Source organism: Archocentrus centrarchus, unplaced genomic scaffold, assembly GCF_007364275.1.
Source record: "Archocentrus centrarchus isolate MPI-CPG fArcCen1 unplaced genomic scaffold, fArcCen1 scaffold_37_ctg1, whole genome shotgun sequence".
Taxonomy (NCBI): Eukaryota; Metazoa; Chordata; class Actinopteri; order Cichliformes; family Cichlidae; genus Archocentrus; species Archocentrus centrarchus.
The window spans coordinates 2,887,618-2,959,706 of NW_022060264.1; the positions used below are offsets into that span (position 1 = coordinate 2,887,618).

Sequence of the window (72,089 nt, forward strand, 5' to 3'; positions counted from 1 at the left end):
AAAAATGCAAGCTTCCTTTTCTGTTACATACAGAAGCTTTTTAATGGTCTGAATGAAGGTCCCATTATTAAGAGCTTATTAGCTGTATGTGAAATTTCAGTAAACTTTCTCAATTAGCTGAGTGAAGAAATACATATAAATGCATTCCAAGAACATCCGTAATGGCTCCTCGTAACCCTGACCCTGGTATTACTTTGCATATAATTTAATATATCGTGATGTTCTTTACGTTGCTCCAGGATGTGTGTGGCTAAACGTGCTAATGATGAGTAAATGAGAAGTACATTAAAAGTGTGAGCTGGTGTTGATGTAACCAGTTTAAACCTCAGTTTCATTAAAATCCATTTACATCTTCTGATGCATGTTCATTAGTGAGGGACTAATTTGCCAAAGGAATTCTCATTACAGATGGATAACCCCCCCCCCCCACACACACACACACACACACACACAAAAACACCTTTCCTGCTGCTTGCCTTGTCACCAGTTGGTATGATTTCACTGACATAAATCTTTCACTCCCTTGTTTCAGTCCACACGAGTCACTATTCATTTAATGTTGAACAGCTGCCAAACAGTCGCCAGCTAACAATCGACCAACATCAGCACCAAATCATCATCACTGAAAAATGGATACAGACAGCGGAACATTTTGAGAAGCGAGGATTCAATCCAATTTTGAACATTAGCGATGGTGCCAAGCGACAACTTATCCTTTGTGAGTTCATAGTTACTTTATTTTCCTGTCTGTTTTCAAGGCCTGTGATAAACTGTTACAGCATAAAGCAATTACATTAATCCCATCTGCCAATGTGCCAAAATCCCTCCACCAGCATCACATATACAGACAGTGAAGTAAGGATTGGACAAGGATAAAACAACAAAATGAAACACAAAATGAAAAGATGAATGACTTACAAAAGTCTTTTTTTTTACCAAGTATGTGCAGCACTTGGACTCCAAACAGAAACATCCTATGTGTTTGCCTCCCAGTGTACAAATCATCTTATCCAGTTGGATATATTCTTAACCCACACAGCATGAGAGGTGGATGCAGACTTCCATTTAATTAAAATCAAGTACCAAGCAAGGAGAGGAACTTCAATAACATCTAGTTCCATAGTAAAAGATCTGCTGGTACATTTAACTTAAAGTTTGGTAAATTTGGTAAATTTGAACACTTTTATAAGGAGTGCTCAGGTATAGTCAAATGTGATACATAATTAAACAGAATACATGATTAGAACCAATATTAATCTGTCACTTTTTCAAATGTAAAACTGCTTCTCTACTGTCTCCTTAAAAATCGCTGTAGTAACCTCCGTCTATGGCAGCTGAGGTGCGACGTGGGTGGCAGTGGTGCAGTGGGTAGGTGCTCACCTCGCAACCGGAGAGTTACTGGTTCCAGTCCCCGTCTGAGCGTATGCTGTCGTTGTGTCCCTGGGCAAGACACTTAACCCACATTTTGTGAATGTGGTTGTGTGGTCTAATCCCTTATTACTATTATTATGAAGTGCATATTTGTACTGTGTCCAGGACAGACCAGTCCAGGAGTCTTCAGCAACTTTTAGGTAACATGCAGGATTTAACCATAGACTGTATATAAAAGATAGATGCAACCACCCACTGGTTGGTATGGTCCTGTTGCAAAGCCTCATCGCATTTGTACCTTCAACCATCTTAGTATTTTTGGCCATTAGAAGGAATTTTTCAGTCAGAATCATTATCTTGTTTTTCTTCCTCTGCAGCAGGTCAGACTCAAACATGACACACTGCTACTCACATCTCCTGGACACACACAAACTTTGATATATTGGATTTTGGATAACTGAATTTTTTCCCCATTTCTTAAGGACATCACTTTCAGATACTGTTCATCTGCTGTGAATAGCTCTTTAGGCCTGCCCCTTTTTCTTTTTGTCCTCTCTTTCTTGACACACAATGACACACTGCACTTGAAATATGCCAAGTTTTAAGCTAATAGCACTTTTGGAATCATGTTGGTGCAAAAGTACTATTTTACACCCATCAAAGTGTGTTATCGCACACAAACTTTGATATATGTCTTCTTGCTTGTACTGCTGAAGAGTCCACTCTTCATCATGGAGCACCTACAGCACCAGACACCTGGGTTGCTTGCATGCATACCACCACCTGTGCTTACTTTGTTTTTGTCCAACACAGAACGTGCTCAGGAGTTCATAATAATCCCCATGATTTTTGACATTAGATCGCTCATGGCAAAATGAGGAGGGGATAGAAATGATGAAAAAATGATGACTTATGGAAATTCAATACAATTTGACATATATGAGTCCAGAACTGTCTCCTGGCTGACCAAACCTGTGATTTATCCCACTCCCAGCCCTCCATTAGGACCATTAACTCTCTGTGGCTACACCGATGCCAAAGGACACATGTGTAAAAGAAGAAACAGCTGGCATCTGACAAAACAGCATTAAATTATGCCCTGGCAAGAGAATGAGTTGATCTTTCAGAGTCAGCCTTAAAAGGCTTCGGATAGTTCAATCTAAGCTGCAGCCGTTTTGCCAGTGTTCCCTAAATTTGCTTTCATGGAGAAAATAGTGAAAGTGAAAATGAGTTGAGCATCTCTACTGTAGGAAGGGAAAATAAACAGGGAAAAAGTCCAAAGCCAATCAAGCAGCCAAGAACTATGGCTGTCACAGATGATGACTCAAAGAGACAGTTTGGAAAATGCTAACTATCAGAGAAAATGATTCAGAGAGAGAAGAGCCTTCTTGCTACACTAACACAGCCAGCTGGCTGGTTGCTACACCCACTGAGAAAGTGAGCTTCCTTGGCTACATGCTGCTACACTAAACTAAACTACAAGAAGAGAAGTTGTCCCCTAGATAATTTTGAATGTCTGATTTGTTGCCACAATTCAAATGCATATATTGTTCATTTCAGTTTGTTTTAGAGGTACTGAAAGGACGTCATCAGTTTCCTATGATCTTGATTTAAGAGCTGATCCTTTAAAACAGCTTCTGTTGTGTGTTTGCTTTTGCATACTATTTAGCCTCGCCTGCAGTGCTGCTCTTTGGGAATTAGAGAATAAAGGACCTGCTTAAAACTCCTAAATCCTCATTTATGTATTAATTAATTACTTTTTAGATATTTGCCTAAAATGTCACAAATGTGTGAACAGAAAAACTGAAGTAAAAAGTGAAAACAAAGGGTCTGACAGAGGACGGAAAAATACTGAAAGTGTTTGCTTCAGACAGGAGCTCACAAAGGCTACTTTGACTTTCAAAACCAGGATCAGATCTTGAAGCTTGAAATGTGAGCAGCAGGGGAGAAATACAAAACAAGCAGAAGAGGAACCGTGCTCCTTGACAAGTGACATTCCTGCTGTGTAAAACGCTGAAAAACATATCCTATAATTGAGAAAAACATAAAATGCAACCTCCGTCAGTTACAAAGCAACATGATTCAAACAGTGTGTGATACGAGCATCGGTACGGTGATGAGCTCTGCAGTGAATGTCAGCATGAAAATTGGTTTAATCTACCTGTTTGCTGCTGAAAATACTGCCTTCTTTCTCATTCAGGTGAGAGTAGCTACACCTGTACTTTACTGCCATCTACTGGACAGAAAAATAAATGGCAGGCAGAGACATAAGAAGCAACAATGCTGTAGACTTACAGTGGAGGAAACATTTAGGTTCTTCATTTAAGTGAAAGTAATAACCTCATATATTATAATCTTAACATTATAAAAGAAGCCTGTTTCACTGCAGCTGTTTTAAAATATATCCCTACTCCTGGCATTATCCTGTTCAACTTAATTAAGGAAAATATGCAAATTTCAAACAGAAAGCAGATAGATGAGTTACTTTAGGCATTTATACTTGCAATTTGACAAAGGTTGACTCCAAAACTTTCTGTGGTGCTCTTAGGCTTCACAGTTGTAGCACGTGTCCTTAAAGCCAACTCTTCACACTGAATCACTTTCACTAATAATACTGTGCAAGTCTTGCAGCACCCCTCATTTTATGGTAAATGGACTAGTTCTTATATAGCGCTTTTCTACTCAGTATGAGCACTCAAAGCGCTTATACAACCTGTTTGCATTCACCCATGCACTCCCATTCATACAAGCACTTCCATTTTTACGAAGCTAAGTGCTTTTAATTACCTAACATTCACACACATTCATACTCCGACAGAACGGTCGGAGAGCAACTTGGGGTTAAGTATCTTGCCCAAGGATACATTGGCATGTAGCCCGGAGTAGCCAGGATTTGAACCGCTGACCTTCCGATCAGTAGGTGACCTGCTCTACCTACTGAGCTACAGCTATATACAAATTGCTAGGAATGTGGAAAATAGGTGCAGCGGTTTACTGAAACATATGTAAATATACAAGGAAGATAAAAAAAAAAAAAAAAAAAGTTTGTACAATTCTAATGACTTGAAAGTCAATATTTGATATGACCACATTTATTTTTCAGCAGTCTACATATTCCTACATCACCTATGGCCCGGAACTGTGTGGGTGATGGTTGAATCAAAATGATTGTAGATACAAGTGGAAGAAATGACCAGGATTCAGGCATGTCCACAACTGGGACTCTAAACTTTACTCAAACACTATGTTCAAAAGGTCTCCAAGATTTCTTCTGAATGTGCTTGGCCAGTGAAAATTTGCGACAATGTGTGTGATTTTAAGCAGTGGCTAGTATAAATGGGCTATCCAAACAATCCAGAGATGCTCCCAGTCCAGATGAAAGCTGTAATCTCATCAGCACAAAGTTCTTGGGGTTCTTCTCCCAGCTGTTCCTTCAGGATGTTCTGTCAGAGAGAAGAACTCTCAGTTATGGCAAATTTTAGCAGAAATAAAACAGATGTCAAAGAAGCCAAAACAGAAAAAAATCTCTTTCTCAGTTTTATTTTTATTATATACTGTTCTTTTTTATTTTTATTGTTTTACATTTCACATACAGCAGCTCTGTTTTGTATCAAAAGAAGTCATATTTGACCAGTTCAAACAAGAGATTGACAGCCCCAGGCCTAACACACTGATACAGGTACAGGCTGGGAAATAACATTATTGTACTATGATATTTCATAATCATAATTACATTTGTTAATTTAAAGGAAAATTCTGTTTTTGTAAAACTAAGGACAGTAGACAGGTGCATATTTCCTGGATGGAATATCTCCTCAAATTGCAGTGAAAAGTTTTGTGAAAGTTCACATTTGTTTTATATAAACAGTAACGACAGCCTAGGTCAGGTAACAAGTTGGGTGAATCAACTGAATTTGGGTACCTGTCTAAAATTTTATTGTGGAAATGCTACTGTCAGGCAGTTATAATAAACGAACGATAAAACATAAGTTTCCTTTAATGTGTCACCCTGTGAGGAAACATACAATGTAGCAAAGCTAGCAAAAATGAAGACCCTGCTAACAAAAGTTAACCTAGCACCTCACGCATTTCAAAAACACAAAAACAACTGTTACTAAAGATAGAGCTGTGCATATCAAACCAGATATCGTACATTATGATGCATATAAAATCAACAGGTAAAAAGGCTCAGCAGCATCGAGAGCAGTATTTTCCTGTGGCCTGTACAGATCAATCAATGGCATTACTTACAGAACGAGGGCGTGGAGCGAGAAAGTTGTCGCCAGTGTGTGCGATTATGTGATGGATAGAGACAAAAACTGATAACTCACAAGATTCAAAAGATAAATTGAGGCCGGGATTATACTTTCCATGGCTGCGAGTCAGCTAAATGCCGTGTGGACATCCACGTACCACAGAGAATCTATATTACAACGCCCCAGGCGGAGAACATCAACAGGAGCTCTATGCAGCCATCAGGTCTCCTGTTGCCCGTGTCCAACGGAGTATAATCTGGGCCTAATCCTAATTTATAATTTAGAATCTGCATTGACATGCCATATTTTGTTGCGCTCTAACCAATAGACAAAGCTTAAAATTACAAGATTTACATTATTGCATTACATTCAGTTATGGCTAAAGTTAGGTTCAGAAATACTAATTGTTGCTGGGCTAAAGACTGAGATGTGATGAGATGAAGCAGATGGTACAATATAGCAATAAGGGTGGTACTGACTGATATCAATCCAGTTATGTTGGTTGTTTAAATACTATATAAACATAGAGAGGTATGGAAGAGTTGAGTCTGTAGGTGGTTATAACCAAGCCCCGAGCTCTGCCAACCATTAACCAGCATCAATTCTCTGCAACATGCAATAAAACTGTAAAAATATAGTCATCAAATTACATCAAAAGAAGGTAACCATTAACAAAAATCACATCCGGTTTCAACAGAAAGGCATTCTGAGCCACAACAAAATGAGACTTTGATTAAAGATTGCAAATTTAATCCCACAAGTATCAACATTAATCTCAATTTATTTAGATCTACAAGGTTTAATGACACTGATCAAAGAATCGTCCAAAAACCACTACAGATGGAGCAATCTGGGAATTAAGAGTTCCTAAAGATGATCTATGATTCTGCACCCTCATGTGTTCCATCCTTCTATAAATGTATGAATTACTTCAAATTACAATGCAAGATAGCACAGCACACAGAAGTGAACTACCACCCAGCAGAATATCCAATGATAATATCAAAGTTCTATAAAATGAGGTGGCATTTAGCTGCAAATTGCTAAGATATTTACTAGAAACACAATTAAACCTCTGGGATGTAACACATCATAGGTGCTAAATCTAACCCAGATTCAACAAACCTATTTGAAAGGCCAGTAATGTTGTGGATGTGGAGCTCGTCTAAGTTGTGGATGATACTGGGCAATCCTTTGCACCCTGTCCATGCTATGCTTGACAGCAACAGGAGCACATTCAGCAAGAGACTCATTCCACCACAGAACATCGCAGTAAATCATTCCTACTTGGTAGTTTATACACCAGGTCACAACATCAGGTTGCGTTGTCTCCTGCCACCTGTAGAGGCACTCATTTTGACAGCTTCAGGCCCCTTTGGGGCCATCAAACTCTACAGCTCCTCCCTATGACTCTAATCAGAATTACACACTGGAACCTGGAGAATCTTCTAATTACATTTTGTGCATGTGCCACATAACATTGTTTAACTTTGATCAGATTTGTTAAGTATTTATTTTAGCATATTGTCAATATATTTTTTTCTATATTTCATATGCTTACAACACTGAGTGCCTGTAACAAAGCAATTTCCCTGCTGGGATTAGAAAAGTGTTCTGATTCTGAACCTGACCCTGGAAAAGGCAAAACTTATGGGGTTTTTTGTTATTGTTTTTGTTTGTTTGTTTGTTTGTTTGTTTGTTTTGGGGGGGGGGGGGGTTGATGTATGTCAACAAGAATGATATTTTTTTTTCTTTGTTCTCTGATTGTCAAGACTTCAGAGAACAATATACTGAAAACAAAAATTAAGGGTTAGAAAACTTAAGAGTTTTAGTTTAGTTTGTTTTTGTTAACAGTTCAGGTTTTCACTGATGACAACTTAGGCCCCTTATCCAGTTCAGGGTCCCAGTTGGGCTAGGTCCTATTCCCACTGTCATTAATTATTACAAAATTTGTGAAAAAATAGCATAAACATAATTAAGAGATTTAATGAGTCATTTCTCCAAAGAAAATCAATTCCTTGCAAATGTTACATGAAAAATATTATATTTTATATAAAATATATTTTTAGGGTTAGGCTAGATGAGAAATGGGGTGAGACTGTGACACTACATCAGTAGTCTTGGTAAGTCCTACTGAGTGGTGCAACGTTCTCTGTGGCTTTGTCAAGTCTGAAACCATGATTTGTGTTTCCAGCACCATTATTCTGGTAAGATTCAGAGGAGCCCATTTCCACAACCTGCGAGGCATTTGTGTCTGGTGGGCTTAAAGCAAGTTCTGGGGAGATAGATTGAGCCACTGCAAAGTTGTGGGTCAAGGAGTAATCTTCCTGAGGCGTCTTTCTGTTGGGAACGTTGTTGAAACTGGGATTAGCCTCTTTGAATTTGGCTATTCTTAAGAATTAAGAAATCCCCCCCAAAAACAAAACAAAAACAAACAAACAAAAAAACATTACCTTTCACAGGAAGTCTCATACATTCATTTTGCCTGTGTAGTTTTCATATCTGGATGTTCCACATGGGGGAAAATTACATAAAGAAGAAAGGGCCTCAATCTAACTAACCACATATGGCTCACTGTGATCTGCTGGATGGTAAGAGGTTAATTAAAAACAAAGACTTGATGGGAACGTGTAGCTCCTCCTAGTGCTCTGCGATCCAAACAATGAATCTGGTTGAAAACTGACCACAGATAACACAAAATACACATCATACATGTGTTAGGCAGTGGAGAGACCACCTGTAGTGCAATACATTATTTTCTTCATTACGCCATAATTCACACTGCATAGTTGTTTTGTCTATGAGGCGAGGTCAGTATTGCTCTTCAGAACTTTTTTTTTTTGGTAATATTGCTCTTCTACCTGACTTCATTAAGAGTTATTATAGTTTTCTTTTTGAAAACACAGAAGGGCAAATATGTTTTTAATAAGGTAGTATTGGACATCTGCTACCAGCTCAGTTTTTGTTTTAAACTCTTGTTAATCCTCTGTGTACTGTAGGTGCATCTGTTAACCTGAGTGGAGGGTTGCTGCATATACTCGGTTGCATTCTTTTCCATCATTTAACAAAGTAAAGCGCGTTTATGCACATGGAATGTAAATTCTACAAACCCTGCAGGGAAACGGGAAACACAAAAGAACCTGCACTTCAGTATCAGAGTCACCAGGTGGTACTACAGAATCACTACTATTAGTCTCATGCTGCCATCTGCAGGACAGATGGACGGCCAAGGAAGAGGCTGCTGTGCAAATAAGAGGGAGGATGAAGGGTGACAATGAAATTATAGAGAGTGAACCCACTGTTGTCAATGTTAACATCTTTTTCTGCAGATATTTTGATTGCACACAAAGATTGATTAAAAATTTGTAATAATCATTCAGTCATGCAGAATCTATATTTATACTGGGTTATTTCATCAGCTGCAGCTCAGTCCCTACAGTGAGAAGCGAATGCCATAAACAGGAGTCAGGACAGGGTTAATGAAAGCCAGAGTACCAATACAATGTGCGGTGAAAGTGCTTACAACAATTCAACACAGCAGACAGCCGTGGCTGAAAAAGAAAATATGTGTGGCCTATACATGTGTACTAGAAAAAGTCACCCTCACACAACTGAGAACAGACGCTTTGTTTGTCATCACAGCTTGAAGAGAGAGTGGTGTGTACAATTGCTGAGCAGCTTTGAGGACAGTACAAACATCATGATGCACAAATGGAACCACCGGTGGACTCAAAATTTTGCATTGTGCTCAAACCATCGCAGACATTGGAAATCAATGCAGACGGATCCCAGACCACTGCAGAGCCACGAATTGGACTTTATGTTGAATAACTGAGTAAAGCAACAGTGCCTGTTCCTGTGAAACAATTTGCTGAAGGATTGGAATTCAAAAAGTGGATTCAGAACTGGATTCACTTTTGACAAATTGCTGACAGACCTGCTCCTTTGTATGTTATTGACTTGATATTGCTTTGGTGGATCTAATAGACTGTATATAAAAGATGTACACAGCCACTGTGATGTCATCTGTTGTTTTTGAACTCTGCATTTGAAACCACAATGTTATTTGTTAATGTTACTTTTTTGAATTTTTTTGAATAAGAATATGAAGTTATCAGCTGATGCTAGCAAGCTTGTTTAGTAAGCTGCATCCACAAAATGTATGGGTGCAATGCACAGACACACAAATTAGTACCAGAGCAACAATTTACTAGAATTTCACTCACCAAATCCAAAAAATACCCATAGACACCAATATTTTTGATGAAATTATTTTCTGTATTTTTTTAAAGCTATAAAGTTGAGCATTGATTCACTTTCGGAGCCTCAGTTCAATTCAGTTTTATTTTATTTATATAGCACCAAATAACAACAAACAGTTGCCTCGAGGTGCATTATATTGTAAGATAAAGACCCTACAATAATTAAGTGGTGATTAGAAGAACTGCAGTTTTTGTCACTTCAGCACTGGCTTCATTTTTGCTGCTGCTCTAATATTATCTGTCACTGTTATCAAATGTCACATAACACTTTTACAAAGAATCAAAAGTTGAGAGAGCAGCAGTTTTCATGTGGTGCTTTTAAGATGTGTTCACTTACTCTCAAAAAGGACAAGAATAATTTTATTTGCATTTTAAAATTAAGAAATTGTTTTTGCTACCTTTGAATCTTTTGACAATCGAGTAAAACAACCTGAGTAGACAGGTGAATGAATCCAACAGAATGAACTTTCACCAACAAACAAACAAAACAATGAAAAAACTGTGCAGAGAACACAAGCTTCAACAATCAGGTGCAGGAAACAAAAACCAGGTTTCAGTGTGAGTATTGTTAGAGGTGAATCTGATCCAGGTTCAGAAGCCTAAGACACGATGTGTGTTAATGAGACCGCCTGACCCCTCAGCACAAACTCAGAGGCATGAGAGGAGGACGAGAAAAACACAAACTGAGGAAAAGATGAATTCAGGTCTCTGCGTCTGTGCTCAGGCGTCCAGGAGATGAAGTACAGCAGCCACACACTAACTGTCTTTGGATGTATGACACACCATCCTCTGTGTCCATGGAAACTGGGCACGGTCCGTCTGCATACACCAGTCACACTTCAGTCGCTGCTCTGCAGGGTCAGTTCAAGGTCAGCACTGAACAGCTCCTTATAAAGAGGAGGAAAGTGTGTTCGCACGATGTCAGGGTAAACAGCTCTGAACGCACACAGCTTCTCCGTGTGTCGACTGCACAGCGAACGCAACGCTGTCACCTTACATCTGAGCTGGGAGGGGAGAAAGAGGAGAAAAGGAGACAAGAAGAAGAAAAGGAGAGGAAAGAGAAGGGGAAGAAATCAGAAGAAAGAGCAGAAGGGGGAGAGGTTACGACAAGGAAACAAAAAGAAAAAAGAGGAGACAAAGAAGACAAAGAGAAGTGAGCATGGACATGAATGAGGAGGGAAAACAGAAGACAAAGAAAGAAAAAAAAACAGAAAAAAGGAAGTGAGGATAAAGTCATTTTCACTGATCACACAAACTCTACTGTACACAGTCTCATAGGAATTCTTACACTCTGATCTTCACTGGTACTCAGCAGAGAGCAAAAAAGGTCTCTGATCAATGTGAAGATTTAAATGGCAGCATGTGTTGATGATTTGTACTAACAAACTTGTTCACAAGAGGGCAGAATGGGACTATTTCTCTGTAAGGAATGCCCTGCTAAATTAGACTTTCCATGTGTTATTGGTTATTCAGTGTTTCTCAGTTGCTTTGGCACATTATTAAGAACATTTTTGAAGTTCAAGCACTAAAGTTGCATTCCCAAAACAGCTCATACATACAGCAAGAATACAAATAACCTGCAAAAGGCTGAAACGTGCCCAAAACCTTTAACTCGTGTGTTAAAATGTTTTGGTGTCAAAAGTCATAGCCAAAAAAAAAAAAACATTTTGAGTAATCTGTGGCTCTACATGTCACACTTAACATTTGCATGTACAGTGGTTAACAAATTTATGAGAGCACCACCCCGTGTAAGGTGCCCTAAACAGAACTGGTAATAACAAAATCTTTTTTATGCTGCTGTAACTGTTAATTCACCAGTATGTGCAAGCTCTTTAACTGAAAGGATTGTTTTAATGCTACAGTATAATTATTGTTGTTGAATTTTCAAGTTTACTGTCTTACGAAAAACAGAAAAAAGTAAAGCACATTATTATGTTTTGATTAATATGCCAGTTCACAGTTATTTACTCCAAAGCAGAAACAATTGTTTTAGTGGTTGAATGTTATGCTTGATTAATTACTGACTTCTCAGAGAAGTCCAGTGTGCCGGCTCAAATTTAGATATAAACATGTGTATTCAGTTCATTGAATTTATTCATTTTTAGTTTTAAACAACTTTTTGTACCAAAAAAACCAAAAAATGTATGTTGGACCAAAAGGCCTTCTATGCGTAACTATATATTACAGTAGCAAACAAGGCCTGTGAATCACTGCATGTATTCGATGTTCATTACATGTAAAGTGAAATACATAAAGGCATTTTGCTTTCATTTTGATGGTTATGGCTTACAGCTCATGAAAATCAGAAATCCAGTATCTCAGATCATCTCATTTTCCTTCTCAGAATATTTCATTTTGACTGAGCAAATTACCATTCAGACAGTCTCTCTCTGTCTAGTTCAGTATGCACAACCACAATCATGGGAACGCTGACTTGATGGAAAGTTGACTGGAAGAGAGAAAAAAGTGGCAGGTACATGAGTAACTTCCATATCCTTGAGAGGATTGTTAAGAAAAATGGATTCAAGAACTCAGGAAAGCGTCATAAGGACTGAGGCTGGTGTCAGAGCATCAATCAGGACATCTTCAGGAATGGAGCTACAACTGTCGCATTCCTAATATCAGGCCCGTCCTGAACTAGAGATAATGCCAGAATGGGCTAAGGAGAGAAAGAGCTGGATTGTTGCTCAGTGGTCCAAAGTCCTCTTTTCACGTGAAAATTTATTTTGCATTCCATTTGGAAGTCCAGGTCCTAGAGTCTGGAGGAAAACTGGAGAGGCACAAAAATCCAATGTATTTGAAGTCCAGTTTGAAGTCTGCACAGTCTGTCGTGTCATCTGCTGGTATTGGTGATGGTTGGTCCACTGTGTTTTATCAAGTCCAGACTCAATGCAGCCATCTACCAGGAGATGTGGAGCACTTCATGCTTCCATCTGCTGACAAGCTTTATGGAGGTGCCGATTTCTTTTTTCCAGCAGGCCTTGGAGCCTGTCCTCAGTTCTAACACTACTGAATGGTTTGCTGACCGTGTTTTACTATGCAGAATTGGTCTACCTACTCACCTGACCTGAAACCCCACAGAGTATCTATGGTGAAAAAGAAGAATAAGAAACACCTAACTCAAAAATACAGACATATTCATCTCTTCAGTGTTCATTAGACATCAGGAGAAATATTTAAATACTGTTTTGTTCTAATTTTGATGATTATGTCTTCGACTCTAATCCAAGTCTCTTCCAAGTGCCTGAGCTCCTCACCCTATCTCTAAGGGAGAGCTCAGAGACTTTGCAGAGGAAGCTCATTTCTGCCATTCAGACACTATCCAAATGTGAGGATAGGAAGGTAGATCAACTGGTAAAGTGACAGCTTCACTTTCACACTCAGCTCTCTCTTCACCACAAATGGCCAGTACAGCGTCCACATCACTGATGATCATGCACCAATCCATCAATCTCTTGCTCCACTCTCCCTTCACTCATGAACAAGAGGCTAAGATATTTAAACTTCTCCACTTGGGGCAGTAACTCATTCCCCACACAGAGTAGGCATTCCAGCCTTTACCAACTAAGGACTGTGGTCTCGTACTTTTGAGCTGCTAATTCTCATCCTAGCCGCTTCACACTCTGCCACAAACCACAGAGCTGGAGGTCATCGCTCAATGACGCCAACAAAACCACATCATCCGCAAAGAGCAGAGACAAGATCCTGAAACCACTGAACCAGAAACTCTCCACCCCTTGGCTGCACCTAGAAACACCCACTGATTCCATCTTATTTCGGGCAATGCAGACCAAGTTCTCACTACAATTATACAGAGACTGAATGGCCTATAACAAAGGGACAGATACCCCATACTCCCAGAGCACCCCCCTGCAGGATATCCCAATGGATGCAGTAAAATGCCTTCTCCAAGTCCACTGGAAAGTAGACTGGATGTACACCCTCCAATATCCTCAAGAGGATAAAGAGCTGGTCCAGCGTTCCATGGCCAGGATGAAAACTGCATTGTTCCTCCTGAATCCAGGCTTCGACAAACAGATGAACCCTTCTCTCCAGTAATTTGGCAGAGATCTATCCAGGAAGGCTGAGGAGTGCGATCCCCTGATGTTGGAACACACTCTTCAGTCCCCATTCTTGAAGAGTAACCACCACCCCAGTCTGCCATTCCAGAGGCACTGATCCTGACTTCTACACAATGTGTTGCAGAGGTATGTCAGTCACAACAGCCCCACAGCATCCAGAGCCAGTAACTTTGCTCCCAGTGATAGAAAACTACTACCTATATAATCAGTTAAGGTCAGCAGGGCTCCATACCCACCATTCACGGTGTGGACAGGAAGCCCCTTTCCCCTCCTGAGTGGCCTGACGGTTTGCCAGAATCACTTCAAGGTCAACCAAAAGTCTTGCTCCATGGCCTCAACGCCTGATCCAATTCACCACTAGGTGGCGATCAGTTGAAAGCTCTGCTCCTCCCTTGACCTGAGTTTCCAGACAAAGTTGATCATTGACCTGCGACCAATTTTATAAAAATAAATCTATTACAAATACAACCATTAAATACCACTGTGTTTGTGATTTCTCTGAAAAGCCAACAGTTGCAAAGGCTAACAAAGAAAAATAAATGCTCTTTCTTCACAAAAAAAAAAAAAACCTGCTGCAAAAATTTCTGCAGCTTTTATGAGCCAAAGCAACTGCAAAAAGACTCAAGGTTATCTGACTTATTGTACAAACAGGTACACTTTGTTTCACTTTTGGTTCCTGTCTTTATATTTATGCTCCATTCATTGATTGACTCTCACTGACAGGTTTGCATGAACTGTGCACACACTGAACCCTGAGTACCTTGTTCAGCACTCCGTCCTCTCTCTGGTTCTTCTGCAGCACACGCTGCAGAGCCAGCTGAGTCTTCTGCTGCAGCTTCTCCACCTGCAGCTTCTCCTGCAACCACGACCGGTCTACACACACACACACACACACACACACACACACACACACACACACACACACACACACACACACACACACCTTTATTCAACTTGAGAAGTAGCTGTAGAGCAGTTGATCAGAATGTGATGGAAACACATACCTGCAGAAAGCAGAATGAACGCTGAGAAGAGAGCAAGCTCATCCTCAGACAGGTGCAGCAAACACATGCTCTTAGCAAAGTCAAACACCGCCATGATCAAGTCATCACAGCCTGGTAAAACACAGGAAAAACGTTCAGCGATTATAGAGGAAAACAGAAATTTGATTTATTCCACAGAGCTCATGAGATAGGTAATCATTTTTCCCTGTAACACAGAGAATCTATTCATCATTTCTACACACATTTTATTATGTAAGACAATCCATTACATAAAAACCTTCAAATTATTCCTTTGCTTTTGTGACAGGTTGTGTAGTTGATCAATGAGCCAAAAACATTCCCTGTTACTTTACTTTGGTGACTTATTTTCTGATGCATCATCCTGAGATGTTTGAAATTATTAAAAATAAAAATTCAAACAGACCTTCAGTCAAAGAGAAACACAAAAGAAAAAGGATGAGATGCTATTTTGAGACACTGTCTTCCTCTTTGACAGCCTGTGAGCATCCAAATAAAGCCCAAATTTTAACTTTAGTTGGAGAAAAAAGCAAAGGGGTCTGACTCTATTCTATTCAGAGGGAGCCGATGAAAGGATGAAACCTTGGGTGGAAAGCCTGATGGAAATTTGACACGTCTTCCTGTATTACTTTGAGGAGGGCTAATGTTACTTATTGCTTTTTTGGGGAAGTGGAAGTCACATGCTTCACTTCTGCCATAGCTGATTTGCTACATCTGTTGCTACTGCACTGCAGCACTTTTTTTTTCCCAATACACCAACTTTTCACACATAGAAACACACATACACACACCCTTATTCAACTTGAGAAGTCGCTGCAGATCAGTTGATCAGAATGGGACCTGTCCAACCCATCTGAATCATATACCTCCAAGGTTAACAATTCCTTTTATGAAAAGCAATGACAGCACAAGCTTTTGCACACCTGAGTCAAATCCAAATCCTTTTCTGCTCTGATTCTACATTACATTCCCCCACCACAACTCTCAGGAATCAATAAAGGAATAGATAAAGAACAAGGCCAGTGTTCACAAAGTTTCGTAGTACTAAGAGAAGCTTGTAGTGATGAAATTCCAAGAAAATATTTCCCCTGAAAGTTACCACTGAATCCTGGTAAAGATAAAAGTTACTCACAAAGCGTTTGAGCCCTTAAGAGAGTTCCTGAAGTGAAAAACTGTTCGGAGGGGTGAGGAAGACTTCTGTGAGGCTCTTTAGTTTCTTTAGGAGAAAATGGCAGAAAGACAAAGTGCAGAGCTACTGGAGTGCACCAGAATGAAGCTCTGCCACTTTTTTTGTCCCTCCAAGTGAGGAATAAGAGTATTTACACAATGTTGTAAAGCTCAGGAGGTAGAGCAGGTCACCTACTGATCGGAAGGTCAGCGGTTCAATTCCTGGCTACTCCAGGCTGCGTGCCAAAGTATCCTTGGGCAAGATACTTAACCCCAAGTTGCTCTCTGATGCAAGCGTTGGAGTGTGAATGTGTGTGAATGTTAGATAATAAAAGCACTTAGCTTAGGTAATCATGGAAGTGCTTGTATGAATGGGTGTGAATGGGGTAAATGTAACCATGTTGTATAAGCGCTTTGAGTGCTCAGACAGAGTAGAAAAGCACTATATAAGAACCAGTCCATTTACCATTTACTTTAGAGGATCAGCCTGCAATCATTTAATGATTGGGACAAACTAAGAGGTCATCCTTCACTACCTGCAGACATTTAGAAATAGAGATGAGGCTGGAGAGACAGCTGACATTATGAACTACTCGTACGGTCTTGCACATGATCATGTGGTCACAGTTGATTAATATATGCAAACTTGCCACCACAATAACAGTTGCATAAGTGCACATGGCCATTATCACTGAGACTGAATTTTTCTTCCTATCTATTTTTGCTTTTTGATCAATCACAAGCTCTACACATAAAGGGCCCTTGACACCCAGGACTGTCTCCAGTCAGCTGACTGTGCCACAGGTGCCCGCTTGTCAACTTCTTGACACATCTCAGTAGATCCAGCCAGACTACACTTTTGAGCGCCACTGCAAAGGCTCTGAGTACTTTTGTAAAAGGCAGACTTTTACTTTGTAAAACTTTCTACATCAATAACATAACAATTGAGATTACTATCAGCTGGTGGAAAGTTACTCTGCTCACCTAAAGCTTTGAAGACTTCAGGACCTGCAAACTTCCCATCAAAGAAGACGGTGTTGTTCTGTGAGTCAAACACGCGACACATTCGTAACAAGACAACCTCCAGAGAACCTGGCGGAGAGAATGTGGAGATGCTGATGACATATAGACTGAAGAAGTCAATTGGATGAGTGATGAAATGTTTCCCCAACTGAAAACTGCATCCAGATGAACAGAATAATCTTTTTGGGATTTCCTCTCCTGGATTATTATTATTATTACTAATAATGAAACTCTGCACATATGAATACAGCCCCTTGAAAGAACAGTATTATGACCTACAATTGATGCTCTCACCAGCTTTCAGTAGTACAATCTGGTCATTCTGGCAGAGATCCATGAAGCCGTCGATACGTTTAGCAAACTCCACCACATACTGAATGGCCTCAGTGATCTTCACAGCACAGAGCTGCCACATCACCTCCTGTGGCTGTACAGACCAGAGCATGTAGAGTTTAAAAAATACAACAAAAGACAATTAAGAATTTGTCAAACTGGAACATTGTAACAGAGGCTGGAAAATATAAATAGGCTTAAAATAATAATAATAATAAATGATACAATCAGTTAAAAGGAACTATTGTAAAGTATGGGAGCACAGAACTGCTGCTGCTCCTTTTTGTCAAAAAAAAGAACACTAGATGTAGCTTGGGGAACCTAATCTGAATGTGTTTTAGACATTTTCTGTGTACCAGCTAATCAGAGACTGTGAAGTTAATTCAGAACATGCTAAACATCTGAACTGGCAAGGGACCATCCCAGGATCCTACAGGGAGACCTAAAAAAAGTTACTGGGGAGAGGAATGGTAAAACTACCCTGCTTGTTCTGCTGCCACCATGACCTGACTTTAGATGGGTAGCTCTAGGGATTCATGGGTGGATGGAGTAAGCACACCTTGTTCTGGTAGCTGTCCACCTCATCCTGAAGGAAGCTCTGCCAGCTCATCTGCTGCAGCTCCTCCCGCAAGTACTGACATGTCTCCAGGTGAGACTTGGAGATGATCTGGGCCAAGTGATCTGAAACAAAACAAACACAGTGAGGAGCTGAACGTGGGTTACTCAGATTTCTTCAAATATCAGAGCTTCCAAATTTCCAGTATCTAGGTCTCCTTACTTCCGCAGGCAGTAGAAATATAAAGGGTTACAATGTAGAAAGATACACAATAGATTTAAGAAACTGTCATATACAATAGTTAACCTCAGATTAGTTTCAATACTGCAAAACAATAGCCAAGAAAGTGTCATTATTGTTACATGTTGCCATATCACATGGTATCAGACCATGTGCTTCCAAAAGCCAACCTCAATCTCCAGCAACTCATGGGTGGACCAACTAGGGTTAGAGTTGGGTTTCATTAATTAACCAAATACCAACATGTATTAATGTGTAAAACAGGTGAAAATTCACTAAAAAGGGTTATATCTCAACTGAACCCAAACTCTACCCTAGCCGAAACATTAACATCCAGCAGGTTGGTGACCCATTTAAGAGATGAAGGGAGTTAACATTCACCTTGAGATCAGTGTGTTCTAAGAGGACATGAAAAGTACAACTGTGTGTGGGTTATTAGTTCAGTAAGGTTCTGACTGTCTGCAATTGTGACTGAGATGAAGAGCAGTCCATATGACATGAATAAGTACTGGTTCACAAACTTTCTCTTTCTACTATATATCAAGCCAACAATAACAACCTGAATTTCTAGCTGTTTGTTTTCCTTTGACCACATTGTTATACTGTATAAAAGTATGTTGACAAAATATTTACGAATGCAGCTCAAACTCAAAAATAAACACACAATGACATCTTCATTTTCGCTGTGCTGCTGTTAATTATAAGCATAAATTAATATAAAATAATATAACACCAAAACAACTCAAGCTAAAATAAGTACAATCTAAACTAAAATAATACAGTCACATAATAAAGATTCTGCTTGAAATGAGGTGGGGGTTAATACAATAAAGAGTGAATTAAAAAAATCTCCAGAGACAAAAAAAAAGATTATTTCCCCCAACGAGCGCCCTGCCACGTCCCAATTGGCCCTAATTAACAGACAGCTAATTACCACACAGAGATTTTAATGAGCTCTGAAGATGAGTTTCCAACCTCCTGCTATTTTAAACCACCTTTCTGTCTCTGCTTGCCCCACAGTTCTTTTTCTTTTGTCTATCTAACTCCCTTTGTAGCTTCTTATTCCTCCATCTTTCCCAGTCTTTTCCTTTTGCTTCACCTATTTCAACATATTTCCTCATCTTTTCGTAGCTGTCGACAACATTTTATCAAATGGCGAGTCCTTTATTTATTTAGTCCTCTTCAAAGCACTGCACATTAAGCCAGGAGTGGGTGCTGGTGTTACGTCCCAGGCCTAGGGGTAACCTGGACATAACATGAGGCGCGACCCCACCCCCAGCCCCACCCGCCCTCCCAACACCATCCCCCACCCACTCCAAGAAAAGCCCACAACACAGAATAACTGATGGTGCTACGCAGCAGTTTATTTGTCTTCAGATGTGAGCTGTGCCAAAACAACAAACAAAAGGTTCTAGTGTTCCCTATTATGACCTAACCAAAGACAAGAGAAACTGGTGTCAACAAAGATGGCTTCTCACTCCTACGTGACTGCTGCAGTGCTCAGTAAGTACAGTGGCTAAATGTTTACAATCACTATATACAAAACTATTTACAAAACTTGTGGTTACCAATAACCGGACTAGAAATACAAATTAGCACAGTCTATTCACTCTGAATGTTGGGCCTGGAGGAGACAAGGAGACTTTGTCTAATAAATTAGGTTTTGATATTAAACCATGCAGCAGATGATTTAATACAGAACTACAAGGGTTAAAAGTTAAAATATTTTGATGTCCAGTGAATGAGAAGTGGTTCTTCTCAAACTTGTTAAAGGGAACCTATTATGCTTTCTCTTACTTTCTGTTAAAGGAGCATTTTGAAAACACATCAGAGCTCAACGGGGGAAAAAATCATGCCGGATAGCTATTACTGATAAGAACTGGGTAATGTGTTAGGAATGAAAGGATGTCACATCGTTTAACGGAAGTGAAAACTATCAACCTACAGAGGGCTGAATTCAACGACACCCCACCCTCACTGAGCTACTGGACAGTCTGAGGTGCAACCTGGCTTCTTTGGATGGACCGAAACATAATGTTCTAGAGGTGTTCTATTGGACTGAGGTCAGTCAGTGGTCTCAATTCATTCATCCTCCAGGAACTGCCGACATCCTCTCGCCACATGAGGCCGGGCATTTTCCTGCACAAGGAGGAATCCAGGAACCACTGCACCAGCATACGGTCCAAAGATTTCATCCTGATATCTAATGGCAGTCAAGGTGCAGTTGCCTAGCTTGTAGAGGTCTGTGCATTTCTCCATGGATATGCCTCCCCACAACATAACTGACCCACCAACAAACCGGTTATGCTGAATGATGTTACAGGAAGCATAACTTTCCCCACAGTTTCTCCAGACCCTTTCATGTCTTGTCTTGTGTTCAGGGTGAACCTGCTCTCATCTGTGAAAAGCACAGGGTGCCAGTGGTAGACTGCCAATTCTGGTATTTTACAGCAAATGCTAATTGGGCTCTAGGCAGCTGTGTCTTGTGTTTAACATGCATTCTGGGTAAAGTGTAACCCAGTTTATATTTTTAAAGTCATGGTTTAGGGATGTCCCCTGAATGTATCACATGCAAGCAATCAAAAAGGAGTAGCTTTGTGATTGAGAGACACTCAATGAATGTATGCACATAGCTGTGCCTGCTCAACACATGGCTGTGCAGAATGGGCAGATTGTGGGTTGCAGCTTTATTAAGAATCACTCATCCAAACAACATGTGTGAGAGACTGAAGTCATCTGCCACAGGAAACCACAGACGTGCTCTTATTTAATGAATAAGAGCACGTCCAGTTATCTATGTGGCAACCAGTTTGAGTTTTAGACCAATGAGAATTTACATTTTTTTAGAATTCATTTTCACAACCCTTCAAAGGCCATGTGACGGTTTGGCACTTACTGTAGTTATGATAAAATTAAGGGTAAAAGGGAATGTGTTAATGTCTATGAATAAATACTCTTACAAACATTCCTTTATGTATATATATGTGCTCGTTCACCTAAACACAGCGTAGAGCAGGCAGCAGTCACTCTGTGGCAAACACAAAATGACTTCAAACTCAGCACTGCATTACACCCACCAGGACTGAAATGGATCGGATACACAGTTGCTGAGACAAAGCACACATATGGATGGAGGGATGGTCATACCGAGATTTCTAGAATTTTTAGTAAAATGTGAAAAACATCTCACTCTCCTGAGTCCTCCACTCACCGAGCTCAGCCATGGGCATCGTGGGTGGTAAGTCACCATTGCTGAAGGAGCAATATGGAAAAAAGCCATTACTGGATCCATAATCACACAGGGGCTCCGGTTTGATGCCGTTAATATCAAGGCCGGATTGGTCCGGAGATGGCTGGATATCCAAGTAGAACCCCCCACCTCCTCCTTCTCCTCCACCTCCAGAATCTCCCTGTTTTTAGAAGTGAAGCTTGACATGTAAAATCAATTTCAGGCTGCATCCATATCAACTCTTCAGAAAATAAAGACCACAAACCTTGGACGACAAAGATCCACCTTCAGGTGAGTTCTGTTCCACGTAGTGTCCCCCCTCATCGGGCAGCTCTGTGAGGCCGGTGGAGGATAGGGTGTAGTGAGAGGACAGTGACTCGGACTCGCCCGGGCTTGGGCTGCCAAGGTTGGAATGGGACAGGAGGAGGTGACCCTGCTGCTGCTGCTGCTGTTGGCGGTGCTTCTGAACCTCTGCATACAGACTGTCCCGCTGCTTTTTAGACATACGTCCAAACTTTACAGCTACAGGAGAGGAAATTATTGAGAAAATATAATTACTTCAGTAAGCCACTTCACATAGAGAGGACATCTGGAAACACTGAAACATGATTTTTTTTTTTTTTTAGCGTAACTGAAAGCTAGCTGCTGCAGGTTTAGAGTTAGAGCACTCACTCTCCTCAACGGGACTCACCACCAGTGTTGTGGAGTTGTTCTTGGCTTGTAGTTGCACGCCAAAATATCAAGTAGAGTCCCTTAGCAGCTGACACTTATTAGCCCAGTACAAAATAATGCAAATAATTTCACAGTCCTAAGGTCATCTTATCAGCCGTCATACTTGATAACCTAACTGATAGAACCGCAGTATTTGGTACACTCCACTAGTAACATTCAACTAAAGCCAACATGAAGTACTAAAAAGTGCAATTATTCTACGTGCTACTTGTGGCAAGTAATTCCTGATAGACTACCATTTAAAATGGCTGGCCTTACAGTATTAACTATAAATAGCTTCCCCCTTCATTCTGCATAGGGTGAATTTTCTTTTTTATTGCTCATTCATCTGGATACTGAAGCTAGGGGTGTGGCCACTATGAATAAATGAATGATGTCCCAACACAGGCAAATGTGGCTCATTACTGTCTACTAGGACTCACCTCTCTAAGTGGAGCCTCCTAACTGAGAAATTAACAGCTTTGAGAAAACAATAGTTTTATTGCCACATATATGAGAACTGGGCAGACATGATAAAACATGCCATTGTAGAAGACAAAGAAATGACTGAAACTATAACAGATCATCGAGGTATCAGTCTCCTATCATTGTACTCTTGAACATGAACATTTGAGGTCCGAGTCATTCTTGGTGATAACCCTACCCCATATTTTGGAGAAAAGTAAAACAGACATTTTTGGAACAAATGTAACTCATTTTTGATGTGTGTCAGAATAATTATTTTCATTGTTCCTTGATTGCCAAGAGCAATTTATTATAATGAAAATCTTTATGTTCTGTTGCATAGGTTTAGAGTCAGAGTTTGAGTCAGGGTTAGTCATCAACCGATGATGACTTAGATCTCAGAGGGTTAAGGTACATAGTTCTTAGTTGTGGCTATTACATGCATTTCCTTTTTTTTTTTTTTCCTGGGGCCTCAGAGAAAATCTGACAGCCACCCCAGCCATGCAGCATGAACAAGCAGGAAAAAAGAAAAAAATATATATATTTATGCTGTCTGCTACAGGCTGGGGTATCTGTCAGTTGATAGTGTTTTAATACATCATTTTTTTTTTTTTTTGGAGTGTGTGTGTGTGTGTGTGTGTGTGTATGTGTGTGTGCTCATGCTTGCATGTCCCTGTACATATACGTGTCCGTGTTCATGCTCTTGCGAAGGCATGCATGTGCACCCTTCCAAATTTAACGTAGCGATCCCAACTCATAAAATTTTTTATTTTCTTCCCCTTTACAAAAAAAAAAAAAAAAGAAAGAATATAATAAACAAGAATGAAAACACCTCAGTGACAATCTGCATCCAGACCCCTAAACAAGGACAAAGAGTATGAGAAACCAAATCAGTCAGTGTCGTGAGTCCAAACATCACAACACAGGATGGCAACAAGAACCCAAGTGTCAGCAACCTGCATTAAAGGCCAAGAAGCAGTGGAAACCCCCGTGCCAGGGCAGAAATATGCAGGAATGTCTACATCAGTGTCTAAGGGTCTTTTCAAAGCCAACAGAGGCCGAGAGCGCAACCCAGTCCCACCCAGGCGGCACAGGCACCCAGAAAAGGAGCCCAAAGCACCGCACGAGCCGAGGGACAGTGAAACCGACCCAAGAACCCAGGAGGCACAGCAGCACAGGACAATCCGGACGCCCAGACTCAGCCCCAGCAGCACAGGACAATCCGGCCCACAGGACGCCCCCCAAGCCCCCCACACCCACCGCCCCCGCCACCCCCCGGCAGAGCAAAGGGCGCCCACCCCGCCCCAGAGAGCCAGGCACAGGGGCAGGGCATCAGGCCCGCAGGGCAGACGACAAGCCTGCATCACACGGGCACACGCGGCAGGGGGGGAGGGGAGCAGATAAACGGAGAGACTGTGGAGCAGGGGAGGGAAAGAGGAGGAGCCGCATAGCCCAGCCAGCAAGACCTATATACCCCAACCCATCTCCCAGCCGCACCGTTTAATATAATTAAACAATTATATTTTTCATATATATATTTTTTTTATTTAATTATTATTATTATTATTTATTTTTATTTTTGTCATGTATAATATATGGAGCCTGTGTATTTATGATTCAAATTTGTTCCCCAATACATGCATTTCCTTACGCATCTTCAAACAAGCATGTTGCAAAGGACCGGCAGGTGTTTCTGGAGGTTAAAGTAGGTTAGATAGGTTTGTAATATGTATATCTGCTCTGTGTGTGTGTGCGCGTCTCTCTCACCGTCTCGGGACATGCCCACAGCTAGACATTTCTGCAAACGGCAATGTTGGCAGCGGTTTCGGCTTGTTCGGTCGATCAGACAGTTTTTCTGGCGAGGACAGGAATAGGCGGCATTACTTTGCTGACTCCGTCTGAAGAAACCCTGAAAAAGCAGGGAAGAGAAATATTTAAATCATTGTTTTTATAGAAATACACACTGCTCAAAATAATCAAAGGAATACTTTTTAATCAGAGTATAGCATCAAGTCAGGATGTTTATAATTTTAGCAATATTGTGCAAATGTAAGAAAGAAATCCCATATATTTGTTTAATGTGCACACTGAAGGACATATCCTGATCAAAAATTACTCCATTGTTACTGGAGGCCAAGGTAATGCCATCCAGAGTAAGAATCTGATTAGACAGATTCTGTTTCTAAGATTTTTAGGACCGAGCACAATAACCTCAGTTTGTCTGAATATAGAAGCAAGAAATTAGAGGTCATCCAGGCCTTAATGTCTTTAAGACATTCCTGCAGTTGATTTGTATCATTTGACTTTGTGGTTAAATAAAGTTGGGTATTGTCTGCATAGCAATTAAATGAATGCAGTGTTTTCTAATGTTACCAAATGAAAGCATGTATAATGTTAAAAATATTGGTCCCAACACGGAACTCCATTACTAACGTTTGTGTGTGAGGCAGACTCTCCATTTACATACACAAATTGGAATCTATCAAAAAGATATGATTCAAACCACAGCAGTGTAATTCTTTTAATACCAATGGTGTGTTCTAATCTCTGAAGTAAAACATTATGGTCAGTGCTATCAAACACTGCACTGAGGTCTAGCAGGATGAAAAGAAGAAGAAACACAAATTTATGAAGAAATTTGTGAAGAAAAGAAATCAGCTTTTGAATTACTTTCTTCTACATGTACAGTACATGTTTCTGAGTAAAGTGATAACCCTATCAAGCGTGGGAACCCCTGATATGGGTATCAGGTCTGTTTTAACAGGTCATTCAGTCCCTGCACAGCTCTTGTGAGTGCAAATGTTGGTTTGCATTACCAACAGCACATCACACTTGTTCCAGGTGGATACTGGCCTCCACCAGGGCTCACCATTGTCACCAATTCTGGAACTGGAGCTAAGGTTGGGGTTGGCATCGTCACTGATGATGACTTAGACATCAGAGGGTTAAAAGTATATTGGATGTACAACAGGCAGCACGATGGCGTAGTGGTTAGCACTGCTGCCTCACAGTTAGAATACCATCTGGAAGGCCTGGGTTCGATTCCACCAGGCCTCTCCCTCTCTCTGTGTGGAGTTTGCATGTTCTCCCCGTGCTTGCGTGGGTTTCCTCCCACATTCCAAAGACATGCACTTACTGGGGTTAGGTTAATTGGCTAATCTAAATTGCCCATAGGTGTGAATGAGAGCATGAATGTGAGTGTGAAAGGTCGTCTGTCCCTCTGTGTTGGCCCTGCAACAGGCTGGCGACCTGTTCAGGGTGTACCCTGCCTCTCGCCCTATGACAGCTGGGATAGGCTCCAGCTCCCCCGCGACCCTTAACAGGATGTGCGGAAGCGAATGGATGGATGGATGGATGTACAACAACAACAACAACAGAGCTGTATCAGCCAGTAGACAGAGCAATGACAGATTGGCCTAAGAAAATACAAAGAGATATTGGTATAAAGCAAGGAGAAGTACAAAGTCTATCGAATGAAAAACACATGAAAGCTATTTCTGCCTGCCAGCTGCTCACCCTCACAACCAGTCAGTGGACACCAAACAAGCAATGCAGAGCCAAAGAAGAAATCTGTGTGTGAGTTCAAAATTACAGAAGCTGAATGCAATCAGAGGGTTAAAAAAAAAAAGGAGAATGTCTCCCATGCAGAGCACAAAGGACCTTTTTTTGGGGGGGGGGGGGGGGGCACTTGGGTTGCAGCACACCTTGTAACTCACTTTAAAACTTGTCTGAGAAGGCTTCATAGATATGTCAGTGTCATAGTTACAGAATAAAAGTCTTTATAGCCAATTCATCTTCACTTTCCAAAATGTGAAGAAATATATGACGCAAACTGGGGTTCAGCCCACAGTTCAAATCACTGTATCCTTGGAAAGAATATATTACCTGTTTACATGTTTCCTGTTCCCACAAGCTGATATCTTGTGGGAGTTTCTAACATTCTCCAGGTGTTAGACACATCCTAGATAACCTATAGGATACAACCATAACCCCTCTTCTCATAGAGCTATAATTCATAGCCACTATAACAGTTACAAGATCTAATTGGAAAACCATTTTCAAAAAGTGATAATGTGACAAAATTGTGTCACATTAACCAATAGGTGTCAAGCTTAGGTAAACAGTAACTAACATTAAACAGAAAAAAATAAATAATATTATGTCACTCTCATATTTCAATAAAAGCTCAGCAGATAATAGCAATAGATCATTTACATCTAACGTGCAATTTGGTGCAGATGTTGTGGTTTGTTTGGAGGTTGGTTCAGCTGCTTGCTGGCTGTGAAATACGCCTCCAGCTGTCACATTAGCAGCTACTGTAGCTGAACACACCAGCTTCTTCAGGGAACTGTTCTAACAAGACAGAAATGGTTTCTGAGCCAGATGGTTGTGACTGATAGTTCAGACTAATTGTTGAAGCTTTTTTCCTTATTCTGCAAACAAAACTCAGTCTGTGGAGCAAACAAAACTGCCCTGGTGTCAGTAAAATTATATTGTGATGTGTAAATACCTGAAACTCAAATTAGTGAAAAATGCATCAACTACACATTCAGTCAAAACTAGCTTAATATCACAATCCCTCCACAATCCCCTCTTTTTTTCAAGACAGGAAAGGTAGAAGACTGACTCAAGTGCAAAACCCTCTCAAGGAGGGGGATACATATAATTCTTCACGAGATGACTTCATGAGAGAAAATACAGAGGTGCAAACCATTCTCAAGAAAAGGCAGATTAAGTTTTGCCAAGAAATTAAAAAAAAAAAAGTCAGACTACTCTGAAACACTATTCTTTGTACAGATGAGACCGAGATTCATCTGTGCCAAAAGGACAGGGAAAATGGAAGCAAAAGGCTTGGAATGGCTTCTCATTTAAAAATATGGTAAAATGTGGTGGAGCCAGTGTGATGCATGGGCATGCATTCCAATGACACCAGGCCACTAGCATTGATGATGTGACAGAAGACAGAGGTAACAGGGTGTGATCTGAGATGCACAGAGCTGTGCTCAGATCCTGCCAAATGTAGCAAAGTTGACTAAATGAAGTCTCACAGCGCAGGTGAGCAAAGACCAAACACAGTATGAATACAGCTTGAGTTTTTGATGGTAAAGGAGTGGAATATTCCTGATCACAAGTTGATTTTGTTTGTTTTGCCTCACCACTCTGGTCTCTGTTACTTGCAAGTTTTTAGGGTTCATCAAACAGACAACATTTAGGTAAGAGGCAGGACATGAGATCACTTAGAGGAGAAGGTGGAGCTTACCTTACAGCCTTCACACGTGATCACCCCATAGTGGATCCCTGATGATTTATCTCCACAAATCTTGCAGGGGATTATTTCAATCTGAGCTGCAGAGGAAAAATAAAGACAGTAGGGTCATACGCAGGACATCACGGTAACACCTGAGCATCAGGTCTAGTGCACAACAGCATTTCTTTAATGCTGGAAGAGAACAAGTCTACAAATGAAGGGTGCGACTGCAAAATAGGCCCAGTTAGCTTCACATGAAAAATTTTTGAGTGATCTGGGGAATCTAAAGCTGAGTGCTTGTGAAGTCAAAAGACCTCATAAACCCCTCAGAAAATGTATGCCTTAAGCTGCTGTGGCCACAGCTGGAGACGAGAAAGCAGTTCCATGATTTACAAAAGCTGAAGCAGGCTCTCAGATTTTTATTTGCACTGGTAGCATTAGATTAAATTTGCTACAAACTGTGTGATGATACTTTTCTATTACCTCGCGTTTCTTTTGGTGAATTGTATTATGTAAAAAAAGTTATCGTATATCGTAGGATTTTTTAGACCAATACTGATATTTGAGGATATAAAAATCCTGTATATCAGCCAATATTTTTTTCTCTGGGACACATGAAACATTTACTATGTGTATGTTTTTGAGTCCTTAGTGAGACAATATGACAATGCAGTTTAAAAATCTTGTTTTATTGCAACAAGCTGTGGATTACAGCTTGTTGTTACTGGACTCTGCTCAGATCAACTGGTTGTTGCCAAAAGGAAAGTGCCCTCTGGTGGACTATGCAAGATCAACAATCATAACATGGTTGAAGGGTGTTTCCCCAATCTCTTCTTTACTTTGTTAACTTTTATTTATTGGGCGTTGCCTTCATTTATTTCCATTTTAATTTATCAGCCATCGCCAATACCAGTATGTTGACAAATTCTGCCTGATATCAGTCTGGGTCTAACCAAAATCAGCCTTTAATTTCAAGTGAGGAGTTATGAAGCATTTAACAGATTCAAAATCCATACCCAAAACAGTACAGTGGAGAGAGGTTACACTCAGCACTGGTTAAACTGTAGGATCTCATCTTTCAGACAGCAGCACAGCCTGAATCTGAAAACACACTCACTGTATGTATTTATACTCCCAGCAGTTTGGAACAGAATGACAGCTCAGCTCTGAGCTGCTATTTTTAGCAGAGCAAAGTTATGTAAGTGTGCAGCCACATTAGCACACACACATACACACATGGTCTTACCACATACAAGCTTTCATCCACGTACAGATACAACAAACAAGGTGCAGAGAAGCGGTTTGTCAGCAGTACAGAAACACTCCTCTTTCTTTGTCTGAGGTTCAAATTTGCTTCTGGATAAGACTCAGTTTAAACCCTTCATCACCATCAACTATTTGAAATAATAATAAATAAAAAAAAAAAAACACATTTGTTTACTTGCATAAAGAAGGCATCACTAGTCTTTAATAATGAAACAAGACCGCAAGAAACGATATGTTTTATTACATTTCAATTAATAATAAAACATAAATTAATAGACACTCCCGAAAAAGTTTTCTCAGTTGATATATCTGCAGTTCTTCATAAACACCAAGGTGACATATTCAAATTTTTTGTTTGACCAAAACATTTTGTTTAGTATCAAGACCGACAAAGAAAACACTGAGAAATGGGAATAATAACAATAAAACAATATGAGCATCAAAACTGTTGCACATTTTTCAGTGTCTTCCAGTCACTTCCATGACTAACTTTTCTGTTTCTAATCCACATGCGACACTCAGCTTGTACGACGTTTCTTCACTCTGCTCTCTCTCTCTTTCCTCCTGTGTGCTCTGGAGTCTCTCGCCCTCCCTTACTGACCACCTGACCCAGTGAACGAGGAGCTGTATGATCCAGTGCTGAACCCAGTCGACCACAGTGGGAGTCAGATTAACTCCGGCACAGTGAGAGTCCTCAGTAAATCTCCAGCGACCCTCCTCATTTGAAGCCACTCTGATCTCTGTGAGGCCCTTGCAGCACAAACAGGGCTTTGACAGTTTGGTGTCATTTTGAAACAGGAACAAAATAAATACTTCAACCAAATACTCAAAATAATGCTTAAAATGTGAATAGACCATTTCAATTCACCAGTACATGCATTTAAGATCAGTTTAAAATGTGTTTTTATGGAGGCTGCATTGATTGACGAATGAGTTTAATATCCTTTTAAAACCAAATTTACTATGCGTGCAGGTTTTTAAAGTTGGGTAAACCCAATTTTTAAAATGCATCTGGCTGTTTTTTTCTCTTTCAGCACCTGATGTGTCATGATCGAGATCACAGATGTATTGGAAAACAGCATAGAGGCTAGAGAGAATGAGACAATGTTTTGTTTTTTTTGGTTTTTTTTTAAACAATCTGAGTTTTTCTGAACTGTAAGCCAACCAGATGCAGATGAAAGTGAAGACTGAGGGAACAAACAGTCACAGAAGTTACAGAGTTACAGAGACCGCACCTTCAATGCGTATCAGCATAGTATCAAAACAGAGCTGAAAATTCACATCCACCCACACATCAGGTTTCATTTCCTGCTGACTGTAGCTGAAGACAGTTAGCCAGGGAAAAACAGAAGTGGGTGTTAAAAGGGTTAAAAGGGGTTTATTGGATTTTAGCGCCCATTTAAAGAGAGCAAGAAACCTGGACTGATACACCTATGATTAATCACTTATGCAATTGATTAAATGACAGAAATTCAAAGAAATTCCATTAAAAAAAAAAAAAAAAAAAAAAAAAAATCAAACTAGCATTTTTTTTAATGTTAAAATTGAACATATTTGCTGCTCAAAGCTTCTTAAATGTGATATTGTGTTACTTTCATCACTTTGAATTTAATATTTTAGGAAGTTCGACAGTTTAGGGACAATTTTCACAGCATTTACATGTTTTAACCAACTGATCTATTACTTAATCATAAAAATATAGCCAGATTAATAAATGATTAAAAAAAATAAATAAATAAAAAAACCTATTATGCATAACTCTCCACTGTGTTTGCCATCATTGAATTAAAAATCTTAAATTCTGCTAGGCTGCAAGAAACTAACCACCATGCATACTAAACACATTACATGGGTCCATTGTCACTTGTTATTCTGTTGTTTGTGTGCAAGATGCCATCAATCCTGTGTCAGTCCCTCCTTTACAAACTTCCTTTGAAATAAAAGTAGCATTTCAGGCAGTAACACTAGAGTCAAAAGAAAATTTGGTGACATGGTGTTGTTGTTGTGGTAGAAGGAGAACGATCCAGTTGCAACAGATTAAGTCAGATACAGTATGAAAGGAGAAGCTGGGATGCAACTAGGTTGCAAAGTAGCTTGCAAATACACTTCACCTGTAGTCAAAGTGAAGCAGTTTAAGGTGCACAACCTAAATGAGAATTAAATTAAATTTGTACAAGAGCATCAGCTAAGGCCTAAAAATGTGTAATTCCCAACTGGTTAGAGAATGGTTGCCAGAGGTTGCTGGCTGTCGCTGGGGAAAACCAGGATGCTGCACCAAAAATGACCTTGTTATTGCTTTGGTCACCTGTGATTTTCATAGTAGATGCCTTTGTGTTGCACAAAGAACAGTCATCTTCAAAGTAAAAGTTTTGCCTTCCAGTGCAATATTCACTGCAACCAACTGGGGGTGAGGGGAAAGAGAAGAGAGCAGAGAGAAACAGGACAAAAGACATTATGGAAGAAAGAGCCACAGTTTAATAATTAATAATGATTAAATTAAGTAGTTGTGTATAAACACACAGAGTTAAATGAGAAGAGTGAAGAAGAAACACTCAGCTCCCTAACAGTTTAAGCCTTTTGCAGCATAACTAAGGGAAGGTTCAGGCTCACCTGATCCAGCCCCAACTATAAGCTTTATCAAACTAGGAGCAATCCTAAGAAGGTTTTTGGCGCAGCATCTGTAAATTTGGTGAAAACCCACTCTTTCCCTTTTCCCTTGTGTCCAGTGGTTGCCAGGCAGTCACCAACCACTCTCTAGGACCATGTGACTAGGGCCTAAGCCCTCACCTGCTGTTGGCCGGGTTTGAGATTAGCTGACCTGCCACAGTTGCGACCGAGAATGGCTTCCCTGATACCCAACGCTGTGCTTGATTTCATGTGACAAAATACAGTGTGATCAAAAAGTTCTAGAAGCAAGCATCTGAAAATAAAGTACCTTACCCAATTTGAACTGCCTGATCTCCCTTTCATGATCATCTCCTAATGCATCTGTACACTGCTGCATTTTTCAGATCACTCTGTAGAAGTCCTGCCATGCCCACTTGTACTTTTGCCTCTGCATTGTGTGCTGGATCTATTGCAGTGTGTCAAAATGGTGATCCTTTTACATTTTTAGGAAACAGACAAACTCACAGGGTGGTTTTGTCTGCCTAGAGACTTAAAACAATGGACTTGTGATCTGAAAACTGCTGAGAAGTGCTCACTCATAGCTGAGGACCCAGCTTTCATGAGGTGCAATCATCCCTCACATGAAATTCAAGTTATCTGGATTCAAAAGTGTCACACTGGAAGACAACAGTCAGCAGGAGAAGAACCAAATTTAAATTCAGTTAAGGTTTTTCGATTTTTATAGACATGTACAAATTAAATCAAATCCAGCACACGCACTCAATGTGGTCACAGTGATTTGCAAAGCTGCCATAGGAAGGGACAATTTAAAAAGTTGTGAAGTCACATCTCTGGCTTACCAGTCACTGATCACAGCAGATGAACAGCTTCAGTCCAGAATGTACAGAGCTTATTCTCAGCTCTCCACTGTACACTAGACCAACCACATGATTCTTTAAAGCCAAGTGTTAGTGCTACTCAAGTGCTAGTAAGTGCACAGGAAGCCCCCAAGCCAAACACGTTACCATGTGGTAATCTCAACAGCTCATGAAGTGGTGGTTAGGCTGTGCAGACGTATCAGTGTAAACAAGATGTTACTCTGTGACTACCAAACACTGCAAGTTATTTATGCTTTCTAAGTGTTCAAAGTGCTTCAAAATACTTTGGAAAAAAAAAAAAAGTCACTTGTCATTTGCTGGTTTTAAAAACTGAACTGAGTTCTGACTAAACAGAGCTAGCTCCACAGCAAGTATGATACGCTTTCAAATATACAATAGAAATCTTGAAACACATAAGTCAAAGTACACGATATGGTGCACAAGTGAACATGATGAATATTCAGTTTGAATCACTGCTGAGCTAATTAATCATTTCCATTTCCACCTTTTCTGGATTAAATAGATGAAGAATTATCCCAGAACGTCACTATTTCCATACAGCCGGGATTAGTGGAAAGGAGGCCAAATGAAAAGCCAGTTATTGTAATGGTATGCAGCAGGTTTTTTTTAAACTTGCAGTACTGATTAAATGTTTAAAACATGTGACCGCATTACTAGCAGCAAAAATTTAATAAAAGGACTGAGAATGTTTAGAGGCTCAAATTTGACCGGTAAAAATCTTATTCATTGTTGTGGCGGCGGGGTGTGGTTCGAGGCACGGCTGCAGGGGAGAGGGGTGTCGGGGGGACAGGCAGCGTGCAGCTGCCTGGCATGGGATTGATTGTGTGTGTTTTTGTCTTTTTACACAGTAGCTGGCAGGAGGAGAGAGGATTTGAGCTGAGGTGGATGCCTGCCACGCATGTAAAAGTTACAAAACAAGAATACAACAAAAAGAGTACTGCGACATACAACCCGGTGTTGCTGTTGTGTCTGTTTCAGGACTGACCGTAGGCTTTAGTGCTACACTTGTGTATTACCAGAAAAGGATTCTGAGGAGTTCAAGATTCAGTTTGGAGCGTGAGAATGAACATCCAGTCAGAGCCACTAAGAACTGAATCTTCTGATGTCTTCAAAATGAGAAGTAGTTCAACAATGTCATATATTCAAAAATGGCACAAAAGTTTTTCAGAAGTGTTCTTTATGGAGAGTTGTAGGGGGAAAAATCCTCCAAACAAAACAAAGTTAAGCATCTTGCATCAACAAAAAACCCCAGAAAAATGTCAGCAGATACTCTTAATTGTAAATTTTGGGCTCCAACAGAAGGAAATATCATTCACCAGAGAACAATATAGGGATTACGAAGGGCTATGAAGGGCTGAAGAGGGCTAAAAAGAGCTGAAAAGTGCACTACAAACCACCCAACCCATGTCAAGCTCAGCTCATGACTTTTGGGTAGCTCATGTCAGTGTTCTAGCTTAACCGCACGCAGCAAAAGGAGCCCAAAAGTGTCTTCTATTCAGGCCTCAAATCACTATAGATTCACTGTTCTCTGTAGCATTTAGGTAAACAGAATTGCTGATTTAGCTATGATTAGTACAGTTAGTGGACTCCTTAATGCTGAGAAGGAATCGTGGCATCCCATCAGGAAGATGTCTGATTGGTGTGAAGTTATTTTCCAATGAGCCTAAACATTGAGACAGAGTCATAAAGAACTACCTTCAGCCACAGACAGAACAAAGGAGTGTTGAAGCAAATAGTGTTGCTCCTCAGAGCATCAACATCATGATCTTATTCTGGGTTTACATGATTTGAAAACCCATTTTTATTCTTTGGCCTATAAACAGGCTGAGTTTGAATCACTTTTTATTTATGTGGTTTTGGTCTTTTGTTGCAGGTTTGGCCCTGCGACAGGCTGGCGACCTGTACAGGGTGTACCCCGCTTCTCGCCCTGTGATAGCTGGGATAGGCTCCAGCCCCCCTGCAACCCTGAACAGATAAGTGGAAGAGGATGGATGGATGGATGGATGGTTTTGGTCTTGTTGTTTTAGTTGTTTTCTCATTTTTTCTTCTAAAAAAATTGGGTCTTATTGTTTTATGATATTCTAGCTGCGCAGCATTTTGGGCAACAGCTGTTGTCTTTAAATGTGCTATACAAATAAACCTGACTTGACTTGAAAAAGACACAAACCAGTTATTAATTTAAAGATCTCTCTCTAAGCATCCTTACTTTAGTTTTAGTGCCCATGAAATGTACTTTTTTACTTTATGTGCACATACACCAGTTTAAGTACACAAAATATGTGATAAACTGTATAATAAACCCTCAAAATAAAAATATACAAAAACCAAATGAAACTGTGCTGTGAAACTAGCAATCAAAGCTCTATCTGCAGTAATTAGCTCTCTGAGTGTTAGTCCTTTATGAATTTTGCATTTCAACATCAAAGAGTATGTTCAACAAGGTCACTGCCTATAAGTAGATACTTATACAGCCAGCTGCAAATGCAAGCATCTTTGTTGTTTTCATTTCTACCAGCCTTCCCTCAGAGGAACTGTGAAGGCCACCAAGTCTTTTTCTAAATGATGAGGAAGAGCACAGGAAGTCTGAGTCATGAGAAAATCATGACAGTGTTGAGTTTCAAATAACTTTTTTCCCCACCAATGTGTAAATATCATAAAGCATCTGAATAGTAGAATCATGTGAATCAGCACTGGATGAGAGGATTAGTCAAATTCAGTCTGTATGGTCACAAGCTCACGAGATCATGAATATAAGCGGCAGAAATTATATGGCCTCTCCCTTAGAGACAGGGTGACGAATGCAGCCATTTGGAGAGGCTCAAAGTAGAGCCGCTGCTCCTCCACATTGAAAGGAGCCAGTTGAGGTTGTTTGGGCATCTGATTAGGATGCCTCCTGGGGGCCTCTTAGGTGAGGTGTTCCAGGCATGTCCAACAGAGGCCCTGGGGCAGACCCAGGACACACTGGAGAGATTATGTCTCTCGGCTGGCCCGGGAACGCTGTTCACCTGTTCTCCACCACACCACACCCCTGAATGAGCTGGAGTAAGTGGCTGGGGAGAGAGAGGTCTGGTCTTCTCTGCTTAAACTGCTGCCCCTTGCAATAATGCTAGCAAGCAGAAAAATTACTGGCAAGCTAACAAAAACAGTGGAATGAATGTGTTTGATGGTGACTTCAGCCATTATATCACCATTACAATGAATAATTACAGGCAATAAAAGAAGTCAGTCTTTAGTGGGGAAAAGTAACAACTGCATGATGACAAACCACCTGCGTTACAAATAAAGTGTTGGGTTTTTGACATTGGAGGATTCTGACAGCAAAATCACTGTCAATAAAGATGCATTCAAGACTGTTATAATCATTCATAAAACAGAACCAAAGCATGGGACAGAAAATACAGACTTGTAATCAAGTTGTTGCTGCTATGAGAGTTGCTGGAGTCAGACTTTTTTCTCCTCCATCAACTTTGGAAGTGGGTGAAATTTAGTCAGAAATCCCTTCTCAGTTAGACTGCACTGACAAAGAAAGGATATGAGAGAGAATGAACACTGTTTTATCTGAGAGGAGCAGGGAAGATGAAGGGTGGAAGAAGGATGAAGCAGAAGTGGAGTGCTCTCTCTGAGGGAGCTTCATACACAGGTCTAACTCGCTACCGCTTAAACTGATTCACAAACAGAGGCTTCGCCACATGCGCTGCAGTTTGACGGGTGTTTTCACAGCAGATGTTTGAGCAGACGCTGACAAACATAAAAGCTTTCTGAGAGTTTGATGGCTGCTTCTCTGTCAGCTGATGAGTCATTAAAACAATTTCCTCCCAGGGTTACTGATATAAAGAGTAAGGAGACAGGGTGTGGGGTGGGGGGGGGGGGTGTGGGGGGTGGGGGGGGGGGCATGTTGTCACAGCTTACTTATCAAACCAAAGGTCAATTTGAACTGCAGGGTAAAATCAATATCATAATTATCAGTGTTAATTTTATTCAAACCCCAGGTGGATTTATTTTCCAACCACTATTATTGTCATTATATTTTTTTTAGCTCTTTTATAATTAATTAGTCCTAAAACATAAAATGGCAGAATATCATAATTTCACTGAACCCAAGATGATTTGTCTAACCAACAGCCCCAAACCTATAGATGATCAGTTTGCAACAATTTAATTTATTAAAAAAAAAAAAAGCAACTTTTATTCAGTAAATAGCTTAAGTGAAGTAAATAAACCCACCCAAAGACATGGTAATGTAAGCTCTTCCATAGGTTTGTACCTAAATATTCCCAAATTCATTCACTGATGTTCTAATGTACCTCTGTTGCTTTTGTATCATTTATTTTTCCTGAGCTTCTACATATTTTTAAGTTGAATGAAAAACAGCTTTTCAACCATGCTTTTTAAACTATAGTGAAAAGATCACTTAGAACAAGGGCAAACTTGCAGAGCAGTTATTCCATTCATTAACACCTCTTTGCCAGTCTGTGAATGTGAGTGGCCTGAAACAATATTCATCACAGTACTGGATAAACAGAAACAACAGACCCTATAAGGTGTACATGTACAGTATTATTTTGCTTCCATGGAGCCAGATGACTTTCTTGTTATTAATTAATGTGATCTTGAACAATATCTCTCCAAGCTGCTTTTTCATTTTTTTTTCAGTCCAGGCGTTTTACCTGACCATTTTAAGAGGAATTGGGTTTTTTTTTGTTTTTTTTTGGTTTGCTAAGTCCCGTAGGCACAGGCACTTTATTACTTACACCACATCACAAAAACACAATTTTTTCACATTTCTTCAGTTGAATCTATGAAAAAAAAGGTCAAAGATAACACAGTTTTATCAGCTGAAAACTTGGGATATCTTGGCACGGTGTGCAGCATATCCTCACATGGGATAGCTCAAGCCTTTTGTACAGTAAATACATCGTTAAATGTGCTGAATTGGTTAGGAACTTTTACAATAGTTAATTTATTAAAGTTTTATTTTTTAATGTAAAATGTGTTTTGTTGTAGCTAACTGTGTCAGTTTAAAGATGCAGCCAATCACCTGTTCAGTCTGGCCTGTGCTCTGTAATTTATACTTTAAAAAAATAAATTTAAAAATGTGTAACTATGAAATTGGTGTCCAAAATTAATTTTCAGTTTTTCTATAATGTTCTTGTGTTAAAAATTTAATTATTTAAATGTGATATGAAAGAAAATATTCTAAATTTTGTAAAAAAAAAAAAAAAAAAAAAAAAAATTATATATATATATATATATAATATTAATAATAAAACCTTAAATCCTTATGCTGTCAAATCTTTTAATCTTATAATGCTTTAAAAAAAAATCCAATTCTATCTTTGCCATTGCTGCTGTTTTTGCCGGGAAGTTTAAAGAGGTTGGGAATGTTTTCTGTTCTAGTGGTAAAACACTTATTTACAATAAATAGTTGCTATAAAAATGCTAACTATGTGTTCTTCTTGAATGCTAGTTGGTTAACTTCCATTCACTTTCCCATTCATTTAATAAGCACCACCACAAAAAAAAAGTCATAAAGTCATGTATCAGGTGAGTAAAACTGGTGGAGAAGTTGATTTACAGCAGCTTTTGTTATTAGAAATATCAACATTTAGCACCAGCATTTTGATAATAGTATCACAAGCAGAAGAGCTAAAATATGGTCACGCAAACAACAAGATGGCAAATAGGCTCGGTTGGTAACCTTATGTTATAGTTTGGTAGCATGCAGGTTGCAGTTTTAAGGAAAATAAGTTACAGTTTTCAGGTTATCTGACAAAGTCATAGCATATTTGTGATATCTGGCATGAGACTTTTTTGGGATGATCTTCTTATTCCAGACCATAGACTATATCCAGATGCCTGACTTTTCCAACATTCTGCTAGGGTAGTTATAGCCTCTACTACAAGCTGCTCACACATTTGCCCATCCCTGTCCTTGGATAAATTAACATTTGTAGGATTACTTATTTCTATTTTCAAACATCTGAGAGACACTTTCCGCAAGTGACTTACTCACTTTTCCTTTGAAAGTTCGGTCACTGCGAACAAGCCAGCCCCACACCTTTCCATCTCATGTCTCCCCACCAGCTGTCCACGGGCCAGGTTGTTATTGTAGTGGGTCTCAACATCCAGCTGCTCCCCAAAAAGGATCTTTCTTTGTTTAGACAGAGTCCCACTCCACCTTCTTGGATTGGCTGCTGGCTGCAGTCCAAGATGTGGAACATGTTCTTAAAAAAGTTTTTTCACTCTGCAAGTTTCACAAAGGTTTTAACACTTTCAAAGAAATGGTAAAATCTGAGGGTTTTATTGTTTTTGGTTTTGTCTTTGTTGCAGCTTTCTGCAGCAGATCCTTCTGCTTGCTCGTTATGCTGTTGAACCCATCACAGTATCCATCTCTTACACGGCCTCTGTTTGGCCTTTCGCAGTACATGAATATGAACAGCGGTTCAGCTCACAGGACACAAGCATTAAGTGAGTGTGTTTATGTAAAAATGACTATCTTACTTAGTAAGACCCTGACAGATGAAACGCAGCTGCTGCCAGCACGAGTTTGTGATGCACCGGTGTGGTGGACTGTGGATGAAAGGCCATGCTCGCATACAGGTGTGACGGAAGGACCCAACATCTTGCATCAGCTGCTCTTGCTCAGACGTTGCTAAGAGGCTCTGTTCTTTAATCTCCTCGTCCAGCTTCCACATTCTCAGAGTGGATGTAATAACGGCAGACATATGGCGGCACACATGGAGCATCAATACACCCATTCAGGCTGCGAGCAGATGAAGCAGCAGCTTGTTCATCAGCCACAGTTGGTGGTTCGATTAGTCACCTCTCTAGCAGGTCGGAACACTAATCACCAAACTGTGAGTCTCTGCTTCACCTCCGTATGCATTTCTGTTACTTTGCATTCATGAAGCTTTGGTCAAGAACTTCACTGTTTGTTTGGATTGCACTGGTTCATCGAGTGGGCTTAACAGAACAGACAGAAGCTACAATTCTACCCATGAGAAGCCACATTGACCTTGTGCCTGTCATTGTAATGCCATTTGCTATCACATCTACATGCATTTTTTTAAAAAGAAAAAAAAAAAAAAAAAAAGGTCAAAATGCATTTACATTTTTTAAATGGAACTTTTTAAAAAAAAAAAAAAGGATGTAATATTAATTTAAGAGCCATATGAAATGTTATTTCCTTATGGACGTGAAAGAAGAGAAAGAAAATCAAATAAAAAAAAATATGAAAAGATGACATCTTTTTTTATTTTTCACCCCTGCACAGCTGTTTGTGTTTCTCTTTGTGCACTGCTTTTCTTACTTTATTTAACAGTATACAACAAATATCTTTCTCTCACTTTGGTTCAGAAATGCAGACGGAAACTTGAACCTTCTAGAGTTTCCCCTCTGGATGCTGCATTAGCTTACTGTACAGACACCACAGTATAATGCGTAATTAGCAGTATAGCAGCAGTAAATGAAGGCTAATGAGCAGGAAAGAATATCACAAGAGCCACTGCTGCTGTTTACTCCAAAATGATAAAGCCTGGGCAAAACAAATCCCTAATGGATAAATTATCTGAAACTGAGCTCTGAAGAAAGAAAAAAATAACATTTCTCAGACACCAGATCAAAGCAAGAGGAGCGAGGAGGGCTGAGCAGACGCCGCTCAGACTCTGAAATGTGTCAAGGTTTGTTTGGTAGTTAATAAAAGGACCTCCTTCTTTGTCTTCTGCTGAAATGCAAGTGTTATTCTGCTTTACTGAGGAATTATTTTCATCTTTATTGTTACAATACATGTTTTGTTTTTGTGAGGTTTTCTCATTACTGTGACTAACTTAGTTTTAAGAAAATAGAAAATGCTACGAGATGCAGAGTGCAAAATCCACGTCGAGCCACCGGGAAACTGGATGAATTGATTCAATGTCTTAAGAAAGAAACGAGTATTTACTACAGAAAATCTCTTTCTGCACATCCAAAGCGGGGCAGCTATTTGTACAAGGCAAAATTGTCATGGACTATAACTTATGGTTATTGATAGGAGGTTTTAAATAACTCCTGGAAAACTACTGTCAGTGCTGCATTCTGCTGCAGGCAGTGGTTTACGCAGGAAGGAGGACAATTCCTGGTCAGTTGTAGGTTGCTAAATTTACACAAGGTAGTTAACAGTTTATGTAATTTGATCAAGCAATAGCTGATTCCTAAAAGACTCAATCATGTGCTCACTGGCTGTGGGTGGTGGATATTTCCTGGATATCTGTCAGGATTTGTTTGTGTGAGATTGTTTCTTCTCTAACAGTTTCTAGAGTCAGACCATTACACTGGTTGCTGAGCGCTTCCCCTTATACAGCTGATTCCTACATTTCTTGACAAATGTTTAGATTATTTATCGTTTTCTGTATTTTCTGTTTTGTTTTTAACTACTGCACAGACTTTGTGTTCATCATGCCACCAGTGATGTCACCACACTCCCCCTCCCCCCCACCAAACAGTTAAATAATCTCCTGGCTGTTGTAATCCTGTGACATAACAGGCTGGCTAAACGCCTCCTGCAGTGTTTTCTCACAGATTGGGAATCTGGAGCAGGCAGCTTTAAAACACACACAAAAGAAATACATACTTTGTAGCTACCAAGAAATACAAAGTTTCTTACTGAAGGACAAGCACCCGAATGTTGACTGAACGAAAGATGAGCGGCAAATTTGAGCTACTGTTAAAAAAAAAAAAATAGAAAGAAAGAAAGAAAGAAAGAAAGACGGCTCCGACTCTGCGGGGCAGAATAAAACACTGACATTAGGAACTCCACTACTCAACTAAAGAATCATGTCTGTGTGATTTAATGCAGACACATTAAACATGACAGTCTGGCCTCATATCAGAAGCACTGATGCATTATAGTGACATCAACAGCTGGATTTAAAAATTTAGCTTGAAGCTAAACTCTAGATGAACTCTCCAGATAGAGGCTTTTTAAAAGATTAAGGAAGATGTGAGTTTGCACTTCCAGTTCAACAACACTTCTCACACACACACACACACACACACACACACACACACACACACACACACACACACACACACACACACACACACAGAATTTAGCCCACAAATCTTCTTACAAAGGGCAGTGCAACTCTTGGTCGTGCTTTCAGTGGTGCTTGCACCCATGTTCAGCAGATATTTGCACTATGGACTGATAACAGCAAATAAAATGGAATTAACTGAGATCAGTGGCTGATATTTATCTGTTGTGTAACATCAATTTTGTGTAGGTTCTGATTGGCAAATACCCTGGCTTATCCTCCTTTCTGATTTTTACAGTGACCAAATTTTACAAATTACACTTCATTGTTTATTCAGTGAGACCTGAAACTAGAAGCTGAGCTCATAAAGTCATCAGGAAAGTGTACAGAGCATCCACAGGGGCTGCCATTAAATAAAATGCAGGTTTAAGACACTTACTATATGTTTTGATTTCACTTTTCAGATCCTGAAGCTACATTCATCTTCAACCAAAAAAAACCAAAAACAGACCAAAACAACAACAAAAAAAAACATCAAATTAAATGACATCAACTGATCACTACAAATGGAAATGAAGCGTTCTGATACAAAAGCTGCTGAACACCACCTCTGTCAAAAATAAGATAACATTAATGGAATCCTTTCCACACATACTGTACAATCAATATTTTCACATCACAACCCACTAAATACCATCTCTGCCTAGTCTGAATTATCCATGTGTTGCCATAAGCTTCTAAACTTCACTTCACATTACCAGCAAAAGCCTCTACATCCCTAGAACCAATCAAAATGGAAGATCAAATCACGTGACTTCAAGTATTTTGTGCCATTACACTTGTAATGTCTGAATCAATGTGGAGATCTTTTTATCACGGTCTAATATTTGGGGCTTTTGCCTTCACTGACACTGGACAGAGGACGGACTGAAGAGAATGATCTCGTCTTATGAGAAAATGTATGGATGAACCTACCCACCCCTTTAATCCCCAGAACTTCTCATTTATTCTGTGTTCTTTCATCATTTTCAATATTTTCAGGTCCATCAGAGGTGACTGGATTTAGAGATATTTGCACAAAAAAAAAAAAATCTCTGGATGTAGCTGGTTTTGCAGCAAAACAAAATATTTGTTAAAATGCACATTGTTGGGGGAAAAAGGCAGTCTCTTCTCTAAATAATAACTTCATCATTGCCTGTAAAATGAAATTACTGAACTTTACCATCACAGGAGACTGATTTTAAAAAATGCACTTAAAAGACACAAAGGGAAACAAAATGGCTCCTGTGATATGTAAAATGACACAAAATGACAGTGCATACAAACACAGTTTAAGTGCAAAAAATCCAGCTTTAGATCAGCACCATGGACAACAACTGTAGTCAGAGGTCAGGAGAATGGACACATTTATTTAAACTTACTATAAACTCAACATCTTCAACTAGAAAACAGATTTAATCTTGCTAAAATAACAAAGAATACTGTAATGTCTATAAGCACAGGTCCTAACAGACTGAGTGGACAGGGGACTGAACCAAACAAGCACACTCGTTTACAGAATTCCTTATTCAACAATTATTTCCAATAGACAGTATGAACACATATTTTCAACATGTAAATGTTTCTGTGTGTTTCTGTACTCATCAGAACTTCATCTTTTGAGTCTTGCACTCATTGGCTGCTCAAGTCCAAAGTCCTGGCGGTTTACTCATCCTGCTTTCTTTTCTTCTCCCTCTTTTGAACATCACTTCTTTGCTTTAGCTTGCTGAACATAATTTATAATGCTGCTGTGTCAGTATACTGCTAGAAAAGACACCTGCCAAAAATCTGCTGTATAGTTAACGACAACAGGTGCACAGATATTTTCCACAAGTGACAGAGAGCACGGTCAGGAAATACAAGTGATAATTCCCAGCATGACCCTAATCAATCACTGCCGGGGCTGCCCCATCAGAAGTCACACCTTTGCCAATGTGACAAGAAATGAAAAACAGAAAAAAAAACAAAAAGCAGCTCAGGTGCACCTCTGTCTGAACTTGGTTGGGGGCGTTTATGTGCAATTGCCCAGAGAAAGCTCTCCTGTAATCCGTCCCTGCTCACCTCAATTTTCACATCCAGCAGCGCTCCACTAACAAAAGAACATTTATATAACTAGAACAATGCCACAAGCTTTAAGAAACACTTCCTCCGTGAGTCTGACAGATCTCATTCTGACCAGCAACTTTGATTTACTCAAATATCTCCCGCGCAGCTCAAAAACACATCATTAACTTTCACGTTTCACATCCCGTCCTATCTACTGTCCGCTTCATCCTCCGCCCCCATCATTTAAAGTCCCGCTAACTTGACTCACATTTCCCAAAATAGCATTCCCACGATCAGTGAAGGTGTCGCGTTTCTGCGCTCCGCGGTCAACAGTTACCAGACACATGTACGACAGAGCTGACAGCTCAGTGAGGATGAGCGGAGACAAATAGGGTTACACACTTTGGGAAATGGTACAAAACAAAAAGCAGAGCGGCGCTTCTACACGGACTAATAATTATCTTTAAGCGCTGAAATAAAATTCTGAACTTTGAGTAAAATGACACGAAACACAATCATGCAGTTTTTAGCCTCACCTTTCATGGCAGAAATGACAAAATACATATTTATAATCCAAAGTCATGGAGAAAACAGTAACACAGCACCCTGTGTGTGATGAGCGGCAGCTCTCTCGGCACTGTCATCCTCTGACTGCTCCGCACAGCATGAGGATACATGTGACTGCGACGTCATCATTCTGGCCCCGCCTCGCCACTTACCTGCCCCGCTTACTGACACTGCTGTTAGCCAATAAGATGACATTTTTAAAGCAACCTAAACGTACAAGCTCAAAATGAAAAAATAAATAATAATCAAAAAATAAATAAACACACAAAAACGCCACAAACATAAAATTACAACAAAGAGACACAAAAACAACGACAAGGGACTCAAACACCAAAGAGGCATTAAATGACACGAGAAACATTAAGAGACAGATACCAGAGCTAAATGTTGCAAAACCAGGCTGTAAACATGCTTTCAGTGGTGTAAAGTTGGGCCGTTTTAACATGAGAGTCTATGGAAATTAACATGCTTTGGACCAAACCAACTGGACACTAAAGTAACTACAGGTTTTGGCACTTCTATGTTGGCTTCATTTTTCTGTTTACGTCATTCCTTGCTTTTCCACATCACACACACAAACTGATCACAAATAACTGCAAATAACTGCAGTTTCTCACGCCCTTCTAAACAAACGCACATGAATTAAGCAAATATTTTGATTTTACCCTGCGACAGGCTGGCGACCTGTTCAGGGTATACCCTGCCTGGGATAGGCTCAAGCTGGGCGGGAACCACCAGTTTTCTGAGACCCCCCCAAATAAATAAATAAAAAATAACAATAGCTAAAATTTGTTCCTCTCAAGCAGCCTCTGCTCTGGTTGAGATGTTGACATGATTGTGGTGCATCATTTCTGCCGATTTGTCATCTGCAGTTTCATTTTTTACCACAGAGATGTTCATCTGCTTCTCACTGTGACAAGTTACTAAATGAGCTTCCTCATTATTGTCCTGTGCTTTGCATTTTGTTCATTATAGCAGTTAGACAATGTTGGTATCATTAGGTGAAAATTGAAGAAAACATTATTCACCATCAATGCACATAATTACAAAAAAAAAATGCTGTCATGTCTCAGGTCATTTAGAATGTTGCACTTTCTGTAGATAAAAACATTAGTCCAAATAATTTTTTGGTAATGAAACCCAGATATCATATCAGCAGTGGTGCAAAACAAAAATGCACCAACAAGAGACAAACATACAAAAAGACAAACAAAAAAAAAAGCAAAAAAATGCTAAAAAAAAAAACAAAAAAAAAACCCAGCAAATCACCATTTTGTATTTGACAACAACCAGACCAAACAAATAACACAATTGTCCACAAGGATACAAAAAAAATGACACAATAGAAACAGGATACACCCAAAAGAATAAAAAGACAAAAAAAAACAAAAACAAAAAAAAACATGACAATAAAGGCACAAAAGTTCTGAGAGCGATTAACAGAATGGTTGATTTGGTTTGTGTTGCGTTTGAATTTGGATAACTGAGTTTTCCTGCTGCCAAAAAACCCACACTCAGACATTGTGTGTCGTGCTGCCACCCTCCTTCACTGTGGCTCGCAAAACAAACAGTTCAAATAAACAAGAGGCAGGAGAAACATGAAAAGGAAGGAAGAGAACACAATGCAAAGAGAGACAGAACGAACAACAAAAACTAAGCAAAGAGGAAGATAACAGAGGACGACACAGCAAGAAACTGCTGAGAGACGCAGCTTCAGCAGAAATCTATCAGCCGGTTATATCCAAGCCTCCAGCAGCACAAGTCTAAAGATATCCACCAAACCCGCATTTGGTGTACAGAGAACAAAGACTGCCACTTCTTCTTAAACAGTTTCATATATTACATACTCAATTCACAATAAAAGTGACATGGGTTATTAATGCGATGAAGATGTTCCAAAGATCTTCTCAATAAAGTTATTGAAATAGATTTGTTTGAGCATTCAATCAAATCTATCTATCACATTTTGATAGAACCATAGAACCATAACTGTATGGAAAAATCCCAGCAACTTGCTGAATCTATGGCATTGAGAATTAAGACAGTTCTGAAGTCAAGCAAGTCTAAGCAAGGTGTACCTAACAAAGTAAAAAAAAAAAAAAAAAAAAAAAAAATATATATATATATATATATATATATATATATATATATATATATATATATATATATTAGGGGTGGGACTTTAACGCGTTAATTTCGATTAATTAATTACGGGGAAATTAACGCGTTAAAAATTTTAACGCATTTTAATCGCACTTTGCACCGTGGAACGTTTCTCAGTGCGCGAGTTCCCGGCATACAGATTATATTGACGCACAATGTCCAAATTAGGGGCCGCATCCTGCGAAGGACCCGGCCCACGTCTTTCGCAGCCCACGAACACCACAAAGGCCGGAAGTGAGCAGCTAGCCTTCATATCAGCTGCCGTCACCTCTGTGTAGCTCATGTCGCCTAGCAACCGTGAGTGTGAAGCACAGCTGTGTAAAAGCAGCTGTTAAACGGAGAACAAACTTTTTCTCCTTTTTGTGGTTTAATTTTAAGTCTTTAATTCAAAATAAGCTGTTAAAACAAGCATAACAACATCAAGGAATACAGCTGAGAGAATGATTAATTAACTATAACAAGTGAGACATTAATGTAGAATAAAACTATCCAGTTATGATGCTTAACTTTAATTTCAGGAGTTTATCACAGGAGCACTGCCACCCTTCGTTGGTCTGTGTAGCAGACTGGTGGGAAAATGAACAAAATTTTGAAGTTTGAGCTTATGTATATTGATTTATTCATCAACTAAACTTAAATTAATATTTCTCATGTCAAATATTGAAATGCGATTAAAATGCGATTAATTTCGATTAATTAATTACAAAGCTTGTAATTAATTCGATTAATTTTTTTAATCGAGTCCCACCCCTAATATATACATATATATATATCAGAGGCGATTGCTCTAAGACTGCAAGGGAAGCTCAGCTTCCCCTAAAATGTCAAAAAATAAGTGATCAAAAATATACTGTTGTGTGTACATGTCACTGACTAAATATGCGCTACAACGCGCTCAACTTTTGTTCAGAATCAGCTTCTTATCACTGGTAACGACGCGGCTTTCCTCTCACTCACTCCCGCAGCTTCACAGCGCTTTAAACAGTGTGGACGCTGAGCGTCCGCAGAGTTCAATAGCGAAGCAAAGAAAGCAGCGAAACGAGACGAGTCATTGGATAAATGCTGGGCTTTGTCCCGCCCATCGGACGCTCAGCGTCTCTGGGGGTCTATGGGGCAGTGGGCTGGCCTCGGCCGGCCCGGACGCTCAGCTTCTGCATGATGATTGGATGATCTGTCTGAGGCTGAATCCCAGCGAAATGAGCGAATCAGCGATCTTGTGGTGTAAACATCCATGGGAGCATTTTTAAATTTTCATTCTGTTCTGAGATGAACCGGAGACTTTCCTAATCCTCTTAGCGGCGTTTTCTTTGTTAAAAACGACTAGCGACAAATCGAGCTTCTATTTCTGGTGGGTTTTTTTGTAGCTGCTCGTGTTTGGAGACTGACTTCTATCGCAGTTTCTGTCCAGCGGGTGCTGCTGTATAAATAAACCGACACATTTTATGATGTAGGCCGAAATTGAGCTTCCCCTCCTTGAAAGACCAGCATCCGCCACTGATATATATATATATATATATATATATATATATATATATATATATATATATATATATATATATATATATATATATATATATATATATATATATATATATATATATATATATATATAGGAACACTTTGAAAACACATCAGATCTCAATGGGAAAAAATGAGGCTCAATATCTATAATGATGTGGACTGCGTAATGTGTTGGCAGGACAGAGGTCTGAATTCAAAGACATCCTGAAAATCAGTGTGAAAAAAATTATGCGGCAGGCTAGTATATTTTGCCAACATTTCAATGCGGCAACTCAAAACGGTACTCAGTACTTTGTATGTATATCGGGGCATACTCCTAATGAGACTACAGATGGTGTCCTGGGGGATCTGCTTACAGATCTGGACGAGGGCATCACTGAGCTCCTGGACAGTCTGAGGTGCAACCTGGGACCCACTGCACCAGCATAGGGTCAGACAATAGGTCTAAGGACTTCATCCTGATACCTAATGGCAATCGGGGTGCTGTTGGTTAGCCTATAGAGGTCTGTGTTTCCCTCCATGGCTCCAGATCATCACTGACCTACCACCAAACCGGTCGTGCTGTTACAGGCAGCATAACATTTTCCATGGCTTCTCCAGACCCTTTCATGTTTGTTACATGTGCTCAGGGTGAACCTGCGCTCACCTGTGAAAAGCACAAGGTGTTAAACATAATCCGAGCAAATCATTTCATGTCACAGACACAGGTATTCATTCCTTGTGCATAAATTTAACAACCCACACGTAGAACTCAGCAGCCACCCGCACAAAGAATACATTGTGCACGTGAGTGTCTGCTTTGTGCTCGCTGCAGTTTCACACTCTCTTGGGTAACCCGCTGAACTCTGAGCTGAATCCTGCTCACTTGCATCAGCTGACTTTTGACTGTTTGGGTAGAGCCTAATGTGATTGGTCACTTTGATGGACAGTTCAGGTTACTGTGCTAACAGAGTTACACGATGGCAGCAACATCAGCACTGTTTAAAACCGTATTTAAACTGAGTTCTACATGTGCGGGTTGTTGAATTTACCTGCGCCCACGAAGTGAAATTATTTGCTCAGATTCTGTTTTTTTTCACGTGTGACTTTTGACATAAATATGATTCAATAGTAATCCATCCCTTATTTATTCCATAATTTATTCCAATGTCTTTGCACCCTGCACCATTTGACATACACATATAAATATGCTGTACATGTTGTTATTGCCTGCTGGAGGTAATTTTGTAGGACTTTGGCAGTACTCATATTGTTCCTCCTTGCAGAAAGGAGCTGATACCAGTCCTGCTGATGGGTTAAGGACCTCCTACAGCCCTGTCCAGCTCTCCTGGAGTAACTGCCTGCCTCCTGAAATCTCCTCCATGCTCTTGAAACTGTGCTGGGAGACACAGCAAACCTTCTGACAATGACATGTATTGATGCACCATCCTGGAGGAGTTGGAGTACCTGTGCAACCTCTGTAGGGTCCATGTGAGTGGCCTCCACCTGTGAAACCATTCCTGTTTTGGGGGTTGCCTCATTGTTGTCCCTCTACTGTGCCTGTTGTTAATTTCATTAACACCAAAGCAGCTGAAACTGATTAACAACACCCTCTGCTACTGAACTGACCAGATCAATATCCCAGAAGTTTAAACCTTTAACAATACTAGGGCCCGTATCTGGGGCCAAAATAATTTGCCAAAAGAATCCAAAAGGATTGTTAAAGGGTTAACTGACTTGATGCTAAACTCTGATTAAAAAGTGTTCCTTTAATTTCTTTTGAACAGTGTATATATCCAAAATTAAAATGTGAAAAGTAAATATTTTCCCACAGAATTTAGCTTAAATCTGGTGCTGGTTTGGCTCAGTGGTTGAGCAGGTAACCATATGCTGTGTAGCTGAAATGCAGCACCCCGGGTTTGAGTCTGACCTACAGTCCTTTGCTGCATGTCTCCTCCTTTCAAGTCTGTCTTTGTTGCTCCATGATTCATTAAAGGCAAAAATGCCTCCCAAAAAAATTAGTTTAAAAAGAACATGTTACAGTGGATGATTCTGAGGTCTGCTGCCTGTAGACTGTAGCGTGACATGGAGAGGATGAGATGGATTGTCCATGATGTAGAGAAGTCTGTTCACTGATCTGCTGCTCTTCACACTCTGTATCTTCAGGTTCTGACCAATCACAGTTGGATTATCCAAAAAGAGATATTCAGGAGGTTTCTGTGAGGTTTGGAGCGGGAATATGGAATTGGAATTGATGGTTCAATCCCTGCTCCTTCAATTCACATGTTGAAATATCATGAGCAAGATACTGCACCGAATGGGTGAATGGTATGAATGGGTACATGTGGCTTGTAAGTGCTTTAAGTGCTCAGTGGTGAAAAGTGCTATATGAATAACAGTCCACTCCATCTAATCATTCAGGTGAGACCAGTCTTCAAACTACTTCTGTTTTCGTAATGAGTTAAGCCTACTGAATAGCATTGCCAGAGGAAATCATTTTCTAAAGCCTTCTGGTTGTTGTAGGATTTCCCCTTTTAAGCATTAAGCACTTACACACAGTTTCAAGAATAATTGCATTTTCCACTACATAAACCTGTGAGTAAGTGTCACAAAGCACCTTGCTTTAGGACATAACTGATGTTCCTCTATAAGGACTTTACAAAATGCTTCCAATTGACCTGTAGTAATATCCCCTCTACCATAACAGTGTGGTATTTAAGTGCTTCTCCTCCTCTCATGTTGTTTCAGTGAATCTGTGCAGTGGAGAAACACAGAGAACCTCCTTCACAAATAAAGCTAAAGATATATTTCCAGGGCACCTCACCCAACATCCCACTCAGCTTCATAAAACAAATCCCGACTGAGCTGTGGAGCATCAGTGAAAACGATTAAGCTTCCTGAAAACAGCCGTGCTGAGTAAATATCAAAGTGCTGTAGGCGAGAATGTCTCCTGCCAGCAGAGAGAGGAAACTGAAGTGCAGCAGGAGCTTCATTCTTCCTCCAAATTGGCAGAACATGGGGATGATTTACGCTTGGAAATGCTGGTCGGCTGATGCCGGAGCTCTCCGCCTCCCCTCATCAGACCCAGTCAATAGATTCACAGCAGCATGTTACGAGCTGCTTGGAAAGTGCCTGGAGGATCAGCGTTCTTCCCTCCGATAGTCCCACGCACAGATGACTGCAGGAGGATCTCACATTCATTATCCAGCCTTATCAGCTCTAATGAGAGAGACTCCGCTCTGGCACAAGTCCCCAGTCACACATTTGTCCTCATCTATCCTTCACACTCACAGTTCTTACATGTTTTACTGTAAAAACTGTTTATAATGTGGGGAAAAAACACTTCCAGTGTTCCACTGTGACTGGAAACTTCATTAAAAACTCATCTAGTGAGTCAACTGAGACCATCTACCCCCAGAATCTTAGTTTGAGGGACAATGGACATACTGCAAACAAAGAATGACCTTTAGTGGTATCTATTCATGCAGGGAATTTAGATTTTTCCACTCCACTACTAGACTAACTGAGGTAGGGGAAAACGTTAAACATCATTATAGTAAAGTGTGACAAAATACTGATACATCAATACATAGCGCTGCTTCCTCTCAGGATACAGCATTGATTCACTGACGCCAAATATAATCATATTTAGTAAAGCAGAGTCAAACAGAGATGTGGAGAATAAACTAACATACATTAGGCAGGTGAAACTAACAAGGGTCAAAATCAACTCAGAAATTTGCTCACTAAACATTTCTGAAATCTTATAGACATTTAAAGAAAAATAATGTCAAGCAAATTCATTTTTCAGTGGCTGCAGTCTCGTGGTGCTTCCAGCTGAGACTACTGAGCTAGTTTAGTCACCAAAAGTTTCTTTTCATCCCTGTCTTGCTTTTATACTGCAAATGTCATAAAGATGCTGATGCAGTAATTTAACATCTAGTTAGCACTACGGCAGAGGGGCGAGCATAAACTAACTTTTTTTAAGCAGCAGGTCCAAACAACTCAACAAACATCAGCAAGCAGCTAAACTGCTTCTGAGCACTATCCACTGTTAAAGAAAACTTGCATCAGATTTTAAATGGTAAATGGGCTGATTCTTATGGAGCAAATTCCCGTAAAAAAAAAAGAAAAATTTAAAAATCATATTTTTTCATAGGTAATTTTTTCACAGTATTTTACATTAGACATGTTAATTTACTGTCTGTTTTTTTGTCATTTTATTTATATTTCACAAAAATAATGGGCAGGACGGTGGCGCAGTGGTTAGCACTGCTGCCTCACAGTTGGAATGCCATCTGGAAGGCCTGGGTTTGATTCCACCTTGGCCCGAGCCCCTCCCTCCCTCTCTCTCTGTGTGGAGTTTGCATGTTCTCCCCGTGTCTGCGTGGGTTTCCTCCTACAGTCCAAAGACATGCACTTACTGGGTTTAGGTTAACTGGAAACTCTAAAATGCCCGTAGGTGTGAACGAGAGCATGAATGTGAGTGTGGATGTTGTCTGTACAGCTGTACAGGGTGTACCCTGCCTCTCTCCCCATGTCGGCTGGGATAGGCTCCAACCCCCCCCCCCCCCCCCCCCCCCCCCCCCCCCCCCCCCCCACAGGACAGTAAGTGCAGACTCAACTGAATGGAACAAAGGTTGATTTAGAAAAGCTTCTAAACCAACCTAAGTATCACACTGCCTCTGTCAGCTTGTCTTCTTCCCATAGTGCATCCTGCTGCCAGGTGAGTGATGCATATGCATCTGGGGACCAGACCACCTTGTTGGTGCTATATAAATAAAATTGGATCACTTTTGATAGACACTGACCACTGCAGACTGGGAACATCCCACAAGAGCTGCAGTTTTGAAGACCCAGTCGTCTAGCCATCATAGTTTGGCCCTCATCAAACTTGCTCAAATTCGTACACTTGCCAATTTTTCCTGCTTCTAAAGCTTTGATGACAAAATGTATAGTAAGCTAAATCTGCAACAAGCAGTAAATCTAATCACAGGCTGAACACAAAGAAAACAAACATACTGGAGCTCACAGCTCACAGCAGAAATTATTATGTGACTCCACATGCTGCGCTGCCAAAGCCCGCTTTAACCCCTGATTGTATTGTGATTGTGAAATTCTTGGAAGTGAGCTTAAAAACCAGGAGCATCTATGTTGATAATATAACCAGGGTTAGCCAGCCTTTGGGGGTCATTTCCAGGACCCACACCATTACACAGTATTGGTTGTGTACACTAATAATACTAAAAAAAAGAAACCAGTGAACTCACATGAGTGTGTCTTCTTCACAGCTGCTGGCAAACCTGAAAGATACAACAGAGAAATAAGAAGTGTTGCTTTCTTGCCTTTTTTTTTACATTATTGTGCAGACATTAACACATCCAGCTTTTTGTAGTTTATTCCACTCTCCTGTTTTTCCTCTCCTGTTATTCTTTTAACTTCCCATCACCATCTGGGTTTATGTCAAACTGAAAAGAACTTTGTGTAACCTCTGAAAACTATTATCAATAAATCACACCTATGTTTACGTGCAGATTGTGCTCACACGTAGTGTTTGCATTGGAGTCTGTGTTGTGCATATGTGGCATATCTTTTAGATTTTTGTGGGAAATCTTTTGGGAGTCCTTCCCATAAATGGCACTCCACAGATTGTTAGACACAACGGAGAGTTTGGGAAAGTTTCTGTTTCTGTTCAGACTAACGTGTGTTTAAGCCAAACGTTTAGCTCCTGATGAGTTGAAATGCCTGTAAATAATTTCCTGAAGTTGGAACACACACCCACATTCATGAGACATTTTATGAGCTGACACGACCACAGATTACCTCAGGGGGAAGTCATTTACAACTAGCTGTCATCTTCAACTGACTGTGTGTTGTAGCAACACAGCTTCATGGTGTTTCGATGAAATATTACTGTACAACAATGCACTAGTCAGGAAATGATCACATTCATACAACTTCTTTTCTGATGTCACACTGTTAGAAACACATGTTAAAAACCCAAATGCCAATGTGATACTGACTTATCATCATAACTCTATCACAGTCACGACCTAATGGTTTCAAGATAAAATGATTAAATTTTATTTTGCAATGATGCTCTCTATTTGATTTGTGAGTCATTAAATCTAGAGGTTACCGTTAGTTCAAAACTGTGCGAAAACCAAATGGTTGTAATTACTTCAAAGCAATCATTAAAAAGGCCTTCTCTCTTTGCTTTTATTCCCCAGGTTGAGCATCACACTTGAGGCTGGTTCAAATTATTTCACCTCCCTAACTGCAGCATCAGCCCTTCAAGTATGAGGTCATTCTTGACAGTCTATAAATTTGTTCATAATTGCATCAAATTCCGCCTTTGTACTGCCACAGAAGTCTGAGGCTCACAAAGAAGCGGCTAACACCCAAAACAGCGAAGAAAGAAATTACCTCAAGAATTTTTTTCTTCCACAGCCATCTCAGTGTGTCATCAAACGTAAAGTAAGACTCATTATTTTGGGGTAAATGTGGACGCACAGCAGCAGAATGACGCAAAATCGTAGCAGCTCCTGATAGTCTGGCTTCCCTCCAGAGGGCTGCGGGAGCAGCAGGGTGGTGTTTAGAGATGGGTCTGGGGCCAAAATCTGTCAGGGCCACAGTGACTCAATCCTCTGGTGATGCTTGCCTCACTCAGCCCATCTGGACGAGGTCACTGCAGTGTGTGAGCATGTGCATGTATGTTTACAGTTAACTGCAATGTGTGTCCGAATAATCAGGCAAGATTACAAATTGCCTGTGGGACAGTTTTTTTTTGTAGTAAACTGACTTATGAGCTATGATTCATGTATACCATGTTCTTTAAACCTAGTTATTCTTTTCTTTTAAAAATATTCTACCGACTTTAAAGTTATAAAGTATTTTTTCCATATATAATGTGCAAAGGGAGTGCGTACAGTCCTGTTTATCTCAGTTAATTAGAGTGTGTAATTAGTACGATACCTGGCCTTATTGGCTCATCTTTTTTTTTCTTTTTTTTTTAATATGCTCTGCCACTTACTCACTGGAACAGTGTGTACTTTGTGTACAAGGGTAACAGTTGTATATTTGTGTTTGTGCCCGTTCTCTGCTGCATGTGTGTTGGTACGAAATTGAAACTATTTATTTATTTATTTTCTTTTTTTTACAATGATATGTGACCCAACACACAAGCAACAGATTTTGTGACACTGAGATCTCCTGTGGATATATACAGTCTGTTTTTCTGTTGCTCAAATTGTAATTGTTTCAAACCTGTTTCAGCTTGACTTTTCATAATGAACTTGTGTGTGTGTCTGTGTTCTAGATCCACATAGAGGAGGTCGGGGTGGATGGATGGATCAGCAAAACACTGGACGTAACAGGGTGAGAGGCAGGGTTGTTCTCCTTTCAAACAAGCAGCCCAGGTGTTTCTTTAAATCATGACATTTGCATGAGTACTTTTAGCAGTTTATCTGTATCATATGTAATCTTAAGCTCCTGGTATGAAATCAGAATTGTTATAATGTGGTTTTCTGAATTTTTGTTGCTGTTTAGACATCATATCTCCTCAGTGTGACTGGGTTCATAACAGCAGGAAAAACAAACACATTATGGTGATTCTCTGACCAGTGGTAGTGTTTGTGTTAAAACCAAACTTCAGCTCATGTTTTGAAATTATAGGTGCGATACAAATCAAATCTGTGTGTGTGCCATGCATGATTTTCATTCAGGTCTGGAACAGTTCACCTCTAATGTCAAGTCTTCCCCATCAGCCATCTGGTCGTCTGCCATTACACATGCACGCAACACAACAGGACAGTCAATCACTGTCGAACACAGCCTGTGGAGGTGTGCATACAGCACTGACTCTCCTTGTTCAGTCCTTCCAATCACCGAAGGACTTTAAAAGACGTCTTTAAAACCATGTACATCTTATTTTTTCAGATTTAATGCTCTGGACGAAGTTCAAACCGTAGGTTTTCATACCAAATACATCTGTTTCTGCAATCTTTTTAGAGGGAATGAACCCCAGGTTTACACAAACCTATCTTCATACAGTCTCTGTAATACTAACCACCAGGAGATAAAAAACACACACACACACAATGAAAGACAAAAGGTAATAGCATAGATGAAAAACAATCCTTCTGAAGCTGGACTATCTTGGGGAATTTAAAAGCAGGGGACAATGTCATTATTCCCTCCTTCTGGTCCCATTTATTTTCATGAACACTAGAAAGAACAACTGCTGCTACCCCTTAAGCGCTGTGATATCACTTTTAAATTGTTGTTTTACCTCCAACTACTTTCAGAAGGGCAAAAATGATGCTATGGTGTTAAAGTGAAACGTAAATGTGATTGAGACTGACAGCAGTTTGTCCCTAAACTTCCAGAGGATAGTTTAATATAAAGTGTGCAACAACCTTGACAACTTATTAAAATCTAAAGGTGAAAACTGGACCTTGATAGATTGAACTCACCTTTTCGCTTCCAGCAGTGGGCGGAATTAGGAGTATTCAGATTGTTTATGTACAAGCAAGATTTACCACCAGGACTTCTGTATTGTCTCCCTTCCCCTCTTCTTTAACTTGTATCCTTTTTGCTTGATGAGATTCTGATGAAACTCTGGTGTCTGTGTGTGTGGGCATGGCCTTCCACTCCTGCACATAGACTGTATATAAAAGATGGATGTGGTCACTATGATGACACCTATCAATTAGTGACCTTTTGAAGCTCTTCTTCCAGGCCACTCCCTGTCCTTCTATCACATTCCCTCCAATTATCTCACTGCTTGCTTGAATTTACCCAACTCTGTTCCTTTTCTAGTCACTTCATCTCCTATAAACCCAACCTTACTCAGTCTGCAACTTCATCATCTTACACATTTTGCAATACTGTTGACATTGCAAGTGCATTGACATGTGGCTCACAAAAAACAAACTGCTTGATGTTTGAAAGCCAGGAGGTTTTATACCCAACCTCTAACTATCTACCTTATTATCCTGCAAAGATAAAAAAAAGTATTTTCTCAACAACAATGTTCAAACCTACCACTGCTATATCCTGTAGTTGAAAAAGCATTCATACCCCTTGAACTTTTACACATTTTGTCACGTTACAATCACAAACTTAAATGTGTTGTACTGGGATTTTCTATAATAGACTAACACATAGTAGGACATAATTGTGAAACAAAGGAAAATGATGCATGTGTTCAAAATTTGATTACAAATAAAAAATCTGGTGTGTGGTATGCAGCCCCCTTTACTTTGATACCCCTAAATAAAATCCAGTGCAACCAGTCGCCTTCAGAAATCACCTGATTTAGAAATAGAGTCCACCTGTGTGTACTTTAACCTTAGCATAAATACAGCTGTTCTGTAAAGACATCAGAGGATTGTTAGAGAACATTAGTGAACAGCATCATGAAGATCAAGGAACACACTGGACAGGTCAAGTGTAATTTTTTTTTAAGTTTAAAACAGGCTTAGGTTGTAAAAACATATCCCAAGTTTTGACCATCTCATCCAGCACTGTTCAGTCCATCATCTGAAAATGGAAATAGCATGGCAAAACTGCAGACCTACCAAGACAAGGCTGTCCACCTAAACAGTTCAGGCAAGGATAGCATTAATCAAAGAAGCAGCCAAGAGGCCCATGGCAACTCTGGTGGAGCTACAGAGACCCACTGCTCAGGTGGAAGAATTTTTCCACAGGACAACTATTAGTCAAGAAGAAAGCCATTGTTGAAAGAAAGTAATAAGAAGTCCCATTTCCAGTTTGCAACAAGCCATGTTGGGGACACAACAACCACCTTCCAGCAAGACAGTGACCCTAAACATATAGCCAGAGGTACAGAGTAATTTCATAACTGAACATGTAAATGAACCTGAATTTCCTCCTGATTGTGTTTGATAACACTTATACCTAAAGTTTGCATCTGCTTCATCCAATCTGCTTCCTATCAGATGAGTCAGAACAAACACTGTGGTATTACTGAGAAACCTGAACATGCACAGAGTCATGCAGGCAGCAAAGAAAGAAAAAATAAATAAAAGAAAGGAGAAGAACAGTAAAAATAAATGATTCAGATTATTTCATTGATCATCAAACTCTGACCCAGAAAACAAACTGATTTAATATGGCCACAAAATCCTTCATCAGCAGAAATACACTAATTTTGTTGCCAGCGGTTGTCGTCGTTTATCTACAGTGACCTTTGACTTCCTCCAAAAATTAATCCTGTCTGCACACAATACACATATACACACCCAGCACACATCTTCATATTTCAAAGACGTGTAATAGGTGCGGTCCTCAAGCACCTACAAGGCTTTATCATAGAATCTAGGTCAAATTAGAATATTCATTAGCTGCGCCCTTTTCAACTCTAGGCTGCAGGAAGAAGAAGTTATACAGAAACCCAAAATACTTTAGGCCATAATGGTGCACTGACAAAATTACACAAATCAACACAACAACCTGAGAAAACCAGTACAGCTCTGAAAACTTATCAGTGTCTTTGTTGTTTGTGCAATTTCATTTTAATCTCTTTTTTTTTTTTTTTGCGTTTTGTGTCTCTTGGTGGACATTGTATGTGTATTTTTAAATGACTCACACCCTTTGGTCTCTTCAGCCATTTTGACTGAGGTTCTTTTTGGTCTACTTTGTATTTATTTTGTATCTGCTTGTTGATTACTTGTGCATTGTTTAAGCCAGCTGCACCTCTTTAATTTAATTTAATTAAATTTGATTAATTTCTTTTTGTTGATGATTTTTATCTTTCTGAAATCGTTGTGTGTCTCTGTTGATGATTTGTATCTCTTTCAAGCTATTTTGTGTCTCTTTCTGAATGATCCATGTCATTTTGATTTTGTGATTTTTTTTTCGATTCAACTTAATTCAGTTTGATTTATGTAGAGCTAAATCACAACATCAGTCACCTCAAGGTGCTTTATATTGTAAGAAAAGTCCCTACAATAATGCAGAGAAAACCCAACAGTCAAAACGACCCCCCTATGAGCAGGCACTTGATGACAGTGGGAAGAAAAAACTCCCTTTTAACAGGAAGAAACCTCCAGCAGAACCAGGCTCAGGGAGGGGCAGTCATCTGCCATGACCAATTCAGGGTGAGGGGAGGGAGACGGGACAAATACATACTGTGGAAGAGAGTCAGAGATTAATTATAACTAATGATTTAAATATACAGTGGTGTATAAAAAGAGGTGAGTGAAGAAGAAACATCACCATGGGAAGCCCCCAGCAGCCTAGGCCTATTGTAGCATAACTAAGGGAGCGTTCAGGTTTATCAAAAAAAGGAAAGTTTTAAAATAAATAGAGAGCTGTGGCTGCAAGGTGGTTGGTGCCTGTCATGGTGGTAACCCCTGAACCAGATGGTGGTCACTGGAGGTGAAGGGAGCCATCAACCTGAAGAGTCCTGTCGGGCTTGGTTAGCCTGTGGGACTCTGGAAGCAGCTGGTATCGGCAAGCCAAGCGAAATGCAGCTCGGGCAGTGGCTGAACCAAAAACTCGGGTGTGGCAGGAGTTCGGTGAGGCTATGGAAAAAGACTTTCGGACGGCATCGAAGCGATTCTGGCAAACCGTCAGGCGACTCAGGAGGGGAAAGCAGTGCTCCAATCACACGGTTTATAGTGCGGGTGGGGTGCTGCTGACTTCAACTGAGGCTATAGTAGGACGGTGGAAGGAATACTTCAAGGACCTCCTGAATCCCACTGACACGCCTTCCGTAGTGGAAGCAGAGTCTGGGGACGAGGGAGATGACTTGAACATCACTGGGGGTGAGGTCACTGAGGCAGTAAAACAACTCTTTGGTGGCAGGGCCCCTGGGGTGGATGAGATTCGCCCTGAGTTCCTAAAGGCTCTGGATGTTGTAGGGCTGTCTTGGTTGACACGCCTCTGCAACATCGCGTGGAGATCTGGGGCAGTGCCATTGGATTGGCAGACCGGGGTGGTGGTCCCCATATTTAAGAAGGGAGACCGGTGGGTGTGCTCCAACTTTCGGGGGATCACACTCCTCAGCCTCCCCGGTAAGGTCTATGCCAGGGTGCTGGAAAGGAGGGTCCGTCTGTTAGTCGAACCTCAGATTCAAAAGGAACAATGCGGTTTTCGTCCTGGTCGCAGAACGCTGGACCAGCGCTTTATCCTCTCAAGGATATTCGAGTGTGCGTGGGAGTTTGCCCAACCAGTCTACATGTGCTTTGTGGACTTGGAGAAGGCATTCGACCGTGTCCCTCGGGGTATCTTTTGGGAGGTCCTGCGGGAGTATGGGGTGTCTGGCCCGTTGTTGCGGGGCATTCAATCTCTGTACAACCGCAGTGAGAGCTTGGTCCGTATAGCCGGCAATAAGTTGGATTCGTTTCCTGTGGGTGTTGGACTCCATCAGGGCTGCCCTTTTTTACCGATTCTCTTCCTAATATTTATGTACAGAATTTCTAGGCGTAGCCAGGTGGCAGAAGGCTTCTTCCTTGATGGCCTCAGAGGCTCATCTCTGCTCTTTGCAGATGATGCGGTCCTGTTGGCTTCATCAGGGGGTGGCCTCCAGCTCGCAGTGGAACCATTCGCAGCTGAGTGTGAAATGGCCACCATGAGAATCAGCACCTCTAAGTCTGAGGCCATGGTCCTCAGCCGGAAAAGGGTGGTGTGCCCTCTCTGGCTCAGGAACGAGTTCTTGCCCCAAGTGGAGGAGTTCAAGTATCTCGGGATCTTGTTCACGAGTGATGGGAGAAGGGAGCGGGAGATCGACAGACGGATCGGGGCTGCTTCTGCAGTGATGCGGACGCTACACCAGTCTGTCGTGGTGAAGAGGGAGCTTAGCGTAAAAGCGAAGCTCTCGATTTACCGGTCGATCTACGTTCCTACCCTCACCGATGGTCACGAGCTTTGGGTAGTGACCGAAAGAATAAGATTGCGAATACAAGCGGCAGAAATTTGTTTCCTTCGAAGGGTGGCTGGCCTTTCCCTTAGAGATAAGGTGAGGAGTGCGGCCATCCGGGAGGGGCTCAGAGTAGAACCGCTGCTCCTCCACATCAAAAGGACCCAGTTGAGGTGGCTCGGGCATCTGATTAGGATGCCTCCTGGCCGCCTCTTGGGTGAGGTGTTCCGGACATGTCCCAGCGGGAGGAGGCCCCGTGGTAGACCCAGGACAAGCTGGAGAGATTATATCTCTCGGCTGGCCTGGGAACGCCTTGGGGTCCCTCCGGATGAGCTGGAGGAGGTGGCTGGGGAGAGGGAAGCCTGGGCTTCTCTGCTAAGGCTCCTGCCCCTGCGACCTGGCCCCGGATAAGTGGAAGAGAATGGATGGATGGATGGATGAATGGAAGGATGGATGGATGGATGGATGAATGGATGGATGGAAAGGGTGTCTGTCTCCCAAATCAAAACTGGGAGTTGGTTCCACAGAAGAGGGGCCTGAAAGCTGAAAGCTCTACTTTCCTTTTTACTTTTAAATACCCTAGGAACCACAAATAAGCCAGCAGTCTGAGAGGGAAGTGCTCAATTGGGGTGATATGGTACTATGAGGTCTTTAAGGTAAGATGGAGCCTGATTGCTCAAGACCTTGTTCATGAGAAGAAGGACTTTAAATTCAATTCTAGATTTAACAGGGAGCCAAAGAAAAGAAGCCAGTATGGGAGAGATATGCTCTCTCTTTCTGGTCTTTGTCAGTACTCCAGCTGCAGCATTTTGGATCAGCTGAAGGCTTTTCAGGGAGCTTTTAGGACAGCCTGATAGTAATGAATTACAGTAGTCCAACCTAGAAGTAATAAATACATGAACTAGTTTTCAGCATCACTCTGAGACAAGAAATTTCTAATGTTAGACATAGCAGTTCTTTCATTTGTGCATTTGTACATTTGTACATGTTGTTCTGAAATTAGAAGCAGGAAATTAGAGGTCATCCAGGCCTTTATGTCTTTAAGACACTCCTGCAGTTTAGCTAATTGATGTGTGTCATCTGGCTTCATGATCGATAAAGCTGAGTATCATCTGCATAACAATGAAAACATATGCAGTGCTTTCTAATAATTCTGCCTAATGTTATATGGATGTTAAAATCACCCAGTATAATTATTTTACATGACCTGAGCACTAAATCAGATAAAAAAAAAATGTGAGAAATCAGATAGAAACTGAGGGAGGACCAGGTGGATTACAGATGAATTTAAACTGTCTGGGACTTTGGTTGATTAATAAGCTGGAGTGGAAGATCGCTGCTACTCCTCCTTCTCAGCCTGTTCGTTGAGGATTCTGACAGTATGACTCGGGGTGTTGATTCATTTAAACTAACATATTCATCCTGCTGTAACCAGGTTTCTGTAAGGCAAATAAATTAGGCCAGATTTCTAGAAATGAGAGCTCTTCCATCCAAAGTGGGAGGATGCCGTCTTTCCAAACGAGACCCCGTTTTCCACAAAACTTTTCCCAATTATCTCTAAAGCCCACATCGTTTTTTGGACACAACTCAGACAGCAATTTAAGGAGAACATGCGGCTAAACTCCTGGTTTGATTGGGGAGGAGCCCAGATAAAACTGTAGAGTCCAACATTGTTTTGGCAAAGTTACACAAATGGTAAATGGACTAGTTCTTCTTTTCTACTCTGTTTGAGCACTCAAAGCACTTATACAACACATTTACCCCATTCACACAAGCACTTCCATGAAAAGCTAAGTGCTTTTATTATCTAACATTCACACTCCAACGCTTGCGTTTGAGAGCAACTTGGGGTTAAGTATCTTGGCATGCAGCCTGTAGCCAGGAATCGAACCGCCAACTTCTGATCAGTAGGTGACCCGCTCTACCTCCTGAGCTACAGCCACCCTGCAATGATTTAATATTACCTTTAGTGACCTCCAATTGACATAACCAGGTTCAAATTTCCTTCTGTTCCGGCCCCTGGAAGACACTCAACAATGGTTGCTGGTGTCCCTAGCTTCACATTTCTCAAAACAAAGTCACCAATAACCACAGTTTGATCTTTTGCGGGTGTGTTGCTGAGGGTCGAAAAATGATTTGAAACATGAATGAGTTGGTGGTGTACTGGAGGATTCTGTTTAAGGCTATGCTTGTCCTCACATTCACCCAGCCAGTCTGATTTCCCAACTGCTCGGGACAATCTGCTGGGGGAGAGCTAATGGTGGCCAAGCTATCTTTGTCTGGACCAACTACAGGGGCCTGGCTATTTACAGGATTTACAAGGATGTTTAAATGCCGCAGCAAGGGTTTGGAGCCAGGTCTCCAGTTTACTGGTATCATTATTACTAAAGGAAGCCAAAGAGTAACTAAATATCTGACACACTGAGCAGGAAAATACAGGACAGGCCAATGAAAAAGCCATACTGTTAGTGACTCAGCTGAGAGGTAAACTAATAGCTATGATAAGCTAGTGAATCACTAAAGACACACATTTTATTTTTTAATTATTTAAATATATTTTTTATATCTTTTCCTTTTTGTTTATTATCTGTGTTGTATTTTATTGCTGTCTTTTATCTGGAAAGCACTTTGGCTCAACTATATCATTTTCTTTAAAGTGCTCTATAAATAAAGTTGGATTGGATGGATTGAATTCAATACTACAGTGATTGATGAATCATTCATTTTTTATTTTGAAGCCATTTTGTGTGTTGTTTATGATTTTAATTTGAGGTTATTTTATGTCTCTGTAAAAGATTAATCTTTGTTTGAAATTATTTTATGTCCTTTAGAAATCGTTTACTATGTCTTTGTGACTGATCCTATTTTTCTGAAATCATTTTGTGTCTCTTTAGGAAGCCTTAGTGAAGTTATTTTGTCTCTCACAGGTGACGATTCCTGTCTCTGTGAAATCATTTTATGTCCCTTAGAGATCATTCTGCATCTCTTTGTGTATGATTGGTATGTCTTTGTTGTCATTTCATCTCTTTCTCTGATGATAATTAGAGTGCATTTGTTGCCAAATCACGAGTCCAGATACAAAATGCTGGTGACAAAGTGCTGATCTTAGGCCTGTTATACACCTAAATCTAACCACATGTCACCACAAAATAACTAGCAAAACAATTTAATAAACATCTTTATCAGCTGTCATGACTAACCAACAACTGTTTCTTTCTAAATTAAATTAGACTTTAAGTGTCCTTTTAGATGTAACAAAGTTTCTGTCTTCTAAATAGAAGACCAGATTGGGCTGTGGAAACAACAGATTTGTGTCCGTCACAATGATGTGACTGGTTTTACAAATATGCATCAACATCTCCTGTTGTATGCTCTGTGAAGAACAGTTAGTGATTTCCTCAGTGACTCGCATTCTCCACCTCTTCAGTCTGCTCAGACTGCTTCTCCCTCCTCCTCCTCTTTCAGTCTCCCTGCAGTCTGTCACATCAGATCACACACTGACACACTGACCCAAAACCTGCAGCTGACTGCTGAAATATTCAGACCTTTTTGGAGGAGGAGAATCTGCCCTGACTGTCTGTTTGCAGACAGAAGACAGCCAGGGATTCAGTGATATGGGCAACATTAAGGTCACAGTCATGCTCAATGTAAGCACGCAAATGCAAATGGATGGCCCAGCTGGCACAACAAAAAAACACAGCAGATGTCACGTTGAATTTAATAATGTGTTTAACTTACAGAGGAAGTACACTAGCAAATCCTGTGAAATAAAAAACTATCAAACTATCAGTGATTTTCATTATTCATTAATGGTCTAACATTTGTTTAGTGTACTTCAGTTACAACCACACCTTTCCAGAATTATTGTAAAGTTTGTGTTTTTTTGAATAGATTTTTTTCTTTGTGTTTCAACAGCATGTTGGACAGTCCTCCGGAGGGTGGGGGCGAACAGGAATAATATGTAAGCTTTGGAAAAACTAAACAAAGCAAACAAAAACTATAAAAAAAAAAAAACATTTTAATAAATCTAATCAAACACTGAGTATGCACTCAGTACTGGTATTTTTCTGTCCTCTTGTGCTCCTTCATAATTCATCTGTAGAGCTGCGCAAAAAGCACCAACATAAGGAAACACATGAGGGACAAGCTTCTTCCAGCTGGATGCCCCGATGGAGAGAGGAGGCTTTAAGAAGAAAAGCTGGCGACAGAGTGAAAGGATCCCTCAGGGCTCTGATAGATGAAGCAGGGAAACATTTGCTCACAATGAGCTGAGGCTCAAGGCTGCTGAAGGAGGAGAAAAAGCTCTGACAACAATCGACTGAAACAGAAGCCTCATAAGCAAGAATAGCTTTACTAGTACAAACACAAAGAAAGATACGTTGATTCTATTCCCACTACTTGCTTTCATTTCACTTATTTGTCAAAAACTGGATGTGTTTTGTATTCGACTGTGATGAAGTTGTGTTTAAAACAAACATTTGAGGTATATATTTAAAGTGTCTGGCCAAAAATCAGCACTAGATACAAAAGTTGTTGGTGCTAAATCACTCCAGTGGCTCTCCTACCCTGCAAAACAGTGCTGATTTGTGGGCTAAGTGATTCAGACCCTTTAATAAGGGTTAGTTAATGTTTATAAGATGCTTATTAACATAGTATTAAGTGTTAATAAGCCTGTCTTTAACCAAAATTTGTTATATTATTGTTAACCCTTTACTAAATTTCCTGTTCTGACACTTTTAAGATGATCAAAGTCCCCTCTCAGAAAATCTTGGGCACTAGACACTTCATTTCCTACTTTCTGGTAAAAAAATGTGTGCATGAATTTGCACCATTTTTGCATCATGTTATGATTTACCATATACTGGAATATAATGAGGCTCATAGACAATCTGTAACCTTTTGAAGAAACTTTGTTCCCAACTTTCCCATTAAATATTATCCCTCAACACACATAGAGGTGTTTACTGTGTGAATAGTTTGCTTGATACTGTCTGACATCAGACACATTTGTAACTTCTGTTTTGTAAAGTAACCTCTTTAAATTTGTGTGTGTCCCCTCAGTAATCTCTTAAATCACTTTCATTGATTTTTATTTCTGGGCTTTGACAGCTCAGATGTTAAACATACATCACCTGTGTTTTCAGTTATTTTAGGTCTCATGTCGCCTACATTTTAGGTGTCTTATTGAAGCTGTCTGAAAAGAAAAAGGACAGGCAATCGTGTTTTAGAATATTTTAGCAAGGAAACAAGCACAAACACTTGAAATAAATGTCCTGATATCAGGACTCTGTTTTTTCCCTTCTGGCTCCATTATGATCATCAACCTGCCCCCTGTGTGTTGTCCCTGAAAACTACACCTACTGTACTAGAAGAACATATACTTTACTATGAATCTATTTTTAACTATCTATGGACATATTAACTAGTCTACAGGAAGAACAAAAGATTACTAAACCTTGCTAGTACTGGATTGACCCCTTTTTGCTTTCAGAACTGCCTCAATTCTTTGTGGCATAGAGTCAACAAGGTTGACCATTTAAACAATGCTCATTTAGTATTAAGCGGTCCAATTGTGCCCTGAATTAGCTCCCTCATAATTACAGTACACATAATTTCACACCAGCAACCTAAACCACTGATACAATGCAAGATGGATCCATCTTGTCATGTTGTTTATGCCCAATTTTGAACCCACCATCCAAATATCGCAGCAGAAACTGAGACTCATCAAAACGTCGCTCCAGTCTTTCAATCTTTAAGTGAGACCGTGTAAACTGTAGCCTCAGTTTCCTGAGTGGCCCCCGATGTGGTTCTGCCGCTGTAGCCCATCTGCTTCAACGTTTGATGTGCTGTGCATTCAGAGATGGTTGTTTGAGTTACTGTTGCCTTCCTATCACTCAAAACAATAAGTCACTTCTCCTCTGACCTCTGGCATCAACAAGGTATTTTCACTCAGAGAAACGCTGCTCACTTTTTTTCTCTTTTTCAAATGATTCTCTGGTTGTGTGGGAAAATCTCACTAAATCAGGCGTTTTTGAAATACTCTGAAATATCCGTCTGACACGAACAACGTCTCCACGATCAGAATCACTTAAATGACCTTTCTTGTCATGATCCTGGGCGGTTTGCCCAGTGTTTTGTGTTTTTGTTCTTTGATAAAAGGTATTATGTTGTATTTCCTAGTTTAGTGCTTAGTTTGGATTACTGAGGTATTTTTGGTTGTGGATTATTTTTGTGTTTCATGTTGTGCTGGTGTCTGGTATTTGTGTTTATTGTTCATCCTCTGTCCTTGTGTCTCAGTCCTGGTCTCTGTCTTTAGTTCTTCCTGTTTTATTTTGGCATGTCTTTGGCCCTTGTGCTTTAGGTTTAGTTTAGCTTCCTGTGTTTCCCTCCCAGCTGTTTCCTATTTGCCCATTACCTGGTGTGTTTATATTGTCTGTGTTTTCGTCAGTCTTTGTTGTGTTGTCATCGTTCCTCCTGCTGTGCGCTCTCATTTATGCTCATGTCCAAGTCAAGTTAAGTTTTCAGTTACTTTTGTATCTCTGCTGCTGGCACCCGTCCAGCTTTGGTTATGTATTACGTTCAAGAGATTAAAGCTGAATTTTGAATTTAGCTCTTGCCCAGTGAGTCCTGCTTTGGGGTCCTTTGCCTTGCCTGCCACATTACTACATGACATTTCTACCTCATTCTGATGGTTGGTTTAAAGTTCAGCAGGTTGCCTGGACCATGTCTGCATGTCTGCATTGTTGCTGTTTAGTTGTTGAAGACATGCATCTAATTCAAAGGCCAGTTAATGTATATGAATACGGGCTCATTAGTAGTTAGTGCTTTTCATGGCCGCCTCCTCTGAAGCACTCACAAAATAAAAATAGCTAAATTATACAAATACTTTCAAAAGAAATGGTGCCGTGCACAAGAAAGCATCTTACAAATGTATGCGGGGGGTTTTGAAAATGTTTATCCACCCTCAAGGCCTGATGTCAAGGCCACTTCTTTCTTCATCAAAGTGGGTTTTGTGGATATAATAAAACTCTGTAGGGCACCTTTAAAGCCTGATCTTAACCAGACTGTGTTTGAGACAATTTAACAGCCTAAAGAAAACCCGTAAGCTGACATGTCAGGTCACTGTGTCAGCTTACAGTCTACTAGCTGACAGTTTGTCTTCCCTCAAAATTCACCTGACACAAGAAAAACTAAAATTTTTCCCTCCAGGCTGCAGCAGGTACAATGTGTGCTGTCAAACACTGCAGTCAGAGATGCTACACCGTGTCTGAAATCTGTTTTAAAGCGCTGAAGGATGTAAAACACGGCAGGCTGACACACCAAAGATGAAGAGAATCTGTTTCTGTCTTTCTCAACAGAGATTGCAGCTCCTGCATCTTATAATTGTTCAGAGCGAACGGCTCCTCGTACCAATTATAGCGCATTAGCAGCAGCCGCCAAAGTCATTTCGCCGCCACTCATCAGGGAGCTCACAACAAAAAGGAAGAAGAAGAAACACCCTCCCTCTCGCTGCCTTCAGTCGCCTGCAGCTTCAAATGAAATGAGGATTTAAGATGGCAGTGATAAAATGAGATTTAAGGATTAGACAGAGAGGTGTGAGTGAACTTTCGGTGACTTGCTTAAAAATGACAAGAGGAAATAACGCTGCCGCCAAACTATCTCCCTCTGAAAAGAAACAGAAAATCTGGTTACAATAAAACCACCTCATGTTGAAAAAAAAGGATAAAACAACTTTAGAATGATATTAATCACTCAAATAGCCATATTTTTAACATGCTCTTTAATATTTTACCTGCCATCACTGAGCAGTGAAGCAGCACCTATAATGCTATGTTGAATATTGTTTATAAGTATTTTTAAATAACAGGAAACCTTCCATGGATCCTGTAGTCTTTAACTTTAAAGTGCATCACAGCAGCATGACATTTGCCATTAAAAAAGTGAGTGACTCACAAGAGACAAACTGAAAGTAGAAAGGTCAAAATTAAAGCAGCAGAGACTAAACAAATCCAGAATTTTCTCCCTATTATGGGCTAAACAATTCCCATAATTCAACTCAGATAATGGCTTTGCATTCACCATGTTTGTCTCCAAGTTCAAGACAAGGTCAGGGTGACAGCGTCACTATGACTTCAACAGTGATCAGATGCCGAAGGGCCAGATTTACTTCAAATTCAGGTCAACATAATTTGATTAAACACTAATGTGTCTTAAATTTGTACCACAGACTATCCGCCATGACACGTCCTGAGTCCTTATCTGAGGCTGAACTGAGCTGGTTTGATGCTGGTTTGATGCTGGAAGACGCAACAAGGAACTGAAAAAAACTGAGGGCTTAAATACACGCAAGGTAATTAGGGAGACACAGGTGCAGAAAACAGGACACAGGTGAAAAGAATCACATTAACAAAACAAGGGAATACAAAACCAAACACAATGCACACTAAACATGACAGAAACCAGACTTGACATGGAGAACACGGGGGAACAAGGAATTAAATACAAATTAACTACAGGCAAGAGCAAAACTCAGACAGCAAAATTCAGAAGGACCCAGGATACAAATAAACCACAACAGAGAAAATGATCCAGAAAACTACAACAAAAGCTGAGAATGTAACTATAAAGAAACCATCCTGAAACCTCTGAAAGTACTCAAAATAGCCAAAGCTAAAAGCAAACTAAACAGAAATACAAACATGAAAAATGTAAATTATAAACAAACTGTGAGGCCCAGCTGAAGAAATTTAATAATAATTCAATTCAATTCAATTCAATTCAATTTTATTTATATAGCGCCAAATCACAACAAACTGTCGCCTCAAGGCGCTTTATATTGTGGGTAAAGACCCTACAATAATACAGAGAAAACCCAACAGTCAAAACGACCCCCTATGAGCAGCACTTGGTGACAGTGGAAAGGAAAAACTCCCTTTAACAGGAAGAAACCTCCAGCAGAACCAGGCTCAGGGAGGGGGGGGTCATCTTCTGAGACCGGTTGGGCTGAGGGGAGAGAAAGACATGCTGTGGAAGAGAGCCAGAGATTAATATCAATTAATGATTAAATGCAGAGTGGAGTATAAACAAAGTAAATAAGGTGAATGAGAAACAGTGCATTATGTGAACCCCCCAGCAGACTAGGCCTATAGCAGCATAACTAAGGGATGGTTCAGGGTCACCTGATCCAGTCCTAACTATAAGCTTTATCATAAAGGAAAGTTTTAAGCCTAATCTTAAAAATAGAGAGGGTGTCTGTCTCCCGAATAACAGAACTCCAAAACTCAAAAAACAAAACCCACCTGATAAAAGGCTCGGGACCAGGACAAACTCATGGTCAGAACTATTTCACAAGTTTCAGAAGTTGGCAAATCCATCATTTTGGTATTCTGCCTGAGCTCTGCTTCAGTAAGCATATCATTTCCTCTGAATTCATACTTTATCTTTAATTTCAAATATTTTTTTGTGATTTTGTTCCATTATCACTGCTGTGTTGGGATTAACTAAATTTGGACTATTCATTAAACATGTAGTTTAATAAATACTCCCGTTAGTTGGTTCACAGTAATCCTGTCCATTTATCATAAGTGTTTACTTAAACCTCCACACAGTACGTAATGTATGTAACTATTAGCAAACAACACAGTGTGTATCATGTCTTGAGCCACTTCTTACATAATTTATGATCAATTAACATGCCCAGGAAAATGATTTAACAGACACTCTATTTTGATGTAAATGATGTTTGAGACTCGTGTTCTCTGAACTGACGATGTACGAGGTGTCCATAGGACAAAAGTACAATGAGAACAAACACACTCACACACTCACACTTGTGGTAGTTGTTTCCTGTCTAACCGCAGTAACGTTCACTGCCACCTCAGACAGCCACACATGAAAAAGCAGCCGCTTATCATCAGCAGCCAAACACAACTGACACTCTGCTGCTGCAACTGAAGCTGCTTCAATACAGGTACACAACCCGGCCAAGTACCACCAATCAACCAAAACAGCCGTCACACATGACTTTAAAGGTGTCTGTGGCCACTTATAGTCACAGATCTGCTTTAATCCGGGGACTGGTGAATATGGTTGTTACCTAACTAAAACATTTTATAGTAACACCTTGAGAATAGAACACAGAGTTTGAGCAGTTCATTCAAAATTCAGGAAATTGTTCAGTTATATTGGATCAGCTGAAAGGGCATATTTGGTGTTCATGTCAGTAGTTGGTGCTGCAGGAAGTTTTATGTGGGACTGAGTTAAAAATCAGCTATTTATCGTGTCACTCTCATGTCTGAAAAATCTCCTGTTCCCTTTTTCATAAAAGTCATGATGGCAGTTGTCACAGGTCCTGCACCTGCACATCTGCTAAAACCTCCACATTCACCTTCTTCAACTCAAACAGGGGTGCACACGACTGCCATAGACTCGCATAGGACATCATTTAGAAGTAGCGTGTTTGTATTGAATATTGAATATATTTATGAATAAATTTAACCCTAAAATGTTCTGATGAGTGTGAGTGGATGTATATAGATAGAAAGTGCTTAAAGGCATAGAATACAGTGCTGTATAAATATATATGTAAATGCGTGAGCGCAGTTTGCAGTAAAAAGTGCTTTGAGTGTCCACTTACACTGCATTGGCCAAGAACATGTCAGCTTTATGTTTTTAGCCTTTTTTTCTTTTTTTTTACTTATTTTTGGAAAGACAGTTCAGAGAGAATGAGGGGGACATGGTCTAGGGAGGGCTCAAATCCAGGCCACTGCAGCCTTTCAGGTGCCCAACGCTGTGAACTATAGCAGGAACTTTAGTGGTACTCATGAAAGTCCTTTTAATTATAATGAGTGCCATAACTTACAAAACGAACATCATGCTGCATTCTATAAGGCTTGAAACCAGCAACTCCAAAGTCAAGCAAAGTCCAAAAACATCTCAGGAAAATGTTCATTAAAGTCATATAAGACATAATGTTTTCTAGACTATCCTATCATATAGACCTGCGTCAAACCCAAGAGTCACCCCCTTAAAGTAATTTGGAAAAAATGCAGGTTTGAGGTAATTATATAATAAGATTGCATTTATTAGTAGTTTATATTTATTGGTTAAATGTTCAAAAAATGTGTGATGAAGAGAT

At 40.2% G+C, this 72,089-nt stretch overlaps 1 protein-coding gene across 3 annotated transcripts; it reads right to left on the reverse strand.

Moving 5' to 3' along the window:
* Positions 1-10,015: 10,015 nt before the first annotated feature.
* LOC115776772 (nuclear receptor ROR-alpha A-like) lies at positions 10,016-44,479 on the reverse strand. Of its 3 annotated transcripts, XR_004019501.1 has the most exons (12): positions 44,370-44,479; positions 27,978-28,063; positions 24,485-24,626; positions 21,807-22,063; positions 21,524-21,722; positions 18,076-18,197; positions 17,478-17,610; positions 17,145-17,252; positions 14,976-15,086; positions 14,732-14,844; positions 14,208-14,368; positions 10,765-10,893 (listed from the first exon to the last, which is right to left on the reverse strand). XR_004019501.1 is itself a non-coding variant. In XM_030724543.1 (11 exons), exons 1-11 carry the CDS (start codon positions 44,395-44,397, stop codon positions 10,729-10,731), a joined length of 1,368 nt encoding a protein of 455 aa, XP_030580403.1. In that variant the 5' UTR covers positions 44,398-44,479; the 3' UTR covers positions 10,016-10,728. The 3 variants fall into 3 exon arrangements, 2 of the variants coding, with proteins under 2 accessions (XP_030580403.1, XP_030580402.1); XM_030724543.1 differs by lacking the exon at positions 14,208-14,368 and having other exon boundaries at positions 10,016-10,893; positions 14,976-15,063; positions 17,218-17,252; XM_030724542.1 differs by lacking the exon at positions 14,208-14,368 and having other exon boundaries at positions 10,016-10,893.
* Positions 44,480-72,089: the final 27,610 nt, after the last annotated feature.

Bases quoted from the DNA above. Each gene is read 5' to 3' on its own strand.
- LOC115776772 (XM_030724542.1), bottom strand. From the start codon at position 44,397: ATGTATTTTGTCATTTCTGCCATGAAAG. The intron at 24,627-27,977 runs GTAAGCTCCACC...CTGCTTTTTCAG, and splicing joins TCACGTGTGAAGGCTGTAAG to GGTTTCTTCAGACGGAGTCA. The intron at 17,611-18,075 runs GTGTGCTTACTC...TGGTCTGTACAG, and splicing joins TGGACAGCTACCAGAACAAG to CCACAGGAGGTGATGTGGCA.